Source organism: Pipistrellus hanaki (assembly GCF_964339955.1).
Source record: "Pipistrellus hanaki genome assembly, chromosome: 2".
Classification (NCBI taxonomy): Eukaryota; Metazoa; Chordata; class Mammalia; order Chiroptera; family Vespertilionidae; genus Pipistrellus; species Pipistrellus hanaki.
Window position 1 is genome coordinate 161,905,723 of NC_140504.1, and position 72,089 is coordinate 161,977,811.

General features: G+C 41.4%; 1 protein-coding gene across 2 annotated transcripts; it reads left to right on the forward strand.

The window, feature by feature from the left end:
• The first annotated feature begins 11,189 nt into the window (after positions 1 to 11,189).
• Positions 11,190 to 55,361, forward strand: OMA1 (OMA1 zinc metallopeptidase). 2 transcript variants are annotated; one of them, XM_084872976.1, is made up of 9 exons: positions 11,190 to 11,307; positions 14,262 to 14,768; positions 17,653 to 17,881; positions 20,560 to 20,733; positions 21,142 to 21,249; positions 29,354 to 29,482; positions 32,730 to 32,804; positions 38,616 to 38,765; positions 54,930 to 55,361. In XM_084872976.1, exons 2-9 carry the CDS (start codon positions 14,281 to 14,283, stop codon positions 55,113 to 55,115), a joined length of 1,539 nt encoding a protein of 512 aa, XP_084729102.1. In that variant the 5' UTR covers positions 11,190 to 11,307; positions 14,262 to 14,280; the 3' UTR covers positions 55,116 to 55,361. The 2 variants fall into 2 exon arrangements, with proteins under 2 accessions (XP_084729102.1, XP_084729103.1); XM_084872977.1 differs by lacking the exon at positions 14,262 to 14,768 and having other exon boundaries at positions 11,211 to 11,307.
• Positions 55,362 to 72,089: the final 16,728 nt, after the last annotated feature.

Sequence of the window (72,089 nt, forward strand, 5' to 3'; positions counted from 1 at the left end):
GGACTGGGCTGGCCACTTAGAGGATACGGAAAGTTGGCTGGCCTGCCCCACCCCTGATCAGGGTGTGTGTGTGTGGGGGGAGGGGCTGATTGAGGGCTGGGATGGCCAGAGGGAGGGGCTGCAAGAGGTTAGCCACTAGCCATGCCCCTGATTGCGCTGGTTGGCTGGCCACAGTGTATATCATAGCAACCAGTCATTCCCATTGTTCCAGTCATTCTGGTTGCTTGGCTTTTATATACATAGACTAGGGGCCCAGTGCATGAATTTGTGAACCTTGAAAGGAACTGTGGGCCACAAGGCTGTGGTAGCCACAGGGGCAGGTCTCGGCCTATCCTTGCGTCCCCACTTGGCCCCTCATGCCACGGCCCCCAGTCCCCTGTCCGCTGGCAGCCCTGCTCCTGCTGCCACTGCTCCGACATGCTGATGGTGCTGGCCCTGCTTGCACCCACTGATGGTGCAGAATGATTGGGGCTGACACCAGCAGTGGGTGCGAGCAGTGGCCCTGATCTCCCCTCAGGGGCAGGGGGAGGTGGTAAAGCCCTCAGGGACAGCAGCCGCCTCTCATACCCACTGATGATGCCAAGTGATTGGGACCAGTGCTGGGTACCAGCAGCAGGTGTGAGCACCGGGTGGGACTGTGGTACGCAGGGGCAAAGAATCTTCAGTAACCACCAGAGGCTCAACCCAATGAAGCAACTGGTTCCCCACCTTGGTCTGACGCACCTGCTTACCTGCTCCACCATCCTGCCATGGCCATGTTCTGACACACCCCCTGGTGATTAGCGCACGTCATAGCAACCGGTTTCTTATTCAATTGTTCTGGTTGTTTGCCATCTGGTCTATTTGCATATTAGCCTTTTATTATATAGGACATATCCTATATAATAAAAGTATTATATATATATATATGCCTTTTATTGTATAGGAGATATATAATATGCATATATATATATATATATATATATATATATATATATATGGAGAGAGAGTGATTTCTAGAGCTAGGACTTAAGACAAAATTTAATCTGTCATAAAGACACTGGGTTTCAACACTTATTGGTATGAATAGACCGCAAATAGCCCTAGGCCACATTAGGTTAGCTTTGCCATCAACTGAGTGGCACCAAACCAAAAAAAGAAAAATGAGAACAAATTTGTTATTTTAAATAGAAACTTTGCCGTTTTAAATTCAAACTAACTGTAACTGGTTTGGCTTTCCTCTCTTTTTCTTCTTTTAAAAAAATCTTCAGGTGGAATGGAATAATTTTATCATTGCTGCAGTCAGTTCTTTTGTGAAGCCTGGTCCACCTGTTTGGTGAATAAGAGATGGAGCCTTGAATATGCAAAGTGAGGCCCCAGGGTGCGGAGCTAAGGAAACAAATTTGCTTTTTAAAGAAATATTTTTATTAATTTTAGAGAGAGAGGATGGAAGAGGGAGGGAGGGAGGGAGAGAGGGAGAGGGAGAGGGAGAAGGAGAGGGAGAGAGAGAGAGAGAGAGAGAGAGAGAGAGAGAGAGAGAGAGAGAGAGAAACATTAATTAGTTGCCTCCCACACACACCAACTGGGGATCAAACCTGCAACCTGGGTATGTGCCCTGGCAGGGAATGGAACTGGAGACCTTTTGATATACAGGACGACACTCCAACTGAAACACACCAGCCAGGGAGCTCTCAATGCTTTTTGAAGTTAGGCAGAAGCGGGGAGGTTGAGGAAGGAAGGACTTAGGAGTGGGTGGGAAACTGTTTTAGTTTCCTGGGGCTGTCATAACAAAGCACAACACACGCAGTGGCTTAAAATAACAGAAAATAATTTCTAACAGTTCTAGAGACTAGAGTCCAAAATCCAGTTGTCAGCAGGGCCATGTTCCTCTGAAATCCCTAGTGTAGAATACTTCTTTGCATCTGACAATCCCTGGCATTCCTTGGCCTGTGGCAGCATAACTCCAATCCTGTCTCCTCCACATGGCTGTTTTTGTGTGTGTCTATGTCCAAAGTTCCTCTTCTTATCAGGATGCCAGGCATTGCATTAGGACCTACTCTTAACTTCATTACATTTGCAAAGCCACTACTTCCAAATAAGGTCACTTTTATAGGTTCCAAGTGGATTTTTTTTTTTTGGGGGGGGGGGGATGAGGAGTATTATTTAACCTGTAAAGACTCCTAGTGTGTGACTTCACTAAGAAAAGGATTATTAATATTGAATTCATTTTAAAGGCTATGGCTGCTGAATGAATGAATAAATGATCAATATGGAACTGTGATGTCAATTTCCTCCTTGACTTTATCTCCCTATTTTCAGGATAGATCTGCTTTGCAACTATGCTGTACAGGTTGTATTGCTTGGTGCAATCAAGAAAAAAGACACTTTTTTTGGTCTTTCTGGGATATAAAAGTAACACCCATGAGAAGAGAAGTCAAGATTCCTATTGGAGGGACCCTAAGAAGGTAAAGCTAGGCAATGCTGGGGTGTCCCTGACATCAGATTACAGATACAGAAATAAAAGACAAAAATTAGATGGGGATACTAGGGCTTTCTATAGTCTCCAACCAAGCTTTAAAGTATTCTGCACATTTCCCAAAATGACTATAGTTTGCTTTAACAACAGGAGGAAAACAAGTTAGTTAAAAGAAGGACAGTTCAAGATGATGTATTATTTATACATTAACATCTTCAGAAAATGCTTAAAGAGCTAGCAAATTGGGTTCTCCCTTTCTTTAGTCTAATTATACCACTAAATACTATTAAAGCAATAATCTTCATCCTCCATGAGTATAATTATCCTCTTCAACTTATTTCCTTGAATCAGCCTGGGAATTTAAAAAAAATTATTATAATTTCATTAAGAAATTCCTAGGTTAAAGCAGTTATTAGCTTTTATATGAAAAATTAATCAGGACATATTACCATTGTCTAGTAGCCACACAAAAACACTTAAAGTTGGTCCTGATTTATTTTACTATACTTTTGAAGAAAAAGATACGAAGCTGTGAATGAATAGACATTAGCCACCTGCTATGTTCCTTCACTATGCTGGAAAAGAGAATATAGCAATAAGCAGAACTTTCATCTGCTTTCAAAGACCCACATTTTAGCTAGTGGTAGTGGTGGGATAGGATAATAAATTGGGTAACTAATTACACTAATATGGGATAAGTGTCACAATGAAGGAAAACAGGGTTGTGAGAACACCCAGCACAGGAGCTGATGTGATCTGGGTGGAAGTGGGGAGAAGTTTGGGAGAGATCTGCTTGAGAGAGTTATATTTGAAATGAGCCCTGAGGATACATAGGAATTTGTCAGGTGTAAGAAGAAGAGGAAGGGGAAATGGGTTAGGAGGAGGAAAGCAGGCATTTGAGTGTATTTGTAAGGACTATTTCAGTTGCAAATGGTAGCAACCCAACTCAAACTAGTTTCAGTAAGAAGCGGTTAACTCATTTAACTGGAAAGTGAGAGGAAGGTTTTAGCTTCAGGCATGGCTGGATCCCAGGATTTCAAACAATGCCAGGTTTCTGTTCTCTCTTCATATCTCTATCCTGCTCTTGGCTTCGCTTCACTTTCTCCTCATCATGAGCAAGATGGTCACCAGCAGCTCTTGTCTCAGATTCTCCTCATTTATGAGCCACAGAGAAAAACGTCGTCTTCTTCAAATGTCCAAATATGATATTGGTTTGATGGGTTTGTTGGGCCCATGATTGACTAGTGTCCCCCAGGTTGATATTCACAACAGATGGACCTTTAGAAGGTGACCTCTGTGGGAAGAGTCTTTGTAGACGTTAAGAAGCTAAGGCTCTTGAGAGAAGAGCATCCTGGAGTTAGGGTATGCTAAGTCCAGTGACTGGTGTCTTTATGAGAAGAAAAGAGGACATAGTTGCACAGAGGAGATAGTGAAATGAAAACAGCAGCAGAGATTGGAGTGGTGCATCTTCAGGCCAGGGGCTCACTTGTGTTGGAATTCATTAGTGGCTTTGTCCTGGGATATGGAGCCAGGACAACCCGGGTCTCAGAGTCACCACCCACAGTCTCTTAGTAGGAATGACATAAGCAAAATGCTACAGGTGCACAGAAATGGGATAACTTACCCAGCCTGGCTCAGATGCATGCCAGACTTGCCAGAGTGGCTGATGTTTGCTCTGTGTCTTAAAGAACGAATTTGCCATGTGACAGTAGAATAGACATTTGTAGCAGATGCCACTGATGCCTGTTCATCGGTTCCTGCATGCTGGTGTCCAGCCTACATTTCTGCACATGCTGGTCCAACTAGCCGGACAGCATCTGAAACCCTTCGCTGGAGGCTTTTCTTGGGCCCACAGGAGCACATGAAGGAGGCTGGTAGTGCCAGAGAATTATCATCCCCAGGGCAGCCCTCAAGCAATGACTAGCTGGAGTTGGGGGTATATGGCCTAGCAACGCCATCCCTTATCTGGGAAAGCTCTGAGATGTGTGCTCCACAGCTGCCCCACATTTATCACAGGGACTCCACTCCATTTCCCCTGTTTGTTACTCGTTCATTAATGTGTCATTTATTGGCTTCCTTTCCTTCCCTGTCTCCCTGGTCTACTCTCCAACCTGGGATCACCTCCCAAAGAAATGACTTGCATTTGAATCCTTGTCCCTGACTATCCTTCTGAGAGAGCCTCAACTTGGATAGCATTCCACACAGAAGGAACAGCATGTGCAAGAACACACTAGTAAGTATGAAAATGTAAGGGATTGTCCAAATTATTTGAGCATCTGTTGCCTGGTCTATTGGTGTAATGGGTGAAGAACTACCTGGGGATAAGAAATAAATGGATAAGTTGGTACTATGTCATAACGTGTCCCCCCACCCCACTTTTTTTTTTTTTTTTTTTTTTTTTTTTTTTTTTTGAGAATTGTTGGAGTTCAGAAGATAGTAGGGGTTTTTCATTTTCCCTGAAGCCCTCAGACCTAATCAGTGCCTGGCACAGAGTGTACACTCTATACATATTTTTGAATTAAGGAACTTGTTTATTGTATTGAGATTAGTGTATGAAAGGGGTCCAGAGTTTACTGTATGATATAGGTTCAATAAATGTTTGTTGAACAGAACTGAAGGGCTGTTGCGAAGGAAAAAAAAAAAAAAAAAAAAAAAAGAGAGGCTATATTTGAACAGACATTCTGCCCCCTGGTGGTGACTTTGGGAAGGGGGACTCTGCAGGCAGTGGTTTTGTGCTCTTAAATTTGAAGGACTTTGATTTTCGTTAGGGCTCTAAGGTTGTATGCTGAGATATTTATAACAGCAAAGCAATGGAAACAATGTAAATAGCTAAAACATAAGAATATTTAATAAACGATGAAATAAAACATAATTAATAAATGTTTAAAATAGCTAAACAGGAGGATAATTAATTAAATGATGCAATATCCTTTTCATAGAACACCATTAAAATGGACTAAGTTGATCTATATTCATTGATACAGACATTTCTCCAAGATCTGTTGTTCAAGTGATAAACTGGAAGTCACAAAAATACATACAGTATTATGTCATCATGTTATCCTCCCCGCGGCCCCCCCGTCCCCCCCCCGCCCCCCGTCAGTGTAATCTGACTTTTTGTTGGTTGAGAGGCAGTCTCAGTGATGAGATTTATATATATGCTTTATTAACAGTGGAGCATCTTCCCATGTGCTATGTGGTTCACCTAGGCAGCCAGGACCCAGACACAAATTCAGTGCGGCCTCCAGCCCCTTGCTCTGTCTCCAATAGAGTGAGCACGTGGCCCTGGCGCACAGGGCCTTTCACGTTGCGAATGATGGAGAGGCTCGTGTGGTCCATGAATTCCACGCAGACCTGCGTGTATGGTCCCTGGGGACCCTGGATACTTGATAGGCTACACACAACTCATGTCCATGATGGCGGCAATAGTTGGGCGGAAAGGATGAGAAGATTTTAAGTCCCTTCCAGTCCTGAGCTTTTGTAATCCTAAGAAATCAAAGTTATAATCCATTTAAAAAAACAACAACACACACACTGCTTTGAACCATGTAATAGCACTGTAAACCTTTATTGAGAGACATAAAGAAGACCTGGATAAATGGAGACACATGTCAGTTTCCTGGATTGATAGGTTCAATATTGCAAAGATATAAATTTCCTCAGAATTAATCTGAATTTAAAAATAGCAGCAATAAAAATAAATTAACATACGAATGCATTTTTGGTGGGGAAGACTTAACAAATAGTTCTAAAGTTCTTGAAGGTCAGATGTGTAAGAAGAGCCAGGAAATATTTGAACATGAAATCAAATCGTAAAGTTAGAATACATTGAATCACATACTAGTGCCAGAAAAGAGAAAGGAACAAAAAGTACAGTCCAGCAACAGATGTGGATACTTCAGAGAATTTAGTATATAACAAAAGTGACACTTCCAGTCAGTAGGAAAGTTTGGGTTATTCAGTGAATTTTGGGGACAGCAGTTACCTTGCTGGCCCTCACCATGAGATGGGCACGTGTAGTTATTTGTTGTAAGAGTCCCCTTGGCCTAACCATTCAGAAAATATTTTAAACTATATTTTTCTGTCTTACCTTTCACTGAAATAAATTCCTGGTAGATTTAAGGAAAAACAAAGTCATTGACTTACTAGGAAAAATTGGTAAATATATAATTTTGGGATTGAGACGGAAAGTAAATATGACATCAAAAGCAGAAACCACTATACAAAACTGGACAAATTTGTCCATATAAAAATTTTAAAAATGATGCATATATGTATACATGAAGTAATGAAGTTGAAAGACAAATATCAAGCTACATAAACAACAGGCAATTATTACATATATAAAACATTTTTACAGCTCACTCTAATGAAAATGAATGTTTAATAGAAAAATGGGTTAAGGGTATGAACAGGCAATTTGCAAAAGAAGAAATCCAACATATAAGCATGAAAAAGTGTTCACATCATGAGGAATGAAAGGAATGCACATTAATGATGGTAAGAAACAGTTCATACTATCAAAGTATTACGTATTTTCAGTAATTTTAACCTTGCATTTCAAGAGGGTTACACATCAAAATGCTAACAGTGGTTATCTTTGGGTAGTGAGATTAAGGGTGGTTTTCTCTTTTGGTTTTGCTTTTCTGGGGTATTAATATTTTATGTGTGCAATAAAGAAAAGTGCTCACCTGGAATCTCTGGAGAGCTCATCTCTGGTGAGTGAGCAAGATCACGGCCAAGCTGTGGCCTTCCTCAGGGCCCAGCCTGGAGCTGGATGGACCATACTGAGTCACCTTGGAGCACCCCTCCCCCACCCTTTCCCCTCTTTCCTCTGCCCCCCACCCCCCCTTACCAGGAACTGGTTGGTTGCTGTTTAGACAAGAGGGATAAATTGGAGCCAGGGAAACCTGTCAGCAAGCTGGTGTTGACTGGTGCAATAACAATCCAGGTGTGATTTATAAAAATTCCATGGTGAAACCTGCTGTGACCACTCTCTCCAAGGGGGAGAAATAAAATGGCATGTCTGTTTATGTTAAATAGAAAGAAGGGATGGGATGACAGAAGAAAGTAAAGGAAGATAAACCTGTGGATGAAGAAAATCTTGAGCCAATTTTTGTAAGAGTAGAATACTCAAAGGAAGGTGTTGCAATTGTCTATGTTGGGGTGAATCCAGATTCAGAACTGGTCATTTCCAAAATTTGGAACAGTTGTGCCTGGCATATTAAAAAAAAAAAAATAATGAAAGGTCACCCACCCATTGCAGCCCATATCAAATCCTGTGGCCACCTCATCTGGGCCTCAGCCTAAATGGAAATTAGAATTTATATTTGGTTCTAAGACAGGTCATGCCTCATCATTCTTCAGAGTCAGTCTCTCCTTTGACTCAGTATTCAGCCACTAGAACCTCCACTTGGAGGCGTGCATAAAGACATTCTGTATCAAACCAGCTTCCACTTCTGGGGAAAATGCAGTTGCCTGAAGTTGGGATCTCTGGAAACAGCCTCTGAGCTAAATCTGTGCAGGAGGTTGTTGAGGGGGTGGGCGTGGTCCTCAGGGACAAGGCCTACAAGGGAGTAAAGGAAAGAGGACTGGGCGGAGGCAGAAGAGAACTTCTCAGCCAATCCATGGGCAGCTCTGGAGCTGGGATGGCCCTGCAGTGCTGTCCTCAACTGAGGTACAGTGGCCAGGCCTTTGTACACCCCTCCCCCCTATTCCCCAGGTTTCCTGGTCATTGCATGCATGCTGTCCCCGGGGAAAAAGCATATTTTGGATGAGGCAGCCAAGGGAAATCTCCAGGGAGGAAGGCAGCTGAATTGCCCAGGCTGCTGCAGAAGGAGGGAAGTGGACTTGCTGATGTGATTTATTGTGTTGAGCCAGGAGACCAGGAAGAGGATGGTGTTCCAGAGGAGGATCAAAGGACAGACCACACACAGGCCATGTGAGAGGAGCGCCCGCATCACAAAAGAGTTCAGGGTGCAGGCCTGGGATGATGGTAAGAGACACAGGGCTAGGCCAGATACTATGCAAGGAATCACAGAGGTAATAAAAGCCAGGTGGTGGCTACCACTCCCACAAGTCTGGAGGCTGCAGGCTCTAGTCTTTGCTTCAAAAGCTGGCAAGGTCAGGAGAGCACCCAGGAGGCTTGATATGCAGGAGGTTGTGGAAGAATTTAATCATATAAGGTGTCCCTGGGGGAAAAAATCAATGGGTAGCCAACAGGGTGCTGTTTAACATTCTAACCAGAAGAAGGCAAGAATGGAGGAGCAGGAGTCTGAGGGCAGTTGCCTCAACAAAAAGGCATCCTCCTTGCTCAGTCCTCAGATCCGAGTCAATTTCCAGAACCAGACCACAGAGAGCCCATGACTTAAAAGGTGGGTGGGATCCTGGGAAGAAGGACCCAGTAATACTGAAACAGGTATTTACTGTAATGGTTGTTCTAATTCCTACAATCATTTTCTCAGCGAACAGCATGTTGGGGAAAGAGAAATCCCCAGGCATTGTGCAGGGTCTGGAAGGATCTTGTTACCCAGAAACCCAAAGAAATACCATGGGCCCTCTGTGAGAGTGCGCACTTATGGAGGCCAGATAATAAGCAAAGCACTGCACAATAACCAGCTTACAATGGGTCCACGGGTCTATAGCTCCATCCGGTGGTCATTCCCCCAGCACCTGAAGAAATATATAGTGTATCAGGAACAAGCTCCATATCAGGTCTTAGCCTTCAGTTCTCATGGTGGGGAAGACCAAGTGAAAGCTTCTGAAAAGGTTCCTTCTCTACCAACTTGAGATAATAAATCAAAACCAATACTCCATCCAAGTAAATGAGGGTGGTGATGGTGAAGATTCATGTCACTCCTAGAGACCGAAAGGATGCAGGAACGGTCCATCCTATCATATCTCCGTTTAATTTGCCAGTCTAGGCCCTTCAGAAATCAGGTGAGTGTTTGACAGACTACTGCAGACAAGACCTAACCATTCAGTACACAGCCATTGTGCCAACTCTGTGATCTGTCTGATACAGTCCTCAAGGACCTGGGCCACCTGGACAGCCTACAGGACATCACACCCATTAATGCCACTATGCTAATTGTGTAGGATTGGCAAGAGGCATCTAGTACACAGGAAACCTTGGTAAGACATATTCAAGTTCAGAGGGTGGGAGATATCAAATCTTGAAGATTCAGGGACCTGTCACTTCCGTTTTTAGGGAACTAATGATCAGGGGTCTGCCAGGATAATTCCTTCAAAGTAAAGGGGAAATTATAAAACACATAAGCAAGATAAAAGAAAAAATTATTTATAAACCTTTTAAAAGGGACACCTAAAATTATTCGTAGTGTTTATATCATTTAATATTTTTTTTATTGTGCAAAGAATTAAGTACAACTAATATGAAATCACATAATTATCTTATACTAGAGGTTCAGTGCACGAATTTGTGCATGGGTGGGATCAGACCGGGTCAGCCAGGGGGAGTGGCAGTGGGTGGTTGGCGGGCCAGCCCTGCCCCTGATCGAACTCCTGGTCAAGGACAATTTGCATATTAGCTTTTTATTATATAGGGTCTTCTTTATTTACTTGTTTACTTGCTTAACATCTATAGTTCTCAAGGTGATATAGGCTCTGTGAAAGTCTTGTTCACTGCTGTTTCCCCAGAACCTCCAAATGCACATGGGGCTCCATAAATATTTTTTTTGGTGGAATGAATGAAGTGAACCATACACATTATTTTTTAGTCTGCTATTTTCAACTAACTTCCAGATGCTTCAGATTATACTTCATTTTCTTTTTTTCTTTTAAAAAAATATATATTTTATTGATTTTTCACAGAGAGGAAGGGAGAGAGATAGATAGCTAGAAACATCGATGAGAGAGAATCATCGACCAGCTGCCTCCTGCATAGCCCCTTCTGGGGATGGGCCCGCAACCAATGTACATGCCCCTGACCAGAATCAAACCTGGGACCTTTCAGTCCACAGACGGACGCTCTATCCACTGAGCCAAACTGGTTTCGGCTCATTTTCTTTTTAAAGTAAACTATGACAATATTAGTTTTTTAAAAAAATATATTTTTTATTGATTTCAGAGAGGAAGGGATGGGGAGAGAGAGATAGAAACATCAATGATGAGAATCATTGACCAACTGCTTCCTGCATGCCCCAACTGGGGATCCAGCCTGTGTCCTTAACTGGAATCAAATCCAGGACCCTTCAGTCTGCAGGCCAACACTTTAGCTATCCACTGAGCCAAACCAGCAAGGGTTACTTCATCTTTCTTAAAATGTGCCTTTCCACAAGTCATGGGCAAGCAGAGTTCTCACATTCTGGAGGCTACTATCAGTGCAACTTCAGGGTCAAGAAACCTTTAGTCTTCTGGAAGCCGAGTCTTTTTCCTCTTGGCTGGCACTGTCTACAAGTCTACAGCAGGTGCAATCTTACCTGGATCATTGGGGCTCAGCTAAGTCAGGTTCCAAGACACCCAACTGAAGCTGTTCCCAGGCAAGCAGCCCAGCCTACTGCCACGTCCCTCTTCTGGCCACGCGGTGGCAGCAGAGCGCCACAGTCTGCACAGTCGGCGCAGGGCCCGCCGGCCCCCGGGGAGGACTCGGGCCCGGGGCGCGGACAGCCCGGAGTGGGCGGAGCAAAAGGCTCATCGGCCCCGTGGGGGGCGGGGAGGGGGGGGGGCAGGAGCGAGGGGCGGGGCTCCCGCCGGGAGTGCGCTTGCGCCGGGTGCGGTGGGCGGGGCCGTGGTGCTTTCGCCACAGCTGGCGTCTGTCCGCGTGGGGACGCCTTTGCCCGGCCTTTCTGAGTTGGCCGGGCCCAGGGGTGGGGAGTTCCAGGAGCACCGGGGTGAGGAACTGGGGTCCCTGGGGACCCGGCGGGGTTGGGGTGGCGGGGACTGGGGTGGAGGCGGGGAGAAACGGAGGGGTGCCCGAGCGGGAATGGGGAGAGAGGGGTGAGTAGAAAAGCAATAGGTGGGAAGAAAGCGTCCTTCTTCCCCCTCCTCTTGGAGTAAAATGCAAGGACCCCGGGTGCTGGCAGGGCACCGCGGGAGTTGCAATTGTCAGGTGGCCGTGCTTTCCGGGAAGACACTCCGCTCCCCCTTCTCCCCGCCTTAAGCCTTATTGCTGGCTTGCAGTTCCTGTCTGTCTGTCTCACTTCCCCGCATCCGCGCCAAGTCCCCGGGGCACTCCGCCTCCCGCCGCTGGAGGCGCCCTAGCGTCACGCCCTCTTACTCCTCCCTCCTAAAGAAATAAAACTGAACCTGCCAACTAGAAATAGAAAGATTCCTTGTGCAAACTTCTACATAAGCTTGTCTACAGCAATCACTTAAGGAAAAAAAAAACCAAAACCTATTTAAGTAGTGCCACTTGCTTGTGTAAAGTGGAGCGAGAGTTTTATTAAGCCATGCGGGCCTCCGTGAGATGTTCGTCCCCGGAGATGAAAAGGCCTCATTAGGAATTCAGGGCTCCATGGATGGCAGCGGCGCTGACCATTGCCCAGCCCCCTCAAAAGGGTTTGGGTGCAGATCTGCATGCTCCGCCGCGTGGAGGGGAGGGTGCAGTCTGACTTTGGGAAACTTAAGCTTTACCAAGTCTGTTGCCTTCCAGTTTATTTTTTTTTTAAAGCCTTCCATCCTGTGTGTACTTTGCTTGAATGATTATTTTAAAGTACATGCCCTATTTTTTGCCAATCTGACAGCTGTTTCCATAGAAACTAGAGGAGAAACAGTCATTTTCAGCGGCGTTAGAACTGTCTTCCAGGCTTCAGCTGTGAGTGCCAGGGAGTGCGGCACTTGCTCATTCTGAGATGGCACTTAAAGAATTAAGGATCTGAAATGCTCTTGAAGGCTAACAATCCGGGTTGTTTAATTTTCTCACAACATTAATTTCGTAATCCTAGATGTCTGCCAGCTATATTTGTTGACCCCCTTAAGTTCTCTGTAGTGGATGTGTCAGCCCTGTTTTTTTTTGTTTTTTTTTTTCCTTTTTCTTCTGCTCTGTGTAGTCTAGTGAGGGGCTCTTTGAAAATGTATCTAGTTCTCTCCCATTCTTTCCCCTTTCTTAGGGATAAGCCAAGGATTAGGAATTATCAGGCACTATTGCTGTTCTAGGAGGTACTTGATTGCCAGTGATGTAAATGGTAAAATAAAAAAAAACAAACCTTAATTGGAATAAGTTTTGCAAATTGGTATAATTCGCAAAAGTCCTGAGAGATGAGCAGGAGTTTGCTTGGCAATGGGCAGAGCTAAGTAGTGTAAATAGACGTGTGTTGTCCTAGAGAGGACAGCTTTTCTGAGAAGTGTGAATGTATCAGTGGGTCTGGAGCTCAGGAGTCGGTGGAGGAGAGGTGGGGAAGGTGCCTGGAGAAATAGTGGTAGGCCTGGTGTACCATATTGGAGGAGTTAATGGAAGCCAGTGGAAACCATTGGAAATTACAAAAGTAGTTGCTTTTATTGGTTTGGAGGCTTACAAAAGTAGTAATAGATACTGTAAAAACTTAAACAGCACTGAGGTATGTATGATGGAAACATGAGATCCCTTAAAGTCACCAGCCTGCTACCCAAAATAACCACTTTGAATAGTTTGGTGTACTTTTCTTAGATTTACTTATATTTGCATATGCTACCATAGTTTAGCATTACCAGTTTTGCAAATTGGGTAGAGATTTTTGTCTGCTATGTTTCCGGTGCTGTTCCTGGCATTTAGAATGACATATGGTATGGCATGTAGTACACTTCTAATGAACTACTTAATGAATGAAGAAGAACATGGTTCAGAGATCAAACACTGAGTGGGGTCTGGCTATGTTTGTTCAGTCAAGGTGGTTACATTTTATTTTTATTTTTAAGTTGTTGCCAACATTTTTAAATTCATAACTTTCACATAGACCCTGATTTATGTCTTTCCTTGAGAAGACTGGAACATTTGACAACAGAAAACCCAAATTCCATTGTTCCTGTTGGACCTCCTTTAGATGGGCATGAATCTGTATTTACATCAGGATGGCTCCGCTGATATTCACCTTCATTGCCTAATGTCCGGGGTGTTCAAACCACTGTATTTATTCTGTCTGTATCTTTAGTTGTTTTAGGTGGGAGAATACATCTGGTCTCATGCCATCTTTACCCCAACCAGAAGTGCCAGTGTTTTTCTGAAAGGAATAAGTTTATATTTAAAAAAACAACAACAACATCTTACAAGTTAGGTTTATAAGGGTTACCTGCTTCTTCCACCCCCTCCCCACCCTATTACTGCCAATTGATCAAACTTTATCACTGTTTTTATGTAATCCATTTCTTATCTCCCAAATAATTTAGCATTAAAATAAAAATAGGTGTCTGCCCACGCCGATGTGGCTCAGTTGGTTGGAGTTGTCGTCCCATACACTGAAAGGTTGTGGGTTTGATTTCTGGTCGGGGCACATACCTAGGTTGTAGGCTCCATCCCTGGTTGGGGTCTATAGGGGAAGGCAACTGATTGATGTTTCTCTCTCAATAACATGTCCTTGGGTGAGGATTAAAAAGAAAAATAGACTTCCTCCGAGTAAAAATAGAAAACGGAAAGAAGAAAAGTTTTGAAAGTACATGTTGAAGAATAAGAAAAAACTAAGTGAAGTCTTTTTGGTTTGTATTGCTCAAACGCACGGCTGTAGGGGTGAGAAACCCCAGGTAATTTAGTGCGAGATGTGTTAAAGGAAGGACTGACACACCTATTTCCTAGAGTGTTGTGTTTCCAGTTTGGTAAACAAATATTTTCCAGAGATATTTATAGTTTTGTGTTTTGTTTTTTTTTTTGTTCTAGATAATCAAGCAAAAGAAAGATGAGCTTCATCTGTGGATTGCAGTTTGCTACTAGAAACTGTGTTTCCTCCCGATTTAATTTATTGACCAACTGGAGAAAATGTAACACAATAGCTATAACCTCACTGGACTGTCATCAAGTCCAAGTTAACCACGTAGTAAATAATATTGAATGTAAACTGGGAGTAAATCGGTGTAATAGGTTGGCTTCTCTGCCTGGAAACTCTTATTTTTACAGAACTTTTAATAACAAAAGGACAGGATACCTCTCGAGTCTTAAAAGCAAGGGCAATAAATGTACAGCATGGCGTGACTCTTTTCCAAGACAGAAACTGATAGAAGAAGTTGCAGGAGGTCCTGCTCTTTCAGTATTGCATCCTCTAAGATGCTTTCCCATAAGAGACATCAGGACTTTCCACAATTCTCCACGGTGTCAAGCTGCTCCCATTCCTCTCTTGTGGATAATTCTTAAACCAGTGCAGAAACTACTGGCAATCATTGTTGGCAGGTAAAATGCTTTTACAAAAGATAAACTTCTGTATTAAAGGATATTGGTAAAATTAAACTTTGAAGGGAAATTTGTTAGATTTCCCTCCCATATTTAGTTCAAAGTTAAGATTCAGTTTTGTTATATAGGATTTAGTAATATTGAAATAATTTACTGCATATTTTCTTTTAAAAATTTTTCTTACATATCTCACATAGACACTTTTTAAAAGATTGATGTTGTGTAAAAAGAATCAGACATGTTGATTATAACTCATGGATAAGAACAGTGCTTTATAAACATCCGATTTTTAGTGTATGGGATTTGAGGCAGTGGATCACAAAACTGAAGAACTTTGCTTATTTAAGAATGCGCTTGCCTAGCCGGATTGGCTCAGTGGTTGAGATGAAACATGTATCAGTAGATCACAGTTTAGTAATTCCCTGTCAGGGCCCATGCTGTTTTGCAGGCTCCATCCCCAGTAGGGAGCGTACAGGAGGCACCTGCTCAAGGATTCTCATTGATGTTTCTTCTCTCCCTCCCTCTAAAATCAATAAAAATGTATTTTTAAAAAAAGAATGAGCTGTTACACCTGAAACTAATACAAAATAATATTGAATGTAAACTGCAATTGAAAAATAAAATTTAAAAGTTCTCTTAAGAAAATTAAAAAATAAAGTGAAGGAGTTAATATTAAAAAAAAAAAAAAGAAAGAAAGAATGGGCCTACTCCTAACCAAGTTAATTCTTAAATGCATTAATATTGACTTATTTTTTTTTCTATTCTATTTTCAACAAATCTTTATTATTTTCTCTTGGTAGTCCTTTATAATAATTAACATTTTTACAGCTAAATGGCCGTACTTTATATTTGATTTAACTTCCTCTCCCCATAAGCCAGTTTTCTCTTATTGGCTCCATGAAGATTGAAGAAAGGTAAAGTTAAGCATTATCTCTTCCTAAAGCTTTCTTATGTTTAATAACAGTGAACTTCCTTCTAGCCTTCTTACTTTCATACCAGCCCAATTTTGTTTTTATCAAAATTGAGAACTTGTACCCTGTAATTTATTGTGTTCTTTATTATTTGGCATCAGCATGCAGAAAATATACAGCTAGATTAAGCTCTCAATTTATGTAACCACTGTCGAAGAAAACCAGAACTTAGCCATAGTTGTTAAAGCAGTAAAAACGGATTTTATTCTTGAGTCTTGTAGTAGGGAAAAAGAGGCCTCAGTGTAGAACCAGAGTCAATTCTGAATACAGCATGGGCAAGTAGGAATTCATTTCTAGCCGAGAAGCAGGGCAGGGGTCAGTGGATGAAAAATGAGAGGACACATTGGGAGTAAGGGGAGATTCTGCCTGAACAGACCTAACAGGATTCTTGCTGAAGGCAGGTGGAGGTGATCGGATCGGGTATCACCTGGGGGCCGGTGAAGGATGCAGCTCCCAGTTAGATCTGATAAGGTGATCAGATATGGAGGATGGGGGATTCTGGCTAACACTGGAGAGTGCAGAGTCTGAAAGTGAAGGCCTCATTGAAGAAGAGTTCAGGAGACCCCGAGTTGAGTTTGCTGGAGGAAAGAATCTTTGCCGCAGGTCTGCCTGGGTTCTTGGGCCAGTAGCTCTTTTCCATCCTTTTAAATTATTTATTTTTAACGTTTTTATTGTTGTAATTACAACTGTCAATTTTCTTTTAGAATATGTTTAAAAAAATAAATTCAAACCAATAATGACAAGTCATGTAACGTTGTAAATAGGAAGTAAATATACTTCATAGGTTGGTTTAATCTTTTCAGGTTGAAACACATTAGGCATTTTCGGTGTGACAACAAAATTAAGATAACTTAAAGAAGCTATTTTAGAAAATAAATCTTTGTCAAGAGAATGATGTGTATGTTTTACATCTTTGTTGTGCTTTTACAGATGAACTGGCAAGGAAAATATTTCTGTCCCAGTCTTGAAAACGTTGCTTGTTGAAAATATCTTTTCTCCGAAAATAAGACAGTGTCTTATATTAATTTTTTCTCCCAAAGTTGCTCTAGGTCTTATTTTCAGGGGATGTCTTATCTTTCCATGCGCTAGGTCTTATTTTCGGAGGATATCTTATTTTCGGGGAAACACGGTATGTCTCTGGGCTGTGATAAGCTGCAAGGAGTTGTTGCCTTGCCCAGTAGAAATGGGAACTCCTCAGGTGTTATCTATAAAACCTCTGATTTCCTTCTTTTCTTTGCTTCTGCTCTTCTTATCACCTGTCCTTTGCTTGTTCTGGAGGGGTGGAGTTTCTGCTACTGAGCAATACTTATCTCTCAAATCAGTGCTCAGGTAGTTTCTCTTGCTGAAGCTCTGGCAGCTTGTGCTGGGGGTCTGATGAGCTGTGGGGAGAATAGAATGGTGGTTCAAGGTGGAGATGTTTGTGTGGGCACTCCATTTCCAAGGATGTGGTCAAGGGCTCAGACTCTGAGACACATTGCTTTGTTGCTTGGTTTTCCTCTCATCACCTCTACGACCTAGGACAAACTGCTTAACTTCCCTACGCCTCCATTTCTCTCCTATAACAGTTCTTACGATGATTGAATGAGTTGACATCTGTATAATGATTAGAAGAGTACATTGCGTGTGGTCAACAGTCAGTGTTAACTAGTGATGGTTGTAGTAATGTACCCCCTTGTTTGACGTTTACCTTTAAAATAACTGAAGAAAATTAAAATGAACATTAGACTTTTTAACTATAGCTCTATATAGTTAATTTTTTTCATCATTTACAATTTTGTACATTTCTGAAAAAACCATTTATACCAAGAAATATCATAAATTCAAGTATTTGATGACATAAAATTCTAGCAGTAAGCATTTCGTTTTGGTGATATGTGCTGATACTATTATCAGAATTTTTCTTTTCGCTGTAGGAGCATAAGGAAATGGTGGCTCGCACTTCCTCCCAACAAGAAGGAACTGTTTAAAGAAAGTGTAAGGAAGAACAAATGGAAGCTCTTCCTGGGGTTGAGTACTTTTGGATTGCTCTTCGTAGTGTTTTACTTCACTCACCTGGAAGTGAGTCCGATCACTGGAAGGACCAAGCTACTGCTATTGGGGAAAGAACATTTCAGTCTTTTAGCAGAACTGGAATATGAAGCAGTAAGTAGTAAGAATTGTTTTTAATTGGATTGTTTAATATAATACTGAAAGCAGGAAAGGTTTTTAAATATTTATTGTAGACTTTGATAGGGAATTAGCATCCTACCACCTCCTTACCCCGCCCCCCACCCAGCAAAGGCTCAGACCTTTCATATTTAGTATTCCTAATGACTGTCTTGCTTTCCTCCCACTCACCAGCTAACTCCTTTTTACCACAGGTCAGCTTAAATGCCACTGTCTCAGGAGAGCTTTCCTTCATTATCCAAACTGGGTTAGGCAGGGGCTACATTGAGCTCCAGGGGTCTCCTTCATATCGACTGAATTATGAATCAGCGCCTCTGCCGTTGTACCCAGTGCTTGGGGTTATTTCTCCTACTTCATTTTCTCTCTGCATACTATGCTTTTCCTTGAGAGCATTTACCACATGGGCAACATAATTATTTACATTATTCCTTATTTGCTGATTTGTCTTCCTTGGAGGCAGAGGCCCTATCTGTTTTGTTTATGATTTTCTCTTTAGTACAGTGCACAAAACAGTACTTAGTATATATTGAGGTCTATAGTCTTGGATGCTTGTACCTTGAAAGTTAAGTAGAATAAAAGTTTTTTTGATTTCTTTTTTAATATCAGTCTTGACAATTTATGATAGTTTTTGAATGCAAAATGAAGTTGGAATTTAGAAGCCTTGGCTACTTGGAGAGTATAACTCAGGTGGCTAACCATTTTGCACTACTAGTGAGCTCCTTGAGGGCAGATCATCTTTCTGTCGCCAATGCATAGCATGTGTGCTCAGTCAGTGTTCTGCCTCATAGCCTCCCTGGATAGCTTTGTCAGGGTTAGAGCTTTTATCTCTTTTGTTCCAACTGAATTTCCGAGTTTGTCAATGGAAAGTTATCATTAAAAAGAGAAATAACAATGGTGTTTTCACTAGAATATCCTTCCTAGTAGAATTTATATAGAGATTTGCGATGTTTCTTAAAATATAGTCTAGTCAGAGGCAAGTTTGAAGAAAGTGTTTGGGAAATACTGACATGGGCCAACTTCTACCATTCACATTACCAAGAAGCTTTAAAAAAGGATATACATGTACATACATATATTTTCTTCTTTGTTTCTTATTTTTTTAACCTACAAATTTAATTCCTGCTTGGTACAAAAATTCAAACACGTGTTCTTATAGTGCTGTTACTAAGCACTGTCATTGCAGTAGTTCTTCCTTATTTGTGGTTTGTTTTCTTGTTATCCTCCATTCTGATTTTATTAACAATTTTGGGTTTACAACACTTGGTAGGGTAAGCATTCCCCAAGCAGACAGAATATCTTTTCCCATCAAACATTCAGGTAAAGGAGACAAGTTATTTGCATAAGCCTGTTTAAACATTCCAGCTTTCATAATCCATCAACCCTTTCATTGGGAGAAAAACCTTGATGTTCTCTTAATCAAATTGGTACCACCGTTTGTGGGGGGCTCCCCTGTCAAAGAATCTAGAAACTTCTCTACCTCTTGACCTTTTTACCCGCTCTGATGTAAAGACTTTGGGTTCCCAGTGAGAGGTTCAGTCAAGAGATCCATGTTTTTTTTTTTTTTTTTTTTTTTTTTTTTTTTTTTTTAATATATTTTATTGATTTTTTTACAGAGAGGAAGGGAGAGAAATAGAGAGCTAGAAACGTCGATGATAGAGAAACATCGACCAGCTGCCTCTTGCACACCCCCTACTGGGGATGTGCCCGCAACCAATGTACTTGCCCTTGACCGGAATCGAACCCGGGACCTTCCAGTCCGCAGACCGACCCTCTACCACTGAGCCAAACCGGTTTCGGCGAGATCCATGTTTTTTTTGTCAGCCTTCATCTAGATTCATCTCCCTAATTACTGCTTGAAGGAATCACAGGTCAGATTTCTCATTATAATCTTTGAAGCTTGGCTTTCAAAATGTCTCCAAATAGGATAAATAAAGTAGACTTGTTTGGAGCTAGGAGTTCAGTAGGGGGTCTTTTTGGCCGGCTTCACCTTGGGTAGTTCTGTATTAAAACCTTTGCTTGAACCCCTTCAATGTCTGTTTTATTCATACCTAACCATTCAGCATAATATAGAGAAAATAATGTGCCCAGTAGTTCTAAAAATTTTAGTAATTTCTTTTCAATCTGTGTGAATGAAACACTTAAAATTAATAAAATGTGGGATTTTTTTGGTAGAGGTTTAACTTTCTTATTAAGTATAAGGTGTTTTTCTATTCAGAAGGCTATGAAAATAATTTTCTTTTGTATTTTACTTTCTTATATGAAATCTTTATGTTTGTTCTCTAGGCAATATTTTGTTTTCTAAAATATTTAGAAAAATAGAAATAATATGTAAGCATTTTATTTACTTATAGACTAATAGAAAAGATGAATGAAGATTATTTACTTATAGACTAATAGATAAGATGAATGAAGATTTTATCTGAACTAATTTATGCAAAAAATTTGTTATTAGAATTTATTCAATTTGTGAGAAACCACATTGCCTTTGCAAGAAAATTCAAATTTGAGAAATTTGAGTGCTTAATATATGCAGATTTTTACATAATTAGAAATTAAAATGTTCAGCAGTAAGTAACCATATAACTCTCAGGAAGAATATAAACATTTTGTTGAGCTAAAACTCTTAACGACTAATTTTCCTTTTAATCTTTCAGTACATGGAAGAATTTAAAAATGACATGCTCACTGAGAAAGATGCCCAGTACCTGAACATTAAAGAAGTGTTTTTTCATTTAATTGAATGCAATAAAGATATTCCAGGGATCTCCGAGATCAAGTGGATCATTCATGTGGTTGATTCCCCTGATATAAATGCCTTTGTGCTTCCAGTAAGTAAATGTTCTCAAGCCTGATTTAAAAAAAAAAAAAAAATATATATATATATATATATATATATATATATATATATATATATATATTATTAATTTTTTACAGAGAGGAAGGGAGAGGGATAGAGAGCTAGAAACATCGATGAGAGAGAAACATTGACCAGCTGCCTCCTGCACAACCCCTACTGGGGATGTGCCTGCAACCAATGTACATGCCCTGACCAGAATCGAACCTGGGACCCTTCAGTCCACAGGTCGACGCTCTATCCACTGAGCCAAACCGGTTTCGGCTCAAGCCTGATTTTTAATTGTTAAATTTAACTTTCTTGTGTGTTTTTTTAATTTATTTTTAATTTTTATTTTTTTATGGTGTTCAAATTGCTTATATTATTTTTTTTTATGGTGCAGAATGGACATGTGTTTGTCTTCACTGGGCTTTTCAATGCTGTGGTTAATGTGCACCAACTCGCCTTCATTCTGGGCCATGAAATAGCACATGCAGTACTTGAGCATGCGGTAAGTACCTAAAGTGAGCTCTCTGTTGTTGAAATACTGTGGTTAGCAAGTGAAATCTTTTAAAGAGCTGAATCTTTTCAGGTTTCTTTCTTTTTCCCTCTTTCTTTTGGATGGAATTTTATTTTCCAGTTATTGTCTTATTCTGTTATCTGTAAAAATAATGATTGTCTAATTTGGGGAGTTTTTATGGTGTTTAAGTATTTGATATTGAATAATTAGTGTTTCTATTAAGTACTATTTTTATCACCTGTCTCTTTTGCTAAGAAGTAATTATTCTCAACCTCTAATTATTTCAAATTAGGTTTAAAATTTTTTATAATTATTAACATGCTGGTAATCTAGTCAGAAAATTAATTGTAGGAAAGTGATATTACTATTCAAGTGGGTAAATTGGTTTTCTTGCTTTTTTTTTATTCATTCTCTGAGGATAGCTTGGAGTATCTTTGAAAATGTCTAGAAAGATATGCCATATATAATTAGTACAGAGAAACAATAATGATACCTTGCCATTTTACAGTTTATTGAGCTTTGTAATACGTTCCTTCTCATTCATAATTTTAATGCCGTCCTCATGAGGTATGTATTTAATATCCCTATATTGCCTATGAGGAAACCAATGTTTAAGAAGGCTCTAAGTAACATCACTGCTGTGACAAAGTGGAAGCATTGGGACTTTAACCCAGATCTTCTGTTTGCAAGTCCACCGTTGCTCCCTTTTACCACCGTTACCTGCTTGTTGGCAGCACTTTCTTATAGGTCACAGAATTCAGATTGATTCATGTTCCTGTGAAGGCACATCTATTCGTTTGACTTGGTGTGAGGCCATACAAGTTTATATTTATTTACTCAGATTTTATTTTTATTCATTAAAAATTATGCATGGCTCTTTTTTTTTATCCATTTATATATTGATAAACAGCACAAGGAATATAGTCAAAATATTGATATTGTAATAGCTTATGGTGAATAATGTATAAGGTATGTAAGTGTTGAATCACTCTTTGAAACTAATATAATATTGTATGCCAATTATATTTTAGTAAAGGTTTTTAAAAATATGCATGGCTCTTTTCTCCACATAATTAGAGAGAGTATATTCTCTTTAATTGAAAACATGAAGGTAAATAGTGAAAGGATTGTGAAATGCTATATAAGAAATGCAAGTAGCCGAAACTGGTGGATAGAGTGTCGGCCTGTGGACTGAAAGGTCCCTGGTTAGATTCTGGTCAGGGGCATGTGCCTTGGTTGCAGGCACATCCCCAGTGGGGGATACAAGAGAATCGACGATTCTCTCTCATCAATGTTTCTAACTATCTCTCTCTCTTCCTCTTTGTAAAAAATCAATAAAATATATTTTTTTTAAAAAAAGGGTATGGCAAAAAAAAGAAAAAAAAGAAAAGAAAAGAAATGCAAGTAATATTAAATTTAAATGGAAATATAATATTACTGATTTTATCTTAAATTCTACCTATTCCTTAGAGTATTAATTAGATGAGGTGGGCCAAAGGTGTGCTTATCTGAAGCACAAATAGTAAAGATCTTTATTTCTTCTGAATTGTAGGAAGAATTTAAAACTATTTCCTTTAAACAATCATATACAAGAATAAATCTGAGCAGTTAAAATAGATTTTATCTTTCAAGAAATGGCTTCAGAACTATAAAATCAATTAATTTTGGCCATTTTTAGTATTTAAAAGCTGTTACTATTTAGTGCATTGTTTTTCTGGCATCTCATTCAATGCTGCATTCAGCGTATTGTTACCATCTCTGTCAGTGCAAGAACAATAATTAGATGAGACATAAAAAGTAAATAGCAGCCTTAAAAATAGAAAATAGTTACTGATATTACTTTGGCACAGGTCTTAGACATGATCAACACTGTTTTCTTTTTTAAGAGTCTCCATTTTGATTTGATGGAGCCTTTTATGTTGTATTCTTTAGTCCACAAATAACATAGATTTTTCTGTATAATAGCAATTATATTCTTCAGTAATAAACAACAGAGATTGTTCTCTTCTATCACAACTTTATCATTTGGAATTTTACTCTTTCATGCTAAAATAATTCCATAATTGTTTCTTATGATCCACAGTGCTTTTCTTTTTTTTGATTCTCACTCAAGGGTATTTTTTCCATTGTTTTTTAGTGAGAATGGAAGGTAGGGATGGAAGGCAAGAGAGAAAGAGAGAGAGAGGGAGGGAGGGAGGGAGAAAGAGGGAAAGAGAGGAAGAAATGTCGATGTGAGAGAGACACATCATTTGGTTGCCTCTCACGATGGGGATCGACACTGAAACTGCAGTATATGAACTTCACTGGAACTTGAACCCACGACCTTTGGGTGTGTGGGTTGTTGCTCTAACCACTTAGCAACACTAGTCATGTCTGACCCACAGTTCTTATCATGAAACAAAGAGTGCTTCATGAGGACAGATTATAGTGTAAAGAGAAATATTCCAGTGGTTATTTTTAGTCGGCAGCCATGTTTCATACATTGAAGTAATGAATTCTATATTGTCAATATTAGCAACATTGTCACATACCTTCACATGAAGGATAGTATATTTTGGATTGCAGTCAAACTTTATTGTGTTCAGGCTGGTGAAAATAGCGTGTTTTCTATTTTATTTTATTTTAATTTTTTAATATATTTTATTGATTTTTTACAGAGAGGAAGGGAGAGAGAGAGAGCTAGAAACGTCGATGAGAGAAATATCGACCAGCTGCCTCTTGCACACCCCCTACCGGGGTTGTGCCCGCAACCAACGTACATGCCCTTGACCAGAATCGAACTTGGGACTTTTCAGTCCGCAGACCAAGGCTCTATCCATTGAGCCAAACCGGTTTCGGCGAGGGTTTTATATTTTAAAGAAGATACAGTTTTCAGTCTAACTATGAATAATCCTGTGCATTAAACTTATAAATATTATTACTAAAAATAACTATTTTAAGTAAAGCCTTTTGTGATTATTGCTATAAGTAAATACAAAAATTCAAAGAATCCAGTTTCCTGGTGAGAAATACCAAATTTTTTTTTTTTTTTTTTTTTTTTAAATCAATCTTTATTGTTCATATTATTACAAAGGTTCCTCATTTCTTCCCCCCTCCACCAGGTTCCCACCCCACCCTCTGCCCCCTCCCCATCCCCCATTGTCCTCATCCATAGGTGCACAGTTTATGTTCAGTCTCTTCCTCCCTCCCTTTCCCCGATAGTAAATCCCTTTTCAGATAGTAAATCTGTTACTTAGCATTTTCTCATATCAATAATACCTCCACATGCCCAATGATACACTTCACACAAAAGACATTTTCAAATAGGTCAACCAGCCTCATCCAGGCCCCACCCAAGGCACTCACAGATCAACACCCCAGCGCTATACTAACTCAACACATTCAGATCTAAGCTTTCATCACTTGATTCAGCAGACCCTCAAGTTCCCGCAAAAGTTTCCAGCCATGTCTGAGAGGCAGCCGTGGGCAGGTACAGGCGAGGAGCGAGCTGTTTCCGGCCTGGCTGCTCCGGGCCTGGCCTCTGTTGCTCTGGTTCGTTCCACAACCAGCTGCTCCGTGTCTGGTCACTGCCGCTCCCGACCTAGTTGCTCTGGACTTGGCTGTTGCTGCTACAGGCCTGGCCGCAACAGACCCGGCTGCTCTGGGCCCGGTTGCTCCGGTCCCGGCCGCTCCGGGCCTGGCCGCTCCCAGCCTGTCAGCCGCTGCTCCGGGCCTGGCTGCACCAGACCCGGCTGCTCCGGGCCTGGCCGCTCCCAGCCTGGCAGCTGCTGCTCCTGGCCTGGCCGCTCCCAGCCTGGCAGCCGCTGCTCCGGGCCTGGCCGCACCCAACCCGGCAGCTGCTGCTCCGGGCCTGGTCGCTCCCAGCCTGGCAGCCGCTGCTCCGGGCCTGGCCGCACCAGACCCGGCTGCTCCGGGCCTGGCCGCTCCCAGCCTGGCAGCCGCTGCTCCTGGCCTGGCCGCACCAGACCCGGCTGCTCCGGGCCTGGCCGCTCCCAGCCTGGCAGCCGCTGCTCCGGGCCTGGCCGCTCCCAGCCTGGCAGCCGCTGCTCCTGGCCTGGCCGCACCAGACCCGGCTGCTCCGGGCCTGGCCGCTCCCAGCCTGGCAGCCGCTGCTCCGGGCCTGGCCACTCCCAGCCTGGCAGCCACTGCTCCGGGCCTGGCCGCACCAGACCCGGCTGCTCCGGGCCTGGCCGCTCCCAGCCTGGCAGCCGCTGCTCCGGGCCTGGCCGCTCCCAGCCTGGCAGCCGCTGCTCCTGGCCTGGCCGCACCAGACCCGGCTGCTCCGGGCCTGGCCGCTCCCAGCCTGGCAGCTGCTGCTCCTGGCCTGGCCGCACAAGACCCGGCTGCTCCAGGCCTGGCCACTCCCAGCCTGGCAGCCGCTGCTCCGGGCCTGGCCGCACCAGACCCGGCTGCTCCGGGCCTGGCCGCTCCCCGCCTGGCAGCCGCTGCTCCGGGCCTGGCCGCACCAGACCCGGCTGCTCCGGGCCTGGCCGCTCCCAGCCTGGCAGCCGCTGCTCCTGGCCTGGCCGCACCAGACCCGGCTGCTCCGGGCCTGGCCGCTCCCAGCCTGGCAGCCGCTGCTCCGGGCCTGGCCACTCCCAGCCTGGCAGCCACTGCTCCGGGCCTGGCCGCACCAGACCCGGCTGCTCCGGGCCTGGCCGCTCCCAGCCTGGCAGCCGCTGCTCCGGGCCTGGCCGCTCCCAGCCTGGCAGCCGCTGCTCCTGGCCTGGCCGCACCAGACCCGGCTGCTCCGGGCCTGGCCGCTCCCAGCCTGGCAGCTGCTGCTCCTGGCCTGGCCGCACAAGACCCGGCTGCTCCGGGCCTGGCCACTCCCAGCCTGGCAGCCGCTGCTCCGGGCCTGGCCGCACCAGACCCGGCTGCTCCGGGCCTGGCCGCTCCCCGCCTGGCAGCCGCTGCTCCGGGCCTGGCCGCACCAGACCCGGCTGCTCCGGGCCTGGCCGCTCCCAGCCTGGCAGCCGCTGCTCCGGGCCTGGCCGCACCAGACCCGGCTGCTCCGGGCCTGGCCGCTCCCAGCCTTGGCAGCCGCTGCTCCGGGCCTGGCCGCACCAGACCCGGCTGCTCCGGGCCTGGCCGCTCCCAGCCTGGCAGCCGCTGCTCCAGGCCTGGCCGCTCCCAGCCTGGCAGCCGCTGCTCCTGGCCTGGCGCACCAGACCCGGCTGCTCCGGGCCTGGCCGCTCCCAGCCTGGCAGCTGCTGCTCCGGGCCTGGCCGCTCCCAGCCTGGCAGCCGCTGCTCCTGGCCTGGCCGCACCAGACCCGGCTGCTCCGGGCCTGGCCGCTCCCAGCCTGGCAGCCGCTGCTCCTGGCCTGGCCGCTCCAGACCCGGCTGCTCCGGGCCTGGCCGCTCCCAGCCTGGCAGTCGCTGCTCCGGGCCTGGCTGCTCCCAGCCTGGCAGCTGTTGCTCTGGGCCTGGCCGCTCCCAGCCTGGCAGCCGCTGCTCCAGGCCTGGCCGCACCTGACCCGGCTGCTCCGAGCCTGGCCGCTCCCAACCTGGATGCTCTGTGCTTGACTACTGCTGTTCTGGGCCTGGCTGCTCCCAACCCGGCTGCTCTGGGCCCGGCTTCTCCGGGCCCAGCCACTCCGTGTCTGGGTGTTCCTGGACTGGCCACCCTGGGTTTGGCCGCCTCTGCCTCAGGCCTGGCTGCCACTGCCCCAGGTCTGGCTGCTCCAGTGCTGGCCGTTGATGCTCTTGTTCTGGCTGCTGCTGCTCTGGGGCCTGGCCACTGCTGCTCCGGGCCCAGCTGCCACTGCCTTGTGCCTGGCCACTCTAGGCTTGGTCGCCGCTGTTCCAACATTCTGTCCCTTTTTTCTCTTTTTTTTTTTTTCTTTTTAAAAAAAAACACAAAAATGCATTTATGTTGTAATGTTGGCTGGTGCGTTGAGTTCTGACTTAGTCTTTGATTTTTCAAGATCTTCTTTGTATTCTTTCTTAAGTAATTTTACTATCATTTGCTCTCACTTGATTTCTTCACATTGAGAACTTCTTTGGTTTCTTCCTCCTTGTCCAGGGAGCTCAGCAGGTTGGCCTGTGGCACCCCTTTGTTCTCCGCAGGCTCCCGCGCTGCTCCAGCCTGTTGCCGGGGGTCGGCGCCACCCAGGAAGCAGCCCCCGTCCTTGGCTCCGTTGCCCGCGCTCAGCAGTCGAAGGCTCAGGGGCACCCCCCCCCCTGGGGGCCCCGTCGCCCAGCTCCTTGCTGGCGCCCAGCTGGCCGGTGTCCGGCAGGGGCTCCTGCTCCACGTCGTGTTCCTCCAGTCTGGAGCTTTCTTTCTCCCTCCCACTAGGGGAGTCCAGGATCAGAGTCAACAGACTGTCCTCTGCGCACAGTGTGCGCGACTCCGGGGGCTTGGCCTTTCGCCACGCTCCCAGGACTCCACCTCACAGCTCCGTCTCCCCCTGCCCGAGCCTGGGTCCCCAGGGACTGGCCCAGACCTGGAGTTCGGAGCGGTCTGGACTGAGGCTCAGAGCGGCCGCCGGAGGCTTTGTTTCTTCCGGCTAGGGTAATCCAGCATCAGAGTCAACATTCAGTTCTCTGCGCGCCATGTGCGTGCGACTCCGGGGGCCCCGCCTTTCGCCGTCCCCCGGGATTGTCTCCCCCTGCCGGAGCCTGGGTCCCCAGGGTCTGGCCCATAACTTGGGGCTCAGCGCTGCCTGTTCGGGGGTTCAGCCCAGGCTGGGGGTTCTATTTCCTTCCTGCTAGGGAACGCCAGGCAGCACCCAGCCCTCTCCTCCTCTCCGGCTGCGACCTCTCCGCGCGGGCGTGCGTGCGAGCGCGCCGCATGTCTCCGTACCTTAGGCTTTTTTTCAGCTCCTCTGATTTTCCTTCTGGTTTTCTCCCTCCTTCCTATTGTAGAGTTTTCAATCAGTCGACTACCTGTAGCTCTGGGCAATGTCCACTCTACATTTTAGTTGTATTCCATTGAAATTGTTGTGAGCTGCTGCGGCTAGGTGTATACCCGAGCAGCCATCTTGGATCCTCCTCACCTTTTTTCTTTTTTGAGAAATACCAAATTTTTAAAATTGCAAACTCATGTAAAATGAATCATACTTCATATATTACATCATGATGGCCAAAATATTTTATTTAAAGTAAACTTCTAATTTTTTTCTGACTTGTTCCTTGTTTTAACTACTTCATGTGTTAGGTAAGGTGTAGTCTCTGTTCAAAAAGTATATTAAACACATTTATGTGATTTGAAAAAAGAATTAGCAACTATATTAGAAACTAAAATTTCTTGGGTTTGATTCCTTGTCCTTTTTCTAATAGCTGTGTAAATTGGGGGCAACTTTTAACCTGGCCCCATCTTAGTTTCTTTAACTATAAAATAGTGATAATAGTACATATTTCATGAGATTTATATGCTTATTAATATAAGAAACCAGAGATTAATGAACCTGTCATTGTATCTGAGTGATGGTAAGTGGCTCAGTATATGTGAGTGAATGAATCTATATATATATAAAAGTCTAAGCAGTCAGACTAAAGTCAGACTAAAAGTCTAAGACTTTTAGTCAGACTAAAAGTCTAAGCGACTGGTTGCTATGATTGCACTGACCACAGGGGGCAGACACTTAATGCAGAAGTTGCACTCCCACAGTAGGAGTGCCGCTCAGCAAGTGGCAGTGGCAAGCTCAGTGGGGCCGGGATGAGTGGGAGCGGTGTGGCACAGTGCCAAGCCCAGACTTGGGCTCCTCCTCAGGCATCTGTTGCTTTATGCACTACTACATCTCTTGGGGGATGTTGGACTGCTGGGGATGGGGCCAAAACCAGCAGTCCAACATCCTTTGAGGGGTCCCGGATTGTGAGAGGGCACAGGCCAGGCTGAGGGACTCCAGCGGTGCACACGTGTGCTCCTCTGGTGAATATACAGTAGAAGTATGTAAGCAAGGTCTGGAACAAGCACACTGGGAAAGGATAAAGCGCACAGAAGAAAAAAAAAACAACAACTTACAATCTTAGTTTGTGAAGGTCATTAAACATAAGTTATTTAATGTGATTGTACATGGCGAACTAGAAAATGTAAGCATGTGCTGTCTCAATTTATTAAGTGTAATTTTCATTATTGTGATTATTCTCAGGCAGAAAAGGCCAGCGTCGTTCATTTATTGGATTTCCTAGGTCTAATTTTTCTCACAATGATTTGGGCTGTTTGTCCTCGAGATAGCTTGGCAATTGTGGGCCAGTGGTTGCAGTCTAAATTGAAAGAGGTAAGTCTGAGACAATAACTTGAATTTCTAATGGCCTGTGGTGAGGATATTTTAATGTTACTGTAAAGCACAAATGTCAGAGATTTGTAACATATTATCATGAAATCTGGGGACTTATTTAGTGTTTTATTATTTTCTTATTTTGGGGGGGTTATTCTCTCAAATGATGGAGAGAGATGGGTTGGAAGAGCTTAGCCACTTTTGGCTTTACTTTCAAACTTTCCACTTTTGTTTCTCATAGTGATTGAGGTGTACCCACTGAATGATTCTCTACCCTCCCCCCTCCCAACCCCCTTATGTTTGAGTTTTCATGGAGAACTCTTAAAAGCTGTAAACCTCTATGGACACAGGGTTGACTGAGCTATTTTATCACCCTTACCTCCTCAGTCCTAGTTAAACTAACATTGCCTAGAAAATATTGAAAGGACAGTCCTGTTAGGTGTTTGTTAACTTTTGTTTTGGTATTTATGTATAGTGATAATCATCTCATAAAATGTGTTGTCTCTCCATTTTGTTCAAAACATAGCAGTACTGAAAGTAGGTTTTTCAGTCTTGCTTTGTTAACTATGATTAATTATTTTATTTTACATCTTTTTTTCCCCAGATTTTTCTTCTTGTCCTGGGAGGTTTGGTTATTTAGGAACAATCTGTTATTTGTTTATTTAATGATTTGTGGAGCACCCATCCGAGTGCCATCTGGGTGCTGTTTAAATCTAATGTGTAACATTCTTTGAGACAAATTGCTTTAGAAATTGGATAACTAAGTCTTTTATTCAGTGTTACCATATCATTTGGCTTCATTTATATTGAAATAAATGTTCTTAAAAGGAAAAAGAAGGCATGGTTATTGCTTAGGTTATAGGATCTCATCTTTTGAATTTTATTTCTGTTATGATGTGCTGGGAAGTCAAAGGAGTTAATTTAGTTTTTTCACTATCAGTAGATAGCCTTTTCTGTAATGGAATCAGAAGATTTGGTCATAAAGATGACTTGTAGCTGTTTCTTTTTCGAAATACTTGATGAATTCTGCTACTTCAGTATAATTCTTTAATTTAAGAATTAAACAGAAAATAAAGTAGGAATTACTTCTCTTGGAAGTATTTTCCCCCTAAATCAAGTGTTCCCCAACCTTCAGTGACAAGGAAATATTTCTAGAAAGCTTGCCTGTTGTGATTAGAGAGAGAGAGAGAGAAGAATAAGTATAGTGAAGTCACTAAGGAAGGGGAATTGCTGACATTTATCTGCAGGAGAAAGGCAAAGAAGAAGGAAAAAGGAAAGGCCCTCACTTAACCATGGGGGAGCTCTATCTTTGTAATCTTAAAGATCTGGGAATAGTGTAGCAGCCCTCATAGAGCACAACGAGGCAGGGTTTTGAGAGTTATTAATAATAATTATAGTAGCTAACTGTTATGAAATGCTTACCATATGTTAGGCACTAGGATAAACAATACACATGAATTATGTACAGGGGTTAAGAATACAGGCTCTGATCAGATGAATTTAAACTCTTTAGATCTAAACTCTGGGCAGGTTACTTTACTTATGTAAGTCTCAATTTCTTCATTTGTAAATTGAGATAATAATACTGGCTAATTCAAAGCATTGTTGTGAAATGAATAATACATTTTAAGCAGGATTTCTCAATGTAACCCCAGCCCTACTGATATTTTTGGACTGGATAATTCTTTTAAAAAAATATTTTTATTGATTTCAGAGAGGAAAGGACAGGGAGGGAGAGAGGGAAACACCAATGATGAGAGAGAGTCATTGATTGGCTGCATCCTGCACACCTACTGGGGATTGGGCCTCCATCCTGGGCATGTGCTCTTGACTGAATTGAACCCGGGACCCTTCAGTCTGCAGGCTAATGCTGTATCCAGTCTGCAGGCTAATGCTGAGCCAAACTAGATAGAACTGGACTGGAAAATTGTTTTTTGGAGAGTTGTTCTGTGCACTGTAGGGTGTTTAGTAGCTTTTAAGCATCTAGCTGCCTCTAAACATCTGTCCTCTACCCAATAGATGCCAGTAAAATTCTTCCTTCCCACCCTCCCTGTCCTGCTCCCCTAATCAAAACTGTCTCCAGATACTTCCAAGTGTCCTGAGGGGACACAGTCACATCCCTTTGGCAACCACTGATTTAAAGCATTTAGCACAGTGCCTGGCACAGAGTGAGGACGCAATAAATAGGAGCTATTATCATTGTTTGCTCAGTTTATCCTCTCTGCAACATGTGATGCTACTGGGCTTAGATGTGTTAAATAATTAGCCCAGGGTGAACAGTTAAAAAGTGTCAGCATGTGGGCTTGAGCCTGATTTTGTCTCCTTTGAGAGCTAATGTTTTTAATTAGTTATACTATCAGTGGACTTGATGGGACACCTGGAGGTGAATTGTGGAGAGTAAGGACACTCTATAACACAGTTTAGCAACCTAAAACAGACATTACGCAGGAGGAAGAAAGTAATGTACAATGGTCACATACTGTGGGTCAGATTGATTATATTATTCCTAGCTCTCACTGGCATGCACTTCTGAAAAATTGCTTCCCCAATTAATAGCTTTTTTTTTCTCAAAAGTTCTGCCTATTGATCCATCTCCTGCAAAGTTTTAGTGCTTACTGAAAATGAGAATTTAACTGGAAAGCATTCACATAAATACAAGTAATTAGGAAAATTAAAGTTACAATATCTATTTGCATTTTTTAATTGAGGTTGGAAGAAAATTTCATTTTCCTAATGAATCAATACCTAGAAAAAAAAAAAAGGAAATTAGGATAGTTCATCAAAGAAAGAACATTCTGCTATATGGTTAACTTTCCAACTGAAATAAATCCTCTGGTTGTGTCACTGGCTATTATATGGCTGCACTTTTTCAGTTTTCTTTTAAAACCCCAAGATCAAAATATTCCTTGGCCATAATAAAAGGCTGCATCGATAAGCTTTCTTCGGGAATCTTCCACATAGTAGGTGGGGATTATAAATGGATAAAAAGAAGTCCTCTGTGTGATACAATAGACTCTTCGGAAGTCTGTAGGCATGATTTTATTTTTATTTTTTCTGTTTAAAAAGTATTAACCTCTGGTGGAGGAAATAAAGGCTGCGCTGTATGTTTTATGCCATGGTGTTCTTTAGATGTTAATAAACGAAGAGTATAAAACTTGATTCTAGCTACACCATGCAATTAACTTTAAAAGTCTCATTTTGTTGTGAAATAACCTTAGTGGAGCTTTTCTTTTCTATTTCTTCTTAGTATTTGTTCAGTAGACCATACAGTAGGACGCTGGAGGCTGAAGCTGACAAAATTGGACTACGGCTTGCTGCAAAGGTACAGTATTCAGCAGTTGAGAATGCACTGTGTCCCTCACACAGTAAAAGATAAATGTGTATTGTCTTAATGAAGTTTGGCATGGACAGCGAATGAGAGATTATATTCAGTTTTTCATTATCACCATTTTAAATCTGCACCTTCTGAAAGCTAACGCTCTCTTTATTTTACTCTTTTCCTTTATTGTGTGGATCTGAGGAGGCTTTTTTGAGTAAATGAGATGATGCGTAGCTGTTTATCCAGACTGGGAGAAAGGTTTATCATATTGTAGCTATGATCCCGGCTGAGCAAACTGAATTTTCACCATTTAAATAGACTATAGAAGAGCAGACTTATTACTCTGTATCTTTCAGATTACTTTTGTTATAGCAGATGGCTTATTTTTACTCTCTCCATACAGTGCAGCTCTGGTTGTTTACCCTGATTTAAGTTAGCTTTGTTCATGTCTACTTAACAGGGCACTTGACATTGGGTTGCTGTTTTTAAACACCTGTGATAACTGAGTATTAGCAGCAGTAGGATTTAATTAGGAGTAAAACTGAACTTTTCAAAATGAGTGAAAACAATGCTACTTTATATATTAAATTCAAAATGTATTTGATTCTTTGTTGAATTTTCAGTAGTTATTGAAAGTTCTAAGTACTATTAAAAATCATTATTATTGGTACTTCTCATTATTGATTTAATTACATAAATCAAGATATTACTCATTCACAAAAGCAAAAGTATCTTTAAAAAATGTTATATAAGTAGAATTAAGTAAATTATCAGATGGGTAGATGAAGAGGTTCCCAAATAAGTGTCCACAGATTGAGTATCTCATGATTTTCCTAAAGCTAATGTACTACTGGTACAGTTTATGAAATTTTCCTTTTAGGTAAGTGTGTGCTGGTTAAGAAATCTTTGCCTGTCTCTATAGATTGTTTCCGTTGTATTTCCAAGAAGCTTTATTGTCTTGTTATTTTTTAATATATAATAAATACTAGTAGAAAGAAGTCAAGCTATTTTCCCTTATATGGATAGCATTGTTTACCAAAGAGTCATTTTTCTTCACTGTACTTCAGTGTCTCTGTCATAAATTTGGGAGACTATGTGGAAGTTTGTTTCTGAACTCCTTATTCTATCCCATTGGCCTTTTATTTCTGAGCCAATATGACATCATCACTGTAGCTTTGTAATAAGTCTTAATATCTGAGAGCTGTCCTCCAGTGTTGTTCTACAAGACTGACTTGTTATTTTTAGTCTTTTTTGTTTTTCCATATAAATTTCATAATCAGCTTATCAAATTACACATCTTTACAAAAACATGCCTGGGATTTTGTTTGGAGTTGTGTACATTAAATATAGGTCAGTTTGGGTACAGTTGACTAGTGTCACCAATGTTGAGTCTTCCAATCCATGAATAATACATTCATTTATTTAAATATTACAGGCCTGGTGCATGAAAATTCATGCACTGAGGGGGGCGTCCCTCAGCCTGACCTTCCCCCTCTCACAGTCTGGGAGTCTCAGGGGTGGGAGGTGACCTGGCGATCAGGGGAAGGCCACACCCCCATCACACCTTTGCTGCTGCCACTGCCAGTTGGACAGGCCTCGGTTGACGCTGGTTACCTGAGTCTTGGGTGGCCCTGGGCGGCTGGGTGGCTGAGGGGACTGCGCACCTGCTACCCTGGCGGGGCTGAGGGGACTGGGAGCTGCAATCTTGTGGCTGTGGGCCCCGCCATCTCTGAGGGTGTGACAGTCAATTAGCATATTCCCTCTTTATTAGATAGGATTTTATAATTTCTTTCAGTGATGTTTTGAGATTTTTTTTGTGTGTGTATAGGACTTAGCCATTTTTTGTTATATTTATAGCTAAGTGACATTTGTTTTTATAATTAACCTTCTATCCAGAAACCTTGCTATCTTCACTTAATTCTAATAGTATGTAGATTCTTTTAGATTTTACATATACACAGTTATCTTGTCTGTGAATAATGACTGCTTTATTTCTCAATTCCAGTACACACACACACACACACACACACACACACACACACATATGTTATGTTAATACATACTTACATGTAATCACTTACTAAGGCTCACTAGTTCTATCTATAAAATATACCCGATGTGTTTCCATCTTTACTATTAGCATTTTTTATTACCTGGACTTCTGTGCTAGCCTCATTATAGCTTCCACCGGTTCCATTTTTACTCCCCTCTATTCTGTTCTCCCTGCCACAAAGAAGAATCAGGTCTAGTAGGCTGGAATATTCACTTTCTCAAGGCAAGACTTCCATCGACAATGCCATCATTTGCCATTAGATTTTTTCAGATTCTGGCTGACTTACCCCCTAATTCTGATTGATACAGTTAAAAAATGCATTTATGAATATAATCAGAAGACAGATTTTTAAAGGCCCAGGTCCCATGCTCTCTAAATTGGTGTGTATAGCTCTTCTCTGACTTGTTATGTTGATGTTCACTTACCAATTCACCATGTATTTAATGTGTCCCTATCTTCTAGGCTGTAGGGATGCATAATACCTTAATGGAGGTCACAACTTGAGAAAGAAAGAGGCTCCCAATTGAAGAATATACCATGGAGATATAACTTTATCTAAGGGCCATGCAAACTTAGTCTAGGGATTAGATTGAAGTAGAAATTATTTGAAGTGAAGATATAACAGCTAAGTAGTAATTATTCTGGTGAAGGTGTTGGCAGTGGTGTTTTTGATGGACAGTGTGTCTAAAGGAAGAGAAATGATGGCCTTGTGTGGGAGTTGAAAGTTCCGTGTGACTGCAGAATAGAGTCAAGAGCACCAGTGTCAAGAGGGAAAAGTGAAAGGTGGGCAGAGACTTCTTTGTTAGTAATTGTAAGGATTTTATACTGTACCTTGTATAGTGGATAGGACCTTGGACTCTAGAGTTAGACAGATCTATGTGTGAACTCTTGTCTCTTCCACATGACTGTGGAAAAATCACTTAATCTGTTCAAGTCTGTTTGCTATTCTGAAAAAATGGGAATAGTGATAGTATCTACCTCAAAGGGTTACTTTGAATATCCTGGACTCAATTCTTCTTGTGGATTATATCCTTTTTTTTTTTTTTTTTTTTGGACATTAATGCATCACACTCCCTTGACTTCTTGCCATTCAGTATTCAAATCATATAACGTAATTCTCTTATTCTGTTCTATCCTTACTAGACTGCCTTCCTTTGTACCATCCTGAGGAGGAGAGAGCACACTGACCTGAAGACACAAATGCCCCGTGCCCCTGGTGGTTTTAGCAGTTACAGCTATTGCCATGCATTCATAAGTTGGCATTCTGATTTTATGTCAGTCTTGTGCTTTTGGTTAATGGGGATTGTTCTTGGGAGATGGATCTATTGGTCATCTGCTGTCCCTTTAAGTTTATGAGCTCTTAAGGCCCAGGGCTAAAGAGAAGATGGAAAATACATTAAAATAAAGTTACTCTTGAGCCTCTTTCAACACAGGCAGCTTGCTTTCCCTGGAGTGCTCTTGACTCTGTTCCACTAGTAGCTGTGAGCTTATTTTGTATATTTACATTTTTATAGTTTCTTTAATTTTGTATTTATAAGTTATTCAATTTACCATTATATAGATTCAAAATGACTGATAGAGAATTAGTAAAAGCTGGTAGGACTGAGGTGGGGCTGAAGCACAGAATAATAAACAGCTGTTCAGTTATCTGCTGATAAAATGATGTCCTGTGAAATACTTGACTTTGTTGTGTTTATATGTTAATTTGTCAGTATACAGAGAATTTGGCACTTTACAGACATTTACAGGAATGACTTTTGTTTATTTTGATTTCACAAACCATGAAATCATTCATTTTTAGTTTTATTTGTTTCTTAACTATGGAAAAAACACACGATGTATTATAGTGGCTCTAAACGGGGCCTCTTGAAAGGGCACTTTATATGATTGTTTTGATTGTCACAGTGATTGGGGAGATGGGAATTACTAATATCTCATGGGCCTGGAGGATGGATGGGGACGGCCTGTTAAATATGTGTAGTGGCCTGGAGAGCCCTCCAGAGGGAGGAACTGTCCAGCCTGGTGAATTGTAAGTGGCTCTTGTGAGAGACACTGCCTGCTGGTTTCTGCAAGAGCCTCAGTAACTGTGCAGATAGCACCATCTAGTGAGGGAAGTAGGTCATAAGCAAAATTTACTTTCATCATAAAAATGAGAGAAAATCCAACATTCTAAACTTTCTATAAAATAAAAAGGTATAGAATCTTTAGACTTTTGGAGCAGGAAGGAAAATTAGAAATAATCTAATCCACCCTCTCCCTTTACAGATAAGAAAATTAGGGTCCAAAGAGGCTAAGTGATTTGTCCAGTAACATGTAGTTAGCAGCAAGAGACAGGGCTGGAGTCCAGGTCTCATAGTTTCTCAGGTTAGTAATCTGAGCCTTTGACATAGCAAACTGACTAGCTTTGTGTTCTATTTGGGTTAATAGCTTAGGTTATTTGTTTAGTGATTCACTTAAGAAATAAAAAACTGTAAATGTGCACATCTCATTTACGAGGTTTGTTATAAGGTAAACTTGCATAATGCATGTGTTATTCATTCCACCTTGTTTTGAACCTAACTGTATTACCTACAAAAATGAGGCAGGCTTCTGTGTATTTAATTTTTTAGTTGCTATGATTTCACTCAGATGAGGCCCAGCTATGAAGCAAGGCAGGAGATGCTGGTGCGGGTCTTGGGCCTTTTATTGATAGGTTTGGGACTCCCTGACTCCGCTGAAGCTTGTTTCAGAGTTTAGCCTGAGCAAGGACAGGGCATTTATATGCAAAAGCTACTGCACACAGCATGGGTGGGGTTGTAAATTGGATGAGGTGTAGTCTTAGGGAATAACCAGGGCAGAGCAAACAGAAATGGCTTCCAGTCAGCCCTGGTACTGAGAGGTCCCAGAATAGGAACAATGATCCCTGCAAGCACCTTTGGGAGAAAGCTGCCCCAAGTTCCTACCCCAATGCCAGACAATCAGTTCCTCCTCATATGTGTCTGTGTTCCCCAAAGCCTTTCTCTGGTGCTGGAGCTCAGAGGAAGCAGGACCTTGTAAGTTAAGTTTGTAGTGCTGGCCTTTTAAGAGGAATAGTTGGTTCTCCAGCAGCCTCAGTGTTACTCAGCCCCAGTCCTCATTGGGCTTTACAGCCTGTAGTTCTTACTGCCCGTAGGGACTTCTTTTCCCAGCTCTGGGACCCTAAGCTGGATCTCTGGTGTGAGGCTGGGACCCCTTGTTCCTCCGGGTGGCCTCCTTAGAGATGATCTCCCTCTTAATTAAAAAAAGCAGCACATGTGAGTGCCGGACCAGCCAGTTCTGCACCTCCGCACCTTCTCCTGGTTTCAGTGTGCTTTCTTCTTTACTTCTTTTCTTGTAGGAGTTTCATTCAGCCAGCTTTCTGGCAGTTTTGGATGATGGTTGTTCTGTATTTTAGTTGTAATTTTGATGTGGTTGTGGGAGGCAGCAAGTTCAGGCATTTACTTACACCACCATCTTCAAATCCCTAATACGTGTTCTTAATATCTATCATACTGAAAAGCGTGGTTTCTTAGGGAGTGGTATTATTGTAAATATTGTGTAGGGGCAAGAAGGAAAGGTAGACATATTTTTTTTTTTTGAGTTCTATAAAACCATATTGTTTGAGTATTCTTTTTAAAAGCAATGAGTATATTCCTCTTTTATTAAAACAATAGAAAATATTTTTAAAACATGTAAGGACATAAATGTAAACTTTTAAAGATGTCCTCATAGTTATGTGTGCTTTTATTAACTTTTGGTTCTAGGCTTGTATGGATGTCAGATCCAGTTCAGTGTTTTGGCGGCAGCTGGAACTTGCAGATACCCTCTCTGGTCACCCCAACGTGCCAGAATGGTTATCCACACACCCTTCTCATGGAAACCGCGTTGAGCAGTTGGATAAACTCATACCTGAGGTGAGCTAACACTATTGAAGACAGGACATTACTTTTACTGTATCCCTTATTTTTTAAAAAAATATATATTTTATTGATTTTTTTACAGAGTGGAAGGGAGAGGGATAGAGAGTTAGAAACATCAATGAGAGAGAAACATTGATCAGCTGCCTCCTGCACACCTCCCACTGGAGATGTGCCTGCAACCAAGTTACATGCCCTTGACCGGAATCGAACCCAAGACCCTTGAGTCCGCAGGCTGACACTCCATCCACTGAGCCAAACCGGTCAGGGCAGTATCCCTTATTTTTAATGCTGTTACTTCTCGTGCTTAGAGAAGGAGTTCTAGTTTGTCAACTATTTTGATCACTATAATTATGGATTATCAGTTTTCAAAAGATTTGACCGAAGAGCAAAATCTTGCTTGTCCTCAAGTCCTGGGGGATAAATTGCTGTGTAGACTTGACTTTTCTTGAAGGTGAAGGTTTAAGCTTTTTAGTATCATTCCTTTTAATTTTACCTGATTTGGTGAAAATCCAAAACTCATGGTATGTTTTTTTCAATATATTGGTCATAATTTATTTTTTTCTCAGTGATTTAAGCTTATTGTTAAAAAAACAAACAAACAGCAGTAACAAACTCCAGTTAATGACTAGTATTTATTCCAATAATGATGCTGGAATATTTCTTAGAAAAATCCCTTGATATTAGGTTTTTTTCCCCCTGTTTTTTTTTTTATTTCTTTAAAAAGAGAGAGTAAAGCATGCATGACTTTTTTCCTGTAGAATTCATTAATGAATAAAGCCAAAGCAGCTTTTTCCCAATTAGTTTTTACTACCATCTAAATATGTTTTTATTTGTTAACACAATTTAAAATGTTTTCTGTGGTATCCACTTCAGTACAAGATGGATGGCAGGCATCTCTAAACCAGGCTGCACACTCTTTCTGTCTCACTTGCATTGCCAGGATGACTACAAATTTCACTTGACAGATATTGAGCACCTATTATAACAAAAAAATACTGGTAGATACAGGGGATACAAAGAGAATTAAGACATGGTTTCTTATATTTTCAGAATGCTAACATAAGTACAAAATGATTCTTCATACAATAAGGGATAGGATTGCATATATTTCTATTATAAGAAAAATAGAAATATAGTGGCATGCAATTTGAAGGAATAGCCTGCATCTGGTTTGGGATAATAAACTACCAGGAGATTCATTTATTGATTCATGTGATTTATATGGAAATCCACCGATAGTTTGCCATTCTGTATTCTGTTGCTGGGAACAATATAGTCTCTGCTTTCTTGGAGCTAACATTCATGTCAGTGCAAGTAATAAACAAACATATACATACATGCAGTATGTCATGCAGTGATAAACACATTGGGGAAAAATAAATCAGATTAAAGGTAGTAAAGAGGGCTGGGCAGCAGAGAAGGTGTGCTGGGCTATGCCCCTTCTCAGAGAAAGCCTTACCTAACAGAATCGAAAGAAGCAGGGGACCAAGTCCTGTGGCTATCTGGAGAGAGGGTCTTTCAGGCTGAGGAGGCAGCAAGCGCACAGGACCTGGAGGGAGCGTATATTTGGTTGTTCAAGGAATGGCTAGGAGTTGAGTGAGTCAAGAAGTGTGTGTGTGTGTGTGTGTGTGTGTGTGTGTGTGTGAGAGAGAGAGAGAGAGAGAGAGAGAGAGAGAGAGAGAGAGAGAGAGAGAGAGAGAGAGAGATGATTGAAGTATAGTGGGACCAGAGAGAGAGAGAGAGAGAGAGAGAGAGAGAGAGAGAGAGAGAGAGAGAGATGATTAAAGTATAGTGGGACCAGATCACGAAGGGTCTTTTCTAACCCATTGTTAAGGACTTGACTTTTATTCCAAGTGATCAGGGAAACTAGTAGAGGGTTTTGAGTAGAGGAATGACTTGATTACTTGATCTGACTCATGTGATGACTCATCTGTTCTGTGGTGGTTATGGAGACTGTAGTAGGACAAGGGTGGAATCCAGGAGACTCTTTACAAGGCTCTTGCAATAATCCTGTGAAGATATTATAGAGGCAGAAGAGAGGAAAAGAAGTGTTCAGATTTTGGATATATTTTGAAAGGAACGATGAGGAATTGTTGCTAGTTTGGGCATACTTGTGCCTTTCATGGGCATTGGGCCCAGCCAGACAGGGATTCTTATTAACTATCCTAAATATATTTCATTTATACCCATAATTTGAAGAAAAAATATTTGAGAAAAAAAATAGCAGTCACGTTTACTTGACACATTGTAGTTATCATTCATCTTAAAAGCACAGCATAGGACTGGAAGAATATGGGTTTCATCCGTAACTAATTTGTACTGAAGATCACTTACTCTAAGCCAGTGGTTCTCAACCTTTCTAATGCCACGACCCTTTAATACAGTTCCTCATGTTGTGGTGACCCCCAACCATAAAATTATTTTCGTTGCTACTTCATAACTGTAATTCTGCTACTTTTATGAATCATAATGAAAATATCTGTGTTTTCCGATGGTCTTAGGCTCTATCTGTTCCACAAGTTGAGAACCGATAGCAGGGTTGCCTAAGACCATAGGAAAACAGATATTTACATTATGATTCATAAAAGTAGCAGAATTACAGTTATGAAGTAGCAACGAAAATAATTTTATGGTTGGGGGTCACCACAACATGAGGAACTGTATAAAAGGGTCGAGGCATTAGAAAGGTTGAGAACCACTGCAAGCCTTCTTAAGTGCTGCCCAAGAGCCAGGGAACTTGCATCATCCTAGGAGGCTTAGCTTCTCGCTAAAGCCATAATAACCATATGGTTTCCTTTTGGAATGCCCTTTCTTTTTATTTTTCTTCAGTGAAATTCTAAAAATGTGTGGTTTACTTAAATTGGATAGTGAATTTTAGTCAACTTTCATCTAAATTCTGAGTTGTCATTTCATCATCGAAGATAACTAAGGATCTTTGGAGAAGTAAAATGTGCTTTAGAGAAGTTTTTTAAATAATAATTAATTGATTAGTGAATATGAAGGAAAATGATTGGAGAAATAAATATGTCATTTGGGCACCAATGATGATGATAAGCTTTGGGAGATATTATTTTTCTAAAAATAAACTATCCTAGTTTAGGAACTTAAGTTGAAAACCTTATATATTTCCTCTCACCTCCCCAAGTGATTAAATTCAATTTGAAAGTAATAAAATTCTACTACAATATTGGGAGTAATTTAGTGGTTGAAGTGAAACTTACAGTTAGTGTAAGAGTCTTTTGATAATTAGAATACATAGTCATAATTCAGAGATTGGAATTCCCTATTATCGTTTCTAATTTCTCTAATGAAAGAAAGAAAATCCTCAGGCAGTATGTAGAATTATGTGAGTCTGTATACTACTAAAGACTACGTTTTTGTTTGATTTCATTTAAGATTTTTTTCTACTTAAGTTAGTACGATATATTTTACCTAATGCTCCTGCTCTTTGACAATTCTGATGTTATGCCTGAAGTGACAGACGTCTCAAAAGGCAGTTGAAAATACAGCAGCAGAGCACAGACATCTAGGCCAGAGACCAGGACTTGAGAGGAACTCTATAAAGGTGGTAGTTGGAGCAGTGAGAGTGGAGTAGGCAGAGAAAAACATCCTGGATAGAGTTAGCAGTGTTAGATGGTTTCCACATTTAATTGGGAGGGGGAAGACAGAGCCCCTCGTAGATTAGATTCACAGAAAGAGAAGAGATCAACAAAACCAGGAAAAGGAGACATATATAATACTTAAGCAATAAAGAATTTAAATTAAAAAAAGAGAAAGAAGAATGTAAATAAACACCACAATACTGGGCGGGGGGTTGGGGGGGAGGGTGGGAAGGAGAAAAGAAAGAAAGAAAAACAGGAAAGTAAAATTCTTTGTTTCCATGAGAACACAAATCTTGGTAATTTTGATTTCTTTAAAATGTAACTTACTGAAAATCATATATTTTTATTTCTTATTAGATTTCTTGAATATCATCACAGAAATACATTATTTTTTACTAGGCATATCAACATTTAAGATGTTTTAAAACTATATTCACTTAACGAATATTTATTAGTAATCAATTATGTGCCAGATTGTAGATATTAACGGTGCTGTGAACAAAATAGACAGAAAAAAACCCTGCCCTTATGAAGCTTATTTTGCAGTAAAGAGAGACAGACAATAAATAAATAACTTAGTAATATATAGAATAAATCACCAATATATTATTATATAATAGTTAGTAATAAGCATTAGGGAGGAAAGCAAAGAGGAAGGACAGTGTATTAGTCAGCTTGGGTTAAGTAACAGGAATTCATTTCTTCAGAGTTCTGAAGGCTAGATATCCAATCCAGTATTAAGGTTCCAGCCATTTGAATTCTGGTGAGGTCTCTTCTCCTGGCTGCAGATCGCTGGTTTCCCACTGTGTCCTTACATGGTAGAGAGAGTGAACATGCTGTATCTCTTCCTCTTCTTAGAAGGGCAGCAATCCCATCATGAGAGCCCGAACTCATGACCTCCTCTAACCCTGATCAGCCCCCAAAGACTCCATCTTTAAATACATTGGGGGTTAGGGTTTTAATGTATGCATTTGGGGCGGGGGGAGGGGGCAGGAAAATACTTCAGTCCATAAGAAGGATGTAAAGTGTGAGCAGAGATGGCAGAAGGGTCGGAATAGCTGTTTAAAAGGGAGTTGGTCAGAGAGAGTTTCACTGAGAAGATGTTGCTTGAACAAAGACTTGAAATAAGTGAGAGTCTTTGCCTGGAGGTTGAGGGATGTGGGGTGGGGTAAGAACCTTCCAGGACAGGAAATAGTCAGTACAGTGCTCTGAGGCAGGAGTGAGCCTGGTGTGGTTGGATGAGTGAGAAAGAGGGAGTGAGGGTGCAGGACTTGAAGTCCCTGTGAGGACTTTGCTTTTATTCAGAGATAGGACCCCAGGGGAGGGTTTCAGCAGAGGACTGGAGGAGTATCAGGATCTGACCTACAAAGGATGCGTCTACAGTTCCTACAAAATACTATAATCATAATTTTGGCGTACTTTAGTATAGAATAATGTTTAGAAACAGACTAGTTCCTTTTTAAAAAATTTAAAAAAAATTATTTCAGAGAGGAAGGGAGAGGGAGAAAGAGATAGAAGCATTAATGATGAGGAGAATCATTGATCAGCTGCCTCCTACACTCCCCCTACTGGGGATCGAGCCCACAACGCAGGCATGTGACCTGACTGGAAATTGAACACTGACCTCCTGGTTCATAGATGGACGATAAACCACTGAGCCATTCCAGCTGGGCCAGACTAATTCTTTTTTTTGTTTTATTTTATTTTTAAATCAAGAAAATGTCCCCAAAGTAGAAAATATTCCTGCTATTTTTTAAATGTGAATTCTGAGATAAAGCATGTGTAAAAGCCTAGTTAAATATAATCCTGTGATCCACTAGTGTTTAAAAAGGATTAATATAGGGTAGTAATAATTTTATTTGTAGTTAATAAGATGATATAATTTTATTTACTTGAAATAACAGTTAAATTTAGGAAACGCATATCCCACATATTTTGGTTACCATAACAACTTGGGTGAAAAATTGAAGAACAGATGTTATATCAACCTGTTGATGTTTAGTAGTATGACAGTTTTATAATTATAGTTGCACTGTTCAGAATTTAAAATTGTGTAAACCATAAGTTGTCCTTAAAAGAGAAATCTTTTTATACTCTATAAGGATTTTTATAAATATTTACATGTTATAAATATGAATATACTTACATGTGAAAATGTATATGTGAACAAGGGAAATTGTATGATAACCCAGGGTAAAAAGTCACTTGAAAGATTTATTTTACAACTGAATTTAGACTGAATTTTTATTTTCTACTTCTCTCACCAATTCTTTGCCATCTTTTCCTTGGGGTGGGTGAGGAGATGGAAAGTGATAAAATATATAAGAGAAACATTTAATTTACTACATTCAGTTTTTTAGATGTCAGAACCACTCAGTGGTTGGCTGTCAATACATTCATTTTATTCTCACTTATTTTGAATTCATTAAACTTTCAGGTAGCTGGGATTTTGTACTCATATGTAAATCATTCTTATGCATTTATAATTGGACAGTGTAAATACATAAATCATTAATATTATACATCCCGTAAATAGAACATGTAAGAGTGCTTAACATTGAAGTGAAATGTCGTTGTTGGCCAATGTACACAAACATATACCATTCACCTTACAGAATTTCATTTTCTCTGACAGGGAGAGTGTTGAGGAAGAGGGAAATATAGCAGCTACTGTAATTGAATTGGCCTCTGAATCATATAAAGCCAGGAAGCCTGACAGTAGCATTGTCTAAAACCTTTAAAAAATATTATGGTACATATGATGTGTATCTACTTGAGGCTGAAAATGAATGGGCTATTAAAAAAAATTAGCTTTTAGAGGAAAAGGGGGAAAAATGAAGGTGATTTCCCCGCCCCCCTTGAAATGTCTTGGTTTCTATTTTCATAGGAAGCTTTTAATCTAATCATGAAACTTCTCGGCATTAATTTTTTCCTTTTAAAAAAAACTTAATTATTATAGTTTAGTTTTTATGAATAAGTAATTGCAGTTCTCTTGATATGTAGTCCCTGCAAGAATCCTGATGTGTATTAGCAGTTGTTCCATAAGTACTTTAGTTGTTACTGGGAATAAATACAGCCACTTCTTAATATGTTATCTCATGTTAGGAGTGGTTAATTATACAATTTCATTTGAAAACTTTTCCCCATTATTTTATTTCAGAGGACAATTGGCCTGTGTCAAGGTGGCCTTAATTTTGATATATTTATTTAAAATTCCTAGTCATTTACATTTAATTATTTTAGACCACTTCAAAAATTAGTCAGACTTCAGTTTCCACTACACTCATGAAAGGAAAGGAAATGAGTTAGTGGAAGAAAAAATTTTAAAGGTGAAATCATGACATATAAATATAAAATGAACCATATCTGTGATTTTACTTAATTTACTAGTGAGGGAGCCTGTAATATGTCACCACTAGCTCAAAGGAGACTTCAGTAACCATCGGCATGCAGGCTCTGAGGGATGCTGAAAAGAGCTTACAAACAGGCACAAAACCGACCCACTCATAAGGCAATCAGTTGCTTCCACTAGACATGGACAAACATCATTTGCATGGTTATCAGTTTTCTACAACTTACAGAGTTGTACAATAGCTCTGAGACCATGGAAGGCAGAGATAACATCCAAGGATGCACTTGACAGGTCACCCAATGATCTTCTTTGCCCATATCACAGTCTTCCACAGTTTTCTGTTTTTGTTTTTCCTATTGTCATTTATTTACCTCTCAAGTAAAGATACCAAGTCAAATCATCCTGTCAGACTAACATATAGGGAATCTCCCCAAAATGTGTACAAATTCTAAGTGATTATAAAGTCAGTGTTTATTAACATACAGTTCATTTTCAAAATTAAGTGAGTTATTAGCTGTACATTTTTTGGGACACCCTGTATAAAAAGAAGTTTTTGTTTTGTTATTTTTATTTATTTATTTTAAAACTATGTTTTATTGGTTTTTAGAGAGAGATGAAGGGAGAGGGATAGAGAGAGAGAAACATCTCATCTATCAGCTGTCTCCTTGAGCCCACAACCTGGGCATGTGCCCTGACTGGGAATCGAACCAGCGACTTCTTGTTTCCTGGGTTCACACTCAGCCACTGAGTCACACTGGCCAGGCTGTTTTGTTATTTTTAAGCAACTACACAGGCATTATTATTGTTGTATTTCTTTTTTTTTTTTTTTTCCTCTTAAAGTAGTAACCAACTATTCTCATTAATTTCCATTGAATCTATTGAGTTTTAGGATTGAGGTTATTGATGCTAAAACCTTAGGCTTTTTGAAAAGTATATGCTTGCCTTCAGAAATTAAGGGAAAGAATTGGAAATAGAGGGAGTGTAAAGGACATTTCATGTTTTAAGAGAAACATTTAAACCTCTCATGGGCCATTTAGAACTCAAGATACAGATGTAAGATCAAGGATGAGGTCACAGATATACAAAAATGGGAGAGAAGGGAAGACATAGGGAGAAAGGGTTTTTTATTTCTTTTTCTTTTTTAAATATAATTGAATTTATTGGGGTAACATTGCTTAATACAGTTTTATAGGTTTCAGGTATACTCTTCTATCATACATCATCTGCATATTGTATTGTGTGTTCACCACCCCAAGTCAAGTCTCCTTCCATCACAATTTGCTTTCCTTTGTCCTCTTCTACCTCCTCCCCCCTTCTCCTCCCCCCCCCCCCATCCCTCTTTTAAAAGGTTTTTTTCTTTTAGGAAAAATTATTTTAACTTGACATTTAATTATAGTTTTTAAAAAAACACATATAAGAGTATAGAATAATTTAACGAATCCCCATTTCTCAATCACATTCTTTAGTATCAACCTTTTTGTATACATGCTTTCTTCTGTTCCTTCTCTGACTTTTTTTGTTCTTTTGTTCTTTACTCTGAAGTATTTAATATATATATATATATATATATATATATATATATATATATTGATTTTAGAGAGGAAGGGAGAGAGAGAGAGAGAGAGAGAGAGAGAGAGAGAGAGAGAGAGACATCAATGATGAGAGAGAATCATTGACCTGTTGCCTTCTTTGTGCCCCCATTGGGGATGGAGCCCACAACTTGGGCATGTGCCCTTGTGCAGAATCAAACCCGGGACCCTTCAGTCTGCAGACAGATCCTCTATCTATTGAGCCAAATCAGCTAGGGCTACCCAGAAGTAGTTTAGTGCAAATCCAGACCTGAGGGCTTTCCTTCCTAATTAGTTCAATATTCATTCTAGAAAATATCCTTTTTTCCCCATTACATATCTAAGAAAATTAATAGTAACCCCTTAATAAAATTCTATCCATATTCAAATTTCTGCCTTAGAGATAATTTTACAATTGGTTTGTTCAAATCATGATCCATCAAGACCCACACATTGCATTGGGTTGCTGTGTCCCTTAAGTCTCTCTGACTTTAGAGCAGTGCGCCCACCCTGTGGGTTTTTTTTTTTTTTTTTTTTTTTAAATACATCATTGACTTGTTGAATAAATCCAGCCCCACATTCTCGATTTATCTGATTGCTTCTTTATGGTGTCCTGTGGTTACTATCTAAACACTGTGCACTGCTTCATTTCTTCATCTGCTTTACAAAAATTATTTCATTTACTTGTTTATTGTCTGTCTCTTCCCCTGGAATGTAAGGCCCCTGTTTATTGCTGTATCCTTAGTGCCTGTGACCATTTCTGAGATGCTTGGAGAATATTTGCTGAAGGACTGTGTAGTGTGTAACAGTAGGAGAGATAAGTAATGTAATATTGGGTCAAATGTAGAAAAATGGGCAATACAATTGAGCAGTGGTTCTGCTTCCCCATAGAAATTTGGAAGATGTAGAAATTGAGCATGTAGCAAATTAATAGTTGGTAATGGGAAAGGATATTCTTAGGAAGTACTGTAAAAATAGTAGCCTTAGGAGTCCTGGGTTTTAATCTGAACCAGCCACACAAGTTTAAGGAAGTTCCCTACCCTAAACTTCATTTTGCTTCACCTGTCACATTGAGATAGCAGTGTCTCCTGGGTGTTTTACATTCTTGTGCATTGGTGGTGGTGAGGTCCTGCCTCTTCCTCTTACCTCGCCTCCTTCCCTCATAAGACACTTTAATGCACATGTGTCAAACACAAGGCCCGCGGGCCAAATCCAGCCCGCCAGGCCTTGCAATGTGGCCCGCACCGCGCTGTCATCACTGCACTCCGCTGTCAGTTTATGACATTGTCAGTTTATGACTGTTCAGTAAACCATTCGGCCCGCGATTTAGGCTGGATTTTAGATTTTGGCCCCTTCTCTGATTGAGTTCGACACCCCTACTAATGATAAGTATTCTAGGAGAAACCAAGATGGCGGCATAGGTTACTGCCTAACTGCAGCCTCACACAACAATTTCAAAAAATACAACTAAAATATAAAGTGGATATTATCCAGAACTTCAGGAAAGTTGACTGACTGGAAATTCTACAACGAGAAGGGAAGAGAAAACCAGAAGGAAAATCAGAGGAGCTGTAAAAGCCTAAGGTATGGAAACATGTTGCGTGCGGAGAGGACTGAGCCGGAGAGGAGAGGCGGCTGAGTGCCTGGCTGGCGTTCCCTAGCGGGAAGGAGATAAAAGCTCCGGACTGTGCTGAACCCCAGTTCCAACAGCACTGAACCCCAGTTCTGAGCGAGACCCTGGGGACCCAGGCTCATACAGAGGGAATCTGGGCTATAAGGCGGGAAACTCAGGGGAGCAGTGAAAGGCAGAGCCACCGAGTCGCGCACATTTCACGCAGAGGACAAACTGTTGATTGAGCCACTGGATTGCCCTAGCAGGGGGGAAGGAGACATAAGCTCCGGACTGCTCTTAACCCCACTTCCAACTGCACTGAACCCCAGTTGGGGGCTCAATGGGGGAGAGACCCAGGGGTCCTCAAACTTTTTAAAGTGGGGGCCAGATCACGCTCCCTCAGAGAGCTGGAGGGCCAGACTATATGAACTACTAATTCCTACTGTAACACCTCGGCTGCGCTCACTGCCCAAAAAACCTGGCGGGCCGGATCAGACTCCTCTGCGGGCCGCATGTGGCCCGCGGGCCGTAGTTTGAAGACCCCTGGACTAGACTGTCTGGTAGTGGGCGAAACTCTAGGGCACTTTTCTCTCAGAGGTGCTTGCAGCGAGTACCAAAGGACATTGAGGAACACTGAAACTCAGGAACCTCATAGGGTGGGGCTAACCGGTAGCCAAGGCTGTAGGTTCCACCCTGAAACTCCGCCCCATCCAAGCTGAGCACAGAGGCTCTTGCAGTTTTCCAAGTCTAGTCGAATAAGGCTGTCTCCTGGCATAGATACAGCTGATCCTCCCACCCTTTCAACTCAGGGATGCTGAAAGGAGCTTACAAACAGGCGCAAAACTGACCCACTTGTAAGGCAATCAGTTGCCTTCCACCAGACATGGACATGGTTCATATGATAGCACCAGTTTAGATAACATTTTAAAATACCTGGCACCATGCAAGGCACAGTGGAAGTGAACAGTAAATGTTGGTTCCTTTCCCTCTGGTTGGAATCTTTAGGCCAATTCCGTATTTAATTCCATGTCTTCCGTGGGATTCTTAGAGCTGTATATTCTTGTTAATGGAGTACATTCCTGTCTTCTCTTACACTGTAAACTCTTAAGAGTGTTTTTTCTATGACATTTGTCATAATGATTTATTCATAGCTTGTGTTCTGTAAATGCTTGTTTAAAATTCAGCATCCATTTAAGTGCCTATTATGTGCAGTGCACGAAGTTAAACACAGAAAACAAAGTAAAATGGGAAGGCATATTCTAGTGGTACAGTGGGAAAACGCTCACTTTTAAAGAGGTGAAGGTATATTTAATAAGATGGATTTGCATTTATGAAAATAAAAGACGTTGACACCCGAAATATAATAAAATAAATATGGAAAGGAATTTTTAAAAGCAGAAAAAAGAGTTTTACCAGTACGTCTGATAAAATCTTTCTATGCAAAATAGATGAAGATTTGATAGAAATGTATTTGGTTCGTAACAGAACTCTGCTTGATAGTTGGAGGAGAGAAATAGTTCACACACGAAGAAATATTAATAGAACGCCTTTATGAAGAACATATAGTTTTCCTAGTTATTAATGTAGCTCAGGCATCTCCAAACTACATTTATTCTGTAAGAGTCTTACACAAGAAATGTATAATGTGGTGTCAAAAAAACATTAAAACAAAACCATGTCGTGCAAATGCAGTAAAAATGAAAACAACAAAAGCAGGTTATAATCCCTTGTTTCTAAGCCTTTTTACTTCCATGCCAGCTTTTTAAAATTGTCTTTATTTTTAAGAGCAATGCTAGTGTCACAGCAAAATTGAGCGGAAGTTACAGAGGTTTTCCATATATACCCTCTGCCTGCCTCCGCGTAGACACAGTCTCCCACCGTGAAAATGCTTCCCAGGAGGGTGCCTCTGCTGCAGCCGGGGAACCTACACTTACACATCATCACCCACAGTTCCTCGTTTACATCAGGGCTCACTCTTGCTGGTGTAGATTCTGTGGTTTTTGACAAATGTGTAATAACATGTATTCATCATTATAGTATCATATAGAGTAGCTTCCTTGCCCTAAAACTACTCTATGCACTGCCTATTCATCCCTCTATCCCCCATAACCCGTGACAGTCACCAATGTTATTTTACTATTTCCGTAGTTTCACTTTTTCCAGAATGTCATTTACTTGGAATCATACATATGTAACCTTTAGAGATTTCTGAGGATTTGTCTCCCCCCCCCCCCCCCCCCATGTCCCTTAAGATTCCTCCCTGTCTTTTCATGGCTTGAGAGCTTACTTCTTAGCGCAAAGTAATATTCCATTGTTTGGCTGTAACACAAATTTTCCACTCACCTACTGAAGGACATCTTGGTTGCTTCCATGTTTTGGCAATTAGGAATAAAGCTGCTATAAACATTCCCTGAGTAGGTGTTTGTTCCTTGCCAGTCACTTAACCTCTCTTGGTCTGAGTCTCCTCATTTGTAAATTTATCTGATGCGTGCTAAGGATGCTGAGGTTTGAAATTATGTGGTTCTATAGATAAAAAATCATGGAATACTGTTTTACAAATTATGAATAACTCAGGTATGCCTATATGCTGGTGACGTTGTAAGTTGGTAAAGCTTTTCTGGCAGAAAGCAGTTTGGTCCTATTTAACAAAAATTATAATCTGTTCTTAGTCTTTGATCAGATTATTCGACTTTGGGGGCAGACTGCAAATGGAAGTTAAAAATAACATCTTTTATTTAAATAAAGCTTTCCATAGGATAATTTGTAAAAGCCGATCAACACTATAAAAACATTTCAAATGCCCAGTAATTTGCATGAGGCAGGGATCATGACTGCCTTTTCTGACCAGTGTGTCCCTAGCACCTTACACATGGTGGTGTTCTAAATGTTTGTTAACTGTGAAGATTGAAAAGAGAACTTAAGAGGAAGAGAAGAACTTTTACTGAATATACAAGATTCTAGGAGATGACATTCTGTTCTTCCCTTTGCTGCTTTGCATCTCCCATGGCTTAGCTCATCTGTGTCAGCTGTTTCCTGCTGGGCTCCACGCTTGTCCTGCTGACTGATACCAGTCCAGGCCTTAGGCCTGTGACGTGACAGCCATGACAGTTTGGCTTCTCACCTGGAAAAATATGTCATTGTGGTTATAAAGGCATTAAAGCAGGAATAGACTGAGTGTCCCAACTTTGCCAGGACAGTCTCAATGTATGCCTGCGACTCACTGTCAATCTCAGTAGCATCTCCTTTCACTCTCAAACGTATTCTGGTCCAGACAGGTCATCATTTAGTCAAGGGTCTGCCTTTCTTTTTACTTTGGTGCCTTATTTAGGAAACATTTTCTTGTTTGGTGTTTTGTGTGTCCCTCCCCCCCTCCCCCAAGTTTAGTTTACTTTAAGGAACATTTAACACAATCAATAGATGCAAGATGTGAAATATAAGGAAAATTGAGGCAAGACCCTACTCCCAAGGAATTTCACTTGAATGTTTTTTCCTCTTTAGTTTATTTTGATAACTCATAGCCTCATTTGGAGTCAGAAGTGCTGCTAGACTCAGGTTCCTGCCCTGACTTCATCCATTTATAAGACCCCTTTCTGGCTTTCTCTGGCTGCATGCTCCCCTGTTCTGTGGAACCTCAGGGAATACACCCATCTAAGAACCTGGGCCCCACCTAAGGGTAAGGTAATGGAGTTCCTGCTTCCAGGACCTGCGAGGACCCTCTGCCCTTGGACGCATGCACACAAGGCCCTTCACAGTGCAGGTGAGCCAGGGAAGAGAGGCAGAGGAGGTGGACAGCACGCCAGTGGCAGGAGCTGGGTTAGGCTCCCCGCAACCTTAGACGTCCCAAAATTCAAGAATTCTAATTTTGGGACCTGGCCTTCAGGGTCATTTTGAAAGAGTGGGAGAATAGAACATATTTTATTTATTACTTCATTAGCTTGACTTACAGCTTTTAGATATTTAAACACATGGTATCCGAGCCTCTATCTGCATGCTTGCCATGGACCCCACAGATATCTGGGGCAGTCCTGCTCAGAGTAAAACCTACAGTTTTTACCATGCCCTATCAGACTTTACGTCATCTGTTCCTACCCACTAGATTTTTTCTGCCCCAGCTGTATCAGCTCCCTCCGTGTTCCCTGCACCCAGGCAGCTGTCATCCAGCACATATCCTTAGGCTCCTTGCTGCTGCTGCTGCTGCTGCTGCTGCTGCTATTGCCACAGCCGCTGCCTTCCGGGCACTCCTCTCCTAGGTACCTCATGGCCTGGTCTCTCATGGCCTCAGGTCTTTCCCCCTCCTCCCAAAGTCTTTCTTGACTGGTCAGTCTTTTTTTTTTTTTTTGTAAATATATTTTTATTGATTTTGTACAGAGAGGGAGGGAGAGAAAGGAAGGGAGAGAGATAGAGAGTTAGAAACATCCATGAGAGTCATCGATCAGCTGCCTCTTGCACACCCCCTACTGGGGATATGCCCGCAACCAAGGTACATGCCCTTGACCGGAATCGAACCTGGGGCCCTTCAGTCCCCAAGCTGACACTCTATCCATTGAGCCAAACCGGTCTCGGCTGGTTAGTCTTTCTAAGACCTCATTACTCCCCCAAGCACTGACTGCCCCTCTCTGCTTTATTTACTTCCCATAATACACATCACTATGAAAAAGTTAGAGGCAATATAAAATGAAAATAATTTTTTTTTTTACCCTAAATATGTTTTTTTTTTTTTTTTAAACCCTTTAGATCAGTGGTTCTCAACCTTTCTAATGCCACCACCTTTTAATACAGTTCCTCATGTTGTGGTGACCCCCCCAACTATAAAATTATTTTTGTTGCTACTTCATAACTAATTTTGCTACTGTTGTGAATCATAATATAAATATCTGTGTTTTCCAATGGTCTTAGGCTCTACAGCAGCGGTTCTCAACATGTGGGTCGCCTAAAACCTTCAGAAAACACAGATATTTACATTATGATCACAATAGTAGCAAAATTACAGTTATGAAGTAGCAACAAAAATAATTTTATTGTTGGGGGTCACCACAACACGAGGAACTGTATTAAAGGGTGGTGACATTGGAAAAATTGAGAACCACTGCTTTAGATATTAAGACTTTTATTTTATTTTTATTTTATTAGTTTTTATGTCTTACAGTCATCCATGGACCTACTTTAAAGAATCGCATAGTTTTCTAAGGCTAGTTCCTTAGAGCAGCAGCCCTCCTACCCTGTTTTCAGTTTCAACCTTCTTAAAGTATTCGTTTTATATTTCCTGTCATCCTACCTAGCACTACTTCCCAACTTTCCGTGTCAGGCATCATCCGTTTCCCTTTCCCCAGAGGATGAGCATCAGTCTTCCCCATCACCGTCACCCCCTGTGCAGGATGTACAGGTGTTCTGCTCCCCTTCCGGTGTGGCACGTGGCGCCCTCACATTCTGTCTAATACTGCGCACCTGACACCACTGAGCCACATGTGCTGCGACTCCTTTCCTTTCCCTGCGGCATTCTGTTTTTCTGCAGTTAAAATGGTCATGATTGGCTTTGCTTAGGTTACTCGCTTCCCTAAGCTGTTAGCCTCAGGTTCGCGGCAGAGGCCCCAGTTATGAATTCCTTCCTTCAGTATGCACAGACATCTGTTCCTGTGTTTTTTTTCTCTTTCTTGAAAACAATCTCTCAGAGTCTTCAGACCTTTTCTAATCCAAACACTCATTGTCAGGATTGGTTTGACTGAAACCAAAGAGATCTTGCTTCTTCCCAGTGGGACACTGGGCGGTCACTGCAGATGCCGTTGTCTTTTTCCAAATATTTTATTATGTGAACGACTTGTGAAAATGTAACTGTTTACTGTGAATTTGTCTGTGGTTCTCTTTTATGTGTTGTCATTAAGATATCTTTGATTAAAAATACAGTGTATTCTTACATTTTATTATTTTGCGTAGAGTATTCTAAGAATTATTGGAATAATGTTAATAAATGTATGTGTATATTTGCTTTGTGTTCTTTTTGTATTCTGTTATATTCTTTCTCTACAGGCTCTTGAAATTAGAGAGACCTGCAATTGCCCACCACTTTCTGAGCCAGACCCTCGATTAGTGTTCAAACTCGCCATGAAGGATTTTCTTCAAGAATCAGAGAAAAAGGACCTAAATACCACTGTTAAGAAAAAGAAAGTGGATCCTCTTCCCATTGGAAAACAGAAGCAAATATCAGGAGCATAAATAATTGAGAAAAGAACTAGCAGTTGAATTGAAATAAGTGAGACAATGGATAGATGAAGAATATAGCAATCCTTATCATTTCATGTTACTTTAAAAAAACTGTTGGAATTGAAAAAAAATTGATATTCATAGTCAAATCATGTCTATATCATGTATCTAAATTCTTCTAGATATTTTTCATGAAATATTGATGTATTCTAATTTATTTTAAAATATGTTGCAGAATAAATTTATATTACACATTTTACCCTGTTTCACACTTGCTTTTGATTTGGAAGGCAGACGTCTAATGGAAAGAAACCAGAAAGCCGAGTAATTGTTATGTAGAGAGGGCTCCTCTGGCTGAGCCTAAACTGGGTGTCAGAGTCTGGATGGTTAGGATGGACTGGGAATCTCTCATCTACTTGGAGAGATTGATTTGTATAGGGGTAAAGTATATGGAATAGGGGCTTTGGGAGAGAGAATTCCCTGGTGCTTATTATGGACAGCACAGGAAAATGACTACAGGCAGAAGCTGAAGAAGCTGTGTTCATAGGAAAATGTAAGTGATTTTATTTGTGGTCCGAGTGATAGAGTGAGGATCACAGGGGAGAGCGGGTCCTTTCCTGGGAGACACACCTAGTGTGCTTCTGGTGCCTGACGTCTCAAGGGAAAGTCATGTCATTTTGGCTCCTTGATGATGCTATAGTTCGGAAGTCTCAGATTCTCAAGGGAAGCAGCCCCGGTGGATGGCTGTACCAAGAGAGGCAGGAGATGGTTGTGCCCCTAGGTTGATTTCCTTGAGCAGCCAGCTCCCAGTTCAACGTTGAGGGAAGAGCACAAACCACATCCCTAGTGACACTCAGAAATTTCTTTCTATCTATCTATCTATCTATCTATCTATCTATCTATCTATCTATCTATCATCTATCTATCTATTAAAGGCTCATATGCTAAGTGTCCCTCCTACCATCCAACCAGTCGCTATGACGTGCATTGACCAACAGGGAGCAGACGCTCAACACAGGAACTGCTGAGCTGTGGTGACTTGGCAACAGCAGTTCTCCGGTGGTGTACTCTGAGAGGAAGGAGCCCGATTTCTTGTGGGGCTGTGTGATTGCACTTTCGGCGGTGGGTTCACTGAATCTGGTTTACTGCACACTTATGTTTGCATTCCACACTTTGTATGACAGCAACTTTGCAGAGTGCCTTCTTGCACTCCCAGCCCCTCCGGGGATGTTGGAGAGCTGGTTTCAGCCCAGTTTCAGCCTGATCCCTGCAGACCAGGCCAAGGGATCCCACCTGCTGGAGGAAACCCGCTCACTCCACAGAGGTTGGGGAAGGACCATGGGAGGTTGGCTCCAGGGCGTGTCCAGTCTATCTTGGCCACCTTCTAATTCATTTCCTTTTAATGTGCATGAATCTGTGCACTAGTATTACACAAATGTGGAAATAAGTTTTTAAATGTGTTCTTATTTATATGGTATTTATATTTCTAAAGTGGTGAAGTCTAGTGATGTTGAGGCTATATTCCTAAGAGGAACATTTCGCTTGAAACACATTATATTAAGTAGTTTCTTAGAGATTTTTATGAAAGGGAAAGAAACTATCTTTTGTTGAATACCTACTGAGCCTATTTATTCCACAACCTTATAAAGTAAATTTTGTTATTCTCATTTTATAATGAGAAACAGACTTGGAAAGGTTAAATAATATACCCAATGTCTCTCAGCTAGAAAGAGCAAGCTAGACCTGTCTGGTTATAGTCGTCTGTCCATTTCCATAACTCACAGATTTCTAAAAACTAATCTAGCAGAAGATAAGAAACAAACTCTGTTCTCAGTTGTTTGCTAGTTTCCTCAATGTAGGGCTTCAATACAGGTAAATGTCTCTTTCTGTGGGTGATTCTCCATGTCCTCGCAGACCCTTCTGTGCAAAAGAGAGAGGAATCTCTCTCCTGCCTGTGGAAAGCCTGTGACTTCTCATTTGGGAATGTCCTGACGCTGTTACATTTTTTTGACAAAATATTTATCTAGTTATTAAGAAGGCAAGCTCAGAGCCGATTTGTTTTTCAGGGTTCATTATATAGGTTGCTGGTAATGAATTTCTTGATCACGTAGGACAACACTTGGAAGGAGGAGGTTCAGATGAACTGTTCTCCGTATAGTTCTTCTTTACAGTCCCAGAGACTGGAGTTCTTCCCCAGGCACTCTGTAACACATACAGACAACTGGAGAATGTCACCTAGAGGTAAACAATAAAACACACCATTAGATTTCCCTGTAGATTTCTGAAAGACACAGTGTAGTGGAGACCCTAGACTGGTTTTCGTCCATTGTATTGTCACATCTAATTGTATTATTCAGACTCCTTGAAAACATATGCAAGTTGACATCATGTCAGAAAGAGAAAATAGAGAGGTAATACTTTAATAGTGCATATGAAGTTTTTTTTTTTTTTTTTTTTTTTAAAAACAACAAGAATCAATAAATGTAAAAAATGTAACATTTTTAGCTCAGGATTTTAGGAGAAATTAAATAGTAATTGAGATATAGTGTGTGTGCATGCATTTTAAGCTATATGTGGAAATGACGTGTATGTTCTGAATTTAGTTGCATAACTTAATTGCTTTTCATGTGCTCATAGGGTGCAGGTGTTGGCTGGTTAGCTCAGTTTTTAAGAACATGATGCCAGTAAATCCAAGGCACACATTTAAGATAATATCTCTTCTAATACAGATAGTTGTAAAACTATATCCTTTAAACTCAACTCAACGAGAGCATGTGTATTTATGGCTATGTCCCTAATACCTAACACTTTCTGGCACATTACAGGCATCAATTAATATTTTACTGATACTGTATAGTCAACATCAATCATCTATTCAAAGGTTTTTAAAAAAAGAGAAACATTCATACTCAGTGACATTTCTGCCTCTTGGTAGCCACAGGACCCTGGGCAAATCACTTAAACTCTAACCCTCATTTCTTCATTTGTGAAATGGGGATAATAAATCCTACCTCATACGATTGGTCATACGTGATGATTAAGGGGAATGATGTACTAAAGTATTTAGCACAATGTCTGGAATGCCAGACTAAAAATAGCCATAATTTATCGAATGCTTTCTTTGTACCAAGCTTTGTGTGAAGCACTTTTCAGGCACTTTTGAGCCTCGCTGGAACCCTGTATAGGACAGGGGTTATTTTGCCTCTCATTATAAATCAGAAAAATGCCGTTTAGAGGGTTGATGAAACTTTTTCTCAGTTACATGGTTCTATTTCATAAGATGATATTACTTGCAAGAATAGCAAAAAACAAAACAAAAAACAAACAAACAAACAAAAACCAACTCAAAATCAATTAAGAAAATTTATTGCCTCATCTAACAGAAAAGCCTGGGAGGACACCAGCTTCGGACACAGTGTAGTGGAGGATCATGAGATCAGCAAAGCAATGGCTCTTTTCTCTGCAGTTGTTCTCAGTTCTGGCTTCACTCTACCTGGATGATTTCAAGATGGCTGTGGGCAGCTCCCTGCTATGTGGTTCCTTCACATCCAGATAGGAGGAGTGATTCACCTGGGTACTATTGAAACAAAGTCTTCAACACCAACTGCACCCTCTGAGGAGCACCCCAGGAGCCATCCCAGAGTGGGATAATGCTGAGGATGGGCACAGCCAACACCACTCAACAGAGCTGCTAAGGATGGTGAGAGACATGCCGCTGCAAACTCCACTAAGTAACAACTAGAAATCCCTTACCACTTTTCCTCTGTCAGCAGGCCAAGAAACATAATTCCTTGAAGATTTGCTCTGAAATGACATTTAATCTGAGCAAGGAAATGTAGCCTATGTTTTACATTGATATGATAATACATTTGCATGAACTTATTTGCTTTACCACTTCCAAGATATCCACCACCTGATTTACCTCCTTTCCTCAAAATTAACCTATGAGATTGGAAGAACAAGTGGTGTTATTGACTCCTAGGAGAGAAAACTAAAGCTGGGAGGAATTAGGCAAGTCATCCAAGTGTGCGCTTCAGGTAAATGACAGAACTGGGGTTGGAAGGAATGGATTCATTGATTGTAATCCAGTGCTCTTTCGGCAATACCACATTCTTTGGAGAGGGAAGTATTGCCTCCATTTTTCAGCTGGAAAACGAAGCACAAGGATATTAAGCAGCTGTGTGTCCAGCACTGCTCAGCATGTAACGGCAGGACTGAGATTCAGACCTTCATCTTCTGACTCCAAGGTCTGTGCTCTTCATTCATTTATTGCCACTCCAGTGGGCAGATCTCATAAAGGATGTGGGAACGGAGAGTGTTCATTTCCCTTCACCCTCACTTGTAAACAGCAGGGCTAATACCCTTTGCCCCCTAATTTAAAAGCACTCATTTTAATGCTCTAGGACAGGTGGTAAAAATTTCCATTCACATATGTTCACATACATGAAGGATAAAATCCCTGTTTATCATCTGTTAATGAGTGTGTATTAGGCTCTAGAGAGTTCCTTAATCTGTGGTCAGAAATATCTCTTAACTTCATTACTAGGAAAAAAACCCTATCAGTGTTCTACCCTGGCTCCTTGCCCCATAACTTCCACCGGAAAACCAACAGTCCTCACAACGAGGCCAGTGGCTCCTCGCCTTTAGCCACCAGGGACTCTTTTTACATTCCCTGGCTCTCTGTGCATGGACTTTTGCCCTGTAATGTTTTCTGTCTTGAAGGTTTGGACTCGACTCATGACCAGGTACTCATAACCATGATCTCTTGCTGTGCTGGCAGTTAGGAGCTGAGCTAGTTGGGCTGGGGCATATGTTGGTATGCGCCTGCTTGCAGGTCTCTGAATTTCTGTGACACCATCACAGACCTATCAGGACCTCTGCTCATCATGTGAAGTTACCAAAATTCCAGCCCACAAGGAAAATTTGTGATTTTAATTAGTCTGGCTAGCCTAATTATGTGAGAGAAAATACAAAATTTTTAGTTAGGCTTTTTGAACTGCAAAGGATACCTGGCAGATTCCCCAATACAATTTTTATAGATCATGAGGAGCCTGGGGCCTCGTCCTATGCAGCATGGGTCTAAAATCAGATTTGCCTCTATTCTCTCTTCAGAATCTAAAAAAAAAAAAAATTACATGTTTTAATTTTGACCAATATAATAAAGTATAACCATATTTTTGTAGGTTAGGAATGATGGATGGTGGTCTACTTAAGGGTTCTGTTATCCTATATTTAAGGATATATTTTTAAAAGTAATTTATCTTGGCACAGAAAAAAATAGGTTGAATATAATTTTTTCCACAACTCTTCCCCTCAGATGGTATAGTAGCCTTGAGAGAATCATGGGCAGAGGAACTAGTCTTACTCTTCTCTGAGGACATGGGACAGTAACATTTACCTTACTTACTTCCCAGCATCCTTATGGGTTTTAAGTAATCTGTATATGCTTTCTACAACATTTGCCGTGCTGCCCCCATGATGTCTCTATAATCCAGCATTGCTTAGTCTGACCTGTGAGAGTGTTAGGAGAGGTCATTTCCAAGTGCAAGGCCATCTGTCTGATTGGATGCAACCCGGAATTGATGATGATCTGCTCTTACTCAAGTGGAAGAAAAGGGGAAACTTCTTGGTAGCATGTTTTATTTTAATCTGGTTTATGAGTGTATGTACCTTTAACCTAGTTATTCTATTAATCCCATAATGCCTGTAGAGAACATTTGAGAGTGTTCCTGATTCTGATGCTAGACCTGAGGCCCTGAACCTAACTGTTCCTTATACCCGGGCTTCTGAGCATTAAAGAGAAAAAAATCAACATGATATAGAAAAATGTTAGTTGCATGCAAACAATTGATTAGAATAAGATGGAACTTGGAGACATTGTAGAAAATAGGTCTAGGCAAAGTACCAAAAATTAGGTACAGCGGTATAGTGGCAGATTCAGAAATTACCAAAAAAATTGGTACAGTGATCTGGTAGGGTTAAATCAAGAGAAATAAGGTCAACTTTTTCCTGGACTGGCCAGCCTATTCTCCAGATGATAAACTTGGAGAATAGGAGCTAAGGATAAGTTACCACAACCTTTCCTTCTTTTTAATTTTCACAGCAGCTCCTCAAGGCATGGGTTTCCCCCCAGTTTGTAGATAAGGAAATGGAGGCTCACAGGGCCCTGTAACTTGGCTAAGGTCATGAAGATAGTCCAGGAACTCAATTAGGATTGTGCTTTTACCGACTTCAGCACGTTCATACACAGAGCTGAGAGCAATTGTCGGGGCAACTTGGGAAACATTTATTTGGGGTCCTTCCTTTGTTCTAGTGCCCAAGGCTTTTCTCCTGCTCTGTAACCCCTGCAACTTTCCCGGATCACATCTTCAATCACCGTTTCTCAACACTCATCTCTTACAATGAACCAACCAACGCACTGAAAGGTGTTCATGACAACGGCCCAGAAGCCGTCAGGAAGACAAATTGGCACATAGTAAGTGCTCAATGAATTTAAGTCCAATGAGTGACTGTATGTGTATGCATGAATGAATACAAACAAACAAGCCATAGGAGTTATTTGAATGCTTGAGATAGTTTTGGAGTGAACTTTATTAATAATATAGCAAAGGTAAAGTCTTACCCATGCACCCAGGGATATTCTACACCCCACCTTCCTCTCAGTACCCAGAGTTATGTAAGCCTCAGCTCTACCCACAACCACTCCATGGCAGGGTATAGAAAAATCCCACCAGTCTGTACTCTCCAATGACTCACTAACCCTATTTGCTTATTTATTCTCTCCTGAGGGATGTTTCAGGCACCACAGGATTTCACCCAGCCACAAGAAGGGACATTCCCAGAAATGCAGAGGGCTTACCTGCCCTCTGTGCCCCCAACCAGTGGAGGGGTCAGAGTCAGTAGGTAAATGTCTCATTCTCCTGAGGAGATTCCAGGGTGTGTCCCACAGTTTGTCCAAAGTTCCCCTGTGGTCCCCTCAGTTGCTCACAGTTTTAAAGCACTAATTAGTGCATACTACATTGGTTGTTTTCTTTCCGTTCACTTTCTCATGCGTGCTGCCTGAGATCACTTCCAGATAAACCACCCAGTGTCTGTTTACCTTACCTAGTGTCTAAGGGCCTGCTTTTGGGGGAACCCAAACTGTGAAGTTAGCTATTAAACATTATTATTATTATTATTATTATTATTATTATTATTATTATCATCATCATTATTATTGTTATTATTATTGAATACCAAGAACAACCCAACTTTATTGGTAAGGAAACTGAAGTTCAGAGAAGTGAACTAACTGGCTCAGGTTACAGCAAATAGTGCTAATAATCCTTAGCTCTCCAGGTTGTTTTGAGGAAGTAATAGCCAGCTCAGGTATAAATGGGCTTGTAAACCTTGGTATTGAACATGGGTTGTTTATTGTCCCTTCACAGTATCACCTCTTCTAATGATGGTGACATGCAAAGTCCACATAACTTCCAAAGATGATCTGATTTACAAAGGCAAATTGTGGCCAAAATTTGAGAGGAGATTACTTTGTTAGGCAGATAATGCCAATAGATAAATATAAGATGGGTTTTTCAACATTCTCCTGTTTTCTACCCAAAATAACATTAAAAATAAGGCATTACCTGCCCTGGTACTCTGTCCTCTGCTGTAAGTTATCTCTCTTTAAACTAGTATTTCAAATGTCCCAGCAAGCTGGAGAGGCTTCCTCACTCCCGCCCCTCATACACATGGACAGACAGACAGCGCTCCCCTGGTTGAGCTCAGTTAAAATGTTATTGGTTCCATTTTACTAATGCATTAAATAACTTTTCCAGTGTCATAAAGTAAGTGGGAAGGGCATGACTCAAACTAGGTCTCCTGAGCCTAAGTATTTCATGGCTATTATTCTGCCTGGGACTAAGTCCAAGATCCAGAGAATTGCATTATGGGGCAATATATTGGCCCAATACGGTAAGAAGAGCTCTCAACCATGGACAGCTCCACTGGGTATGGAGCTCTCAGTTACTGGAAATGTTCAAGTAATGGGAAATGTTCAAACAAAGACAAAAAGACCATCCATAAGGTTTGTTAGAGAAGAGAACCAGGCTCAGAGTAGGTAGAAGTGTGAAAGAGAAGCTGTAAGGAGAGGAAAATGTTCCTTAAATGTTCTGGACTAGAACAAAATGGGCCCAAATACTCGATGAAAAAGAATGTACAGCCTTGGCCATCCAGGCTTTCATTCTGAGATAGCGTCTTAGGTGTCTGTGCTCAAGCACTAGATATGGTGGCTCTGCTCCTGGACCACCGAGGGCGCTGGTGAGGCGACTGGTGAAGGTCTCCGTTAGAGTCCTGGTTCTGCCATTTTTCACCTATGAACCTCACTTTCTGCCTTTCTCAAATGGGAAGAATGGACTTGCTGTACTTAACCATGAGGATTAAATGAGATGATAATATACTTCCACAAATATTTATTGAGGACCTGCTATATGCCTAGTCTTCTACTGAATCCTGATGTCTGTAAAAAGCTTCCTTAATTTAAAATATTAAGTATTACTCTTTATTTAAAAAATTGTCCAACTGCTCTCTTCTTCGTATCCCACCAAGGGAACAAGAAATGGGGCCCATTCATCTACTTTGAAATAAATTGAGCCCTTATCTAGGAAAATAGAAGAAATGGCTCCAGTGGACAGTTTCCAGCAAGACAAATCCCCCCGTGGCCTCTCCCTGCCACCGCTCAATAATGGTGTTTGCTATAAATCAGAGAGCTTCTTTATCAAGTGCCTTGGAAGCTCTTGGGACCGATTTAGCCCTAGAGTGAGATTAATCACAAATGCTACTTTAGAAAGAGTGATGGGTGTGAACAAGAAGGTTCAGTGGAGATCATTTCGATTCACCCTGATTGCTGTAGATAGCTGGGGTTTGCAGAACTAGGGCTCTAAGTTTGTAAACATTTCTCAGTTTTAGAAAAGTGATTGTCTCCAAGAATGGCTTCTATACCCCTAATGATGGCATAAAGAGACAGGGGAAGGAAATAATGTTTTTTAAAGTAACGACTATGTGTGTTGGACACTATACTTACATCATTGCCTGTAATCCCTGGAACAACTTCTTGAGATGGGTCTGGTTATCTTCATTCACAGATGAGAAAAGTGAGCAGCAAAATGACTTGTACAAATGACCAAGTGGTAGAGATGAGAATGAGATGTAGGAGTGCATGTCTCCAGAACCCTACCAAGGATCCCCTTGAGAACTTGACTGTAGATCCCTGCCTATGAGCTCAAGGTGGTCACCTAGAAGCAAATGGAAGTGGCTCACTAAGACTGCAATGATGCCTAAAACAGCCCTTCCGGACCTAGTTTGATGACACTTTTATGATGACCTTCTCAAACATCTCACTTTTTTTTTTCTTAAGGTGGTGAATGAATGAGTGAGTGAGAGTCCCCTAGGCAGAGTAAAACTCTGCTTACACTCTGCCCATGGACAGTATGGCACCCATGGAGGGTATGGATCCATTCGGAACCCCACTCCCCTCACCACCACCAAAGAGAACACACTGTGAGGAGCATGGTTGACAAATGCTCTGGCTGTATCACCTTCAGCTCAATTGTGTCACATCACCTGTACTGCTCTCAGCCAGTGACTGAACACAGAGGGATATCAGAGCTGGGCTGGGCCATTCCTGTCTCTCCTGGGTACCTCTAAAGAACAACTTTTGCTTAGAGACTCCCTATTGGCCTAGCTGAGACTCTCTTAGAACTACATTATAGTCAGAAGTTCTTTTAACGTAGTTCTCCTTCCTTCACACGTCTTTCCTATATGTCAGACCTGCATTATAGAGTGAAGGCTTTCACTGATTCTCCTGCCTCACCTTCCTCCTCATTCACAGGAATCTCTTGCACACTCATTCCCTCTTGTTGTGTGCTTCTTGGAGGACTCAAATAAACAGACATAGTGATTCTGCTTCTCCAACTCAAGTGTGTACCCCCAGGAAAACATATCACTACTATGATGTTGTCATGCAATGGAATGATAACTATGGAGCTGCAAAAATGAGGGGATTAGCGATCTAGGCATCAACATGAATATACCTCAAAAAGAGAATGTTGAACAAAACCAAAAATGGTTGTGGAAGTGATCCATATAGGATGTAACATTAATATAAAATTTGAAAACATGTAAAACAAAATATCATTTGTAGATATGTACAAATGCAATAAAAATATAAAAACACACCAGGGAGTGATAAGCACCAAATTCAGGAGAGAGGTTAACACTAAAAGAAAGGAGAATGCAATCAGCTTTCTATTTTAAGCTGGGTGGTTGGTACAAGGTTGTTCATTGAACCTGTTTTTTTTTTTTTTTTAAATGTCTGAAGTATTTCATGATAAAACATGAATACATATTAAATCATGCCCAACAAATGGCCAGTTTTGAAAGAATGTTCAGACGATGTAGAGCTGGCTTTGTTGAGGAAAACCTTGGCTCTGTGCGAGTAGTTCGGCCTTAGTCTGTTGTGCCTTTTCCTGCACTGAGGAGCAACTTCTTACCTTCCTGCTTGTTTCCCCTCTCTCTCCCCTACTCTCTCTGGGCCAGGAGGCTCTCGACTCCTTGTTCCTGAACTCCCAGTGGCTATGGCAGTAGCAGAGTAACATGTGTTTATGTTTTTAATAGTCAGGCGATGAGAAGGCTGGGGACTGGGAAAAGAGAGGCACATAGGGCAGGCAGCAGAGCTGCTGCCCTTGTCTAAGCACCTCTGCATGGGTGCTGGGTCTGCAGAGGGTGCCTGAGGGCTCCGGGTCAGAGGGTCAGACATTTCTGCATGCCAACCACTTTCACAAAAAGCTTCTGATAGCTCACCAAGCTGGTCATCCTTTGGCAACCCTAACCCTTTTTCTTTGAAAAAGGTGCTGGTCAGCTAATAGCAGCTCCGCCAATCAGCAGGGCTTAGAATGTGTGCAGAAGTTCCGTAGAGTGTTTCATACTGTGTTAGCTCATCCTTCCAGAAACTTCTGGAAAGTCTGTTTCTGTCTTTGTAACATGAGAGGTTGGGTTCATTCCTCTAGGTCTACCACGCCCTGATATTTAAGGATTCAAGGGAGCTGGGTGTTTGGATCCTGTTAAGGTATAAGGACCAGAGAGGCCCCACATGGAGGTCAGGGACACCCACATTCTTGAGCCTTGCCCATCATCATGGTCAGCTCCCTCCTCCTCCAAGGAGTCTGCCTGACCAAGCCCACATCATCCACATTTGCTTCATACTTCACATTCTATTTGGTGATTTCATATATGCTACTTTCTTTAATTCTCACAAAAATCTAGTGATATTTATATTATTATCTCATAGATGAGGGAACCAAAACTCAGAGAGGTTAAATAACTTGTCCAAGACCACACAGCTAGTGAAAGGCAGAGTTCTGACTTGAACACAAATCTAGAAAGTAAAACTCTCGCCAACTTTCTTTGTATTGTTTGTAATTTTTCTCGACATGTTTCATTCCTCCACTTAGAATATAAGAACCTCAAGCCCAGGGACTAGAACTTCATTCTAGTCCCTCCCATGTATACAGTAGGTGCTGGTTAAATGCTTTCTGAGTAAAAGCCAACCTGATTGAGATGTGATCACATCAGATGTCAAACCCCAGAAAAGCTTTGTGCAAATACAGATCCCTGCATGCTCGACAGCTCTCAAACATACCTTCTGTGCCCACACCCTGCAGCTGGTGTGACACCTTGAAGGAGACATCTCTGGTTAATAAAAAGCCCACTTACCTGTGCCTGCCCAGCTGTGAGTTTGTTATCCAGATGCTCTACTTCCTCCTTTCTACATGGTATTCTTTTCTGTTCTCTCCTCCACACCACCCAGGCTCTGTCTCTTCTCATTCAGTGTTCATTCTTCCTTGCTCTTTCTGGCTGTGGACTCAGCTTCTCCCAGCTAAACCTTTCTGTTTCTTCCTAGCTTTGGGGTATTTCCCAGAATCTCCCAGACCCAACTCTACAGATGTCCTGTGAGCTCCCCACAATCCACCTTGTCTCAGATTCTGGGTCACCACTGAGATGTATGTACAGACTCATAAGTGCATGTGTGTATAGATTCTTACATGCCTGTGGAATTACACAGGTGGGCTTACTTGACAGCCATACAGCTCTGTGTCTACTGGGCCAGGAGCAAGGACACAGATGTGCATTTGTGCTCACAGCGGCAGACACAGGATCTAGATGCAAACCCACAGATGACAGGTATATGGGCACAGATTCTCAAATGTGCATGAGACTATGCATTTGAAATGGAGTCTATATACCTCTTGGTACGGGGATACCAGTATAGGCAAACATAATACCCTATGCCCTGACATGGGGACACACACATACATTCAAAGGCATGGAAGACAGCCTTGGCCTCCTCCTCCCCAGGGAGAAGTCCATCACAGCTCATGGCCTTTGCGATGAGACAGGTTCACACCTTCTCCTCGGAGCCAGCCCCGCCTTTGTCAAGTTGTCTGACCTCAGGGTCAGAGATGGAGCTTCCCCGAGTGCCCACAGCAGCCTGTCCCCTTCACACTCAGCCATTCCTCTCACTAGGAGCTCTGCTCTCAGCAGGGAAGGAGCCGAGGCTCAAGGTAATTAACTCTCTCTTTTCGCTTCAGCAACATTGATCTGTACAAGGGCCATACTCTGACTTCAAAAGAACAAAGCTTTTAATTTCCCTGCTAGAAGATGCTGTTCTAGACTTGTTTGATGTGTGAGTCCTATGAGTAAAAGTGACAGCATACTCGCTCATCTTCAGAGCATGCCGTAGCTCATAAGGCACTTTCGTGCCATTTTGTTTTAGTCTCACAATAAGTCTTTGGGGAAGGTAGTACATGAATTAGCCCATTTTACAGATGAGGAAACAAGGCTAAAGCAACAACAATAGCTCTCACAGACTTTCTACTACATGCCAGGCACTGTTCTAAGTACTTTGCATGTTTCAATTAAAAAAAAAATTCTTAAGATTGTCTGTCTTCATCCCTGTTTTACAGATGAGGAAAATGAAGCACAATAGGTCATATTAACAGCCTGAAATCACATACTTATGTCTGGATATCTGGCTTCATCATGTGCTTGTAAAGTTAAAGGGGATTGACAGAGAGTATTTGTCTTTTGTATAAAAACAATAAGCAGTGCCTACTTATGTTCTGACCACCAATGACCACATATATGATTTTCTTACATAATTGGCTTTGCCCTGGAAAGCTCTTATTCAATATGAACATTGTAAGAAATAGCCTGTCTAATGCATTTTTATGAAACTTTTGAGGTTTTGAGAATAGCTTGGGTGTTCCCTCCAAAATGTTGCTACTGATTGAGATGCCTAGGGAAAGAGGGAATTCGGCTGGAAACACTTGACATAAGTGTTAAGGCACTTCCTCAGATTGACCTGGGTCCAGATCTGCTCCGCCACTTACCTTTCATGTGTCCTGGGCAAGAAGCATACCTGTGCGAGCCACAGTGTCAGATGGAAGCAAAAGCACTTGTGACGGTAGCATCCAGGGCTTGGCGGGGTGGTCACGGATGCCCCACCACACCTCTGAGGGAGGAAAGACATATTGGTAACTGTCAGTAACTTGGGGCAGCTGGCAGGAGTAGGATGTGAAATCAGTTATGTAAATCGTGAGCTATATGTCAAAGTTCTATTTGTCCTGAGACAGAGTGGAATTCAGCACATTTCTCATCAAGATAGAAAATAAAAGCAGAGAGAAGCGAGGAGCACTCTGGGATAATTCATCCACAGAGAGAGCCCGTTGTCTTCCTGACACTCTGCTGGGGCAGCCACCAGCCCTCCATCGTTTATCTGGCTGCTTGCCTGTCTCTGTATTCAATGACTTACACCTTCTGAGTCTGTCTGTTTAGAAGTTTAGCTGGGGAAGGTTGTCGCTTTGTCCCTGGTTGCTGTGCTTGTGTAAATACAACTCAGGAACTAATCTTGCTTTCTCCTTGGTAACACCCAAGTAGCTGTGGCTCTCCAGAGCCTCCACCTCTTCTGTCTCTGCCTTTGCTCTCGCCTTTCTTGCCCTTCTTGCCTTTTCTTTACTCAGATTTGTTTCAAGAGAACGAGCACAAGTCTCAACCATGTTAGGAGAAATAACTGGGCTCTAGATCAATACTTTATAATCATAAGAACCTATTGGCATTAGAAATTTTGAGCATTCAGTACCAATTATTAATATTTTTTGTTTACACATTATCTAGTTACTTCTGTATTAATATTTTATGGGTAAGGCATACACACAAATGGAGGTTTTTAAGATTTTTTTTTTTTTACAAAGAATGAGATAAAAAATACAATAATATAAAAACAATTTATTAATGAGACAAAAATTCTTGCTCACACTAAAATGTTATGTTTTTGAAAACCTTGATTTAATGCTTTCTGAAATTGTTTTTTAAAGGTCTAGTTTCAAGTTCAGTTTATATTGCTGGTGGAATTCAATTGTGTTTTAGCTGTAAGGGACTACCAACAGCTGGTTTCGCCAGAGAAAAATGTCAGCAAATTGCAGACCCTTGACTTTCTGAAAAACAATTGCATATTCCATCTTTGTGTTAGACAGTTGTTTTTAAAATTCTCACTGAGGATATTTTTTCATTGGTTTTTAGAGAGTGGAAGAGAGAGGGACTGACACACCCTGACCGGGGCTGGGGAGGAGCCTGTAACCAGGGCATATGCCCTTGACCAGAATCAAACCTGGGAACCTATGGTCCACAGGCTGATTGATGCTCTATCCTATGAATCAACCGGTTAGGGCTAGAGAGTTGTTTTAAGTACTAATCTCTGGGGTTAGCAGTGAGCCTCCATTTGGTGCAGAAGATTTTCCTCGTCTTCACCCAATTCTAGTATTTCAGATAACATAATCTGTAAATCCATGAACTGTGGAGAACCCAAAGTGGAACGAGGTGTCCCTTCTGCACTTTACTGAGGATTTCTCACAGGGATAGGTGACAAACTGGTCTAGTAGGACCATCAATGTCCATCTGTATATTATATCTAACAAAATATTAATATTTTAATTATTTTAAATCTAAATATATAGATAGAGGCCTACTATATCCCCCACCCCTGTCCCTAAGTTCGCTTGAATCATTATGCATGCTGTCTGGGTAGGTCAACCTCATTTGGGAGACCTCTCAGCTAGAGAATAGTGAGATTCAGGACTATGGACAGTTACATGCACAAATAGGAGTGTATCATATTTTAATAATCTGCCTTTGACACCTATCTGATAGGATAATTATGATAAAAAAATGACCATAGTAAATGTCAAAAACATTAATTCCTTTATCCCTTTTCTTTATGTTCACCCTGAGGCCAAGTGAAGGAAAGGAGATGGATTTAGGGATAATAAAACAATGTAATTTTGGAAGTATTTCTGAATAGATGTTTCTGGTGCCTCCCTCCCCAAACACAATGTTCCAATTAGGATGTTAACACAATGAGTTAACACCCCATTATAATACTGATGGTGAGCCCTTCCTTCCCTGACCACATATATGCATATATACTCCTGATATGTCCCACTGGTGCCAATTTTTTTCCTCTGAAAAGATCAGGCCTTTTGCTACTCTCCTAGAGGATCTGAGTCAAGTTCCTGGATGGTTCCAGGTATTTATGTTCCTGGACTTTGTATCTTTAACACTGGTTGATCCATCCATGGCACCTGCTCAAAGGAAGCTCTGGGCGCTCAGCTCAGTTCCTGCTGGTGATAGTTTCAACATATGTCCACACATTCTTTGATGCTCCTTCTTATGAGATGCAGAGCTCAATTTCTCTCTCAGTCAGAGTGGGCTGGATTTAGTGACGTGTTTCTAACAAATAGAATACAACAGAAGTGATGGCATGTCATTTGTGAACATAGATTATAAAAAGACTGGACTGCCTCTCACACTCTCTCTCTGCCTTGAGTGAGTCACCCTGGGGAAAACTGGCTTCCATGTCTTAGGAATACTCAGGAGCCTTGGGTAGAGCTCAAGATGACCAGCCAATATCCAGAGGAACACCATGGCCTTCTGCTAACAGCCTGGTGACTTGTAAATTCTCCTGCTCCAGCCAAGCCTTCGGATAAGGTGGCTCCAGCCAACAGCTTGACCTCAGGCTCATAAGAAACACTGAGCCAGAGCCACCCAGCTACACCTCTTCCAGATCCATGATGCTCAGAAACTATGATGTAAGAAATGTTTGTCATTTGAAGACTCTAAGTGTTTAGGTAATTTGTTACACAGCAATAGATAAATAATATAATGCTCACAGTCCTGAGCTTTCTTTGCATATGCCTCACTGGTTTTAACTTTTTCCTTCTTGAGGTTTCCAAAACAAATGATTCTGAATTTACAGTCTATTTCTGGTCCTGTTGCTTCTTTTGTTTAGAGCTCAGCTTTCCCATTCAATACAGCAGCAGCCACCATATGCTGAGCATTTACCTCATCCCAGGGATGCGCACACACACATTGTTTGCCTCTTTAATCCATCAGAATGGAAAATGGTGAACAGAGAGGTTAAAAAAGTGGTCCACCATTTATGCTTAAATGTCAATAGGCCATACTGCAAGCCATGTGCTCTAAACCACTTTGCCATTCTACCCGTGGCTCTGATTCTGGTCCCTGTCACTTACATATAGATTTGAAGTAGGCTATACCTGGGTTCACATCCTGGCTTTACAACTGACCAGGTGATCACTGTTCCCCCGTGTCTAAAAGAAGGGCAACAACACCCACCTCAAAAGGTTAAATGAGGGTTAGATGCAGGATTACATGCACAGGATCTGCTGTCCCACTAGACCAGTGCTGACCAATAGAATTTTTGATAATGATGGAAGTGTTTTCTCTCTACTCCATATGGTAGCCACTAGCAGCACATGACAATGAAACACTTGAAGTGTGGCCAGTACATATGAGGAACTGAGTTTTATATTGTATTGAATTTAGATCCATTTTAATTGGAGCAGCTGCCTGTGGCTAGTGGCCACCCGTTGG

Coding starts and splice junctions, on each gene's coding strand:
- OMA1 (XM_084872976.1), top strand. CDS start 14,281: ATGAGCTTCATCTGTGGATTGCAGTTTGCTACTAGAAACTGTGTTTCC. Junction 21,250..29,353: donor ATGCAGTACTTGAGCATGCG/GTAAGTACCTAA, acceptor GATTATTCTCAG/GCAGAAAAGGCCAGCGTCGT. Junction 38,766..54,929: donor TGGATAAACTCATACCTGAG/GTGAGCTAACAC, acceptor CTTTCTCTACAG/GCTCTTGAAATTAGAGAGAC.